General features: G+C 35.6%; 5 protein-coding genes across 12 annotated transcripts in view; 2 read left to right on the top strand and 3 right to left on the bottom strand.

The window, feature by feature from the left end:
* The window catches only part of LOC137828468 (nuclear pore complex protein NUP1-like), an 11,793-nt gene extending 7,083 nt beyond the window's left edge, over positions 1-4,710 (bottom strand). For 2 of the 3 annotated variants that reach the window (XM_068635067.1, XM_068635065.1), the window contains exons 1-2: positions 4,353-4,710; positions 4,043-4,089 (exon numbers count right to left, since the gene is read on the bottom strand). In XM_068635067.1, the coding sequence (XP_068491168.1) occupies positions 4,043-4,089; positions 4,353-4,617 (312 nt within the window). In that variant the 5' untranslated portion in view covers positions 4,618-4,710. The remainder of the gene's footprint in view (positions 1-4,042; positions 4,090-4,352) is intronic. The other variant, XM_068635066.1, reaches the window with a different exon arrangement.
* A 2,107-nt stretch (positions 4,711-6,817) lies between these two features.
* LOC137829242 (uncharacterized) lies at positions 6,818-12,803 on the bottom strand. The gene has a single exon (XM_068636041.1). It carries the CDS (start codon positions 12,245-12,247, stop codon positions 6,818-6,820), a length of 5,430 nt encoding a protein of 1,809 aa, XP_068492142.1. The 5' UTR covers positions 12,248-12,803.
* A 110-nt stretch (positions 12,804-12,913) lies between these two features.
* Positions 12,914-15,780, top strand: LOC137828574 (mitochondrial uncoupling protein 3). 3 transcript variants are annotated; one of them, XM_068635201.1, is made up of 3 exons: positions 13,048-13,213; positions 13,582-14,060; positions 15,048-15,780. In XM_068635201.1, the coding sequence occupies exons 2-3, from the start codon at positions 13,686-13,688 to the stop codon at positions 15,588-15,590; spliced, it is 918 nt and encodes a 305-aa protein (XP_068491302.1). In that variant the 5' UTR covers positions 13,048-13,213; positions 13,582-13,685; the 3' UTR covers positions 15,591-15,780. The 3 variants fall into 3 exon arrangements, with proteins under 3 accessions (XP_068491303.1, XP_068491302.1, XP_068491305.1); XM_068635204.1 differs by having other exon boundaries at positions 13,052-13,204; XM_068635202.1 differs by having other exon boundaries at positions 12,914-14,060.
* A 2,073-nt stretch (positions 15,781-17,853) lies between these two features.
* Positions 17,854-25,688, bottom strand: LOC137828523 (putative E3 ubiquitin-protein ligase LIN-1). 4 transcript variants are annotated; one of them, XM_068635133.1, is made up of 17 exons: positions 25,324-25,688; positions 23,747-24,687; positions 23,499-23,559; positions 23,020-23,394; positions 22,845-22,930; positions 21,493-22,776; positions 21,090-21,234; positions 20,748-21,005; positions 20,354-20,663; positions 20,144-20,268; positions 19,935-20,054; positions 19,714-19,839; positions 19,162-19,284; positions 18,966-19,076; positions 18,624-18,767; positions 18,271-18,519; positions 17,854-18,178 (listed from the first exon to the last, which is right to left on the bottom strand). In XM_068635133.1, exons 2-17 carry the CDS (start codon positions 24,685-24,687, stop codon positions 18,161-18,163), a joined length of 4,476 nt encoding a protein of 1,491 aa, XP_068491234.1. In that variant the 5' UTR covers positions 25,324-25,688; the 3' UTR covers positions 17,854-18,160. The 4 variants fall into 4 exon arrangements, with proteins under 4 accessions (XP_068491234.1, XP_068491236.1, XP_068491235.1 ...); XM_068635135.1 differs by having other exon boundaries at positions 23,499-23,556; positions 25,324-25,682; XM_068635134.1 differs by having other exon boundaries at positions 25,331-25,644.
* Positions 25,689-33,099: 7,411 nt separating this feature from the next.
* On the top strand, positions 33,100-66,186 carry LOC137828466 (ubiquitin C-terminal hydrolase 13-like). The gene is made up of 32 exons (XM_068635063.1): positions 33,100-33,290; positions 33,503-33,551; positions 34,373-34,505; positions 34,603-34,760; positions 35,402-35,667; positions 35,769-35,987; positions 36,085-36,193; positions 36,281-36,396; positions 37,366-37,464; positions 39,752-39,861; positions 41,614-41,688; positions 42,378-42,456; positions 42,577-42,723; positions 42,808-42,888; positions 43,003-43,122; positions 44,198-44,320; positions 48,473-48,550; positions 48,651-48,739; positions 48,816-48,924; positions 49,017-49,085; positions 49,232-49,342; positions 52,013-52,068; positions 52,279-52,456; positions 52,581-52,682; positions 52,763-52,834; positions 59,652-59,717; positions 60,214-60,279; positions 63,802-63,888; positions 64,031-64,147; positions 64,379-64,453; positions 64,594-64,680; positions 65,844-66,186. Exons 1-32 carry the CDS (start codon positions 33,270-33,272, stop codon positions 65,922-65,924), a joined length of 3,348 nt encoding a protein of 1,115 aa, XP_068491164.1. The 5' UTR covers positions 33,100-33,269; the 3' UTR covers positions 65,925-66,186.
* Positions 66,187-71,345: the final 5,159 nt, after the last annotated feature.

Below are 71,345 nucleotides of genomic sequence, written 5' to 3'. Positions count from 1 at the left end.
TCATTCAACATACTGGAATAATACATGAGTAGCACAACTGAAAACCTTAGTGTTCATTTGTTTTAGCTTTTTCTAAAGGAAAAGTGTTTAACAATTAGAAGGTAATTGTATTATGTGTTCCTGAAAGAAAAAAATAAAAATAGTTGTTTTATTTTTGCTTTCACACAAACTAAAAATAATAGCCTCTGGCAAAACCTCTAAACACCCTGGATTGCAAAATTACATTTTTTAAGTTTAAACAATCGAGAAATGGACTCCTTAAGAAGCAAGGTGCATAATGATTGATGTCAACAAGCATTTCCCTACATCACCTTGGTCAAAGAGGGACAAATTATTTTTCAGGAAAAAGGTTTGCTAGTTCTAGCCTACAAGTGATGCCACCAATCACATGTCCTTATATGTCCAAGGTATATAACTAATGTCATTGCCAACCATGCTAGTTGAATCGAGATACAAGTAGTATATTGGAGAGCTGATTTTCTGAATCGTGTATCGTTTCGTATCGTGAATCGTAAGATTCATAAACATTAAAAAATGTGATATAATTAAATATATAAGATATGTAGAAATGCAAAGATGCAATTAATAACAAAACAACCTCATTTCATTTTGAGTGTTGTATCTACATATATCAGTGTTATCAATATCGGATAACGGATCATATCGGAGACCCCATAAATCCTTTATAAAGTTATAACGGAAACCATAACGGGTTATGGCGAAAGGTGTTGTGCTAGAGATAAAAAAAAATATGTATTATGGATTGCAATAAGTATAATGTTTTAAATGGGCAAAAAATAGGGCAAAAAAACCTAATTTTAAGTAGGTTTTGAACTCTTAATCAACATGTACATCACTCAAGTCATCTTCATCTTCCATTAAAACTTCTTGAAAGTCTTCAATTTCTTCCTCATCTTCTACTATGGATTTTCCATTTTTATTGATCTTGGTATTTAAATTTCTAGGACCTATATTAGCAAAAGAAAAACAAATAAATTTGAATTAGTTATAGTTAGTTGAACTTTCATTTCAAGTTATAGTTCTAAAAAATATAATTACCTCTCTTCCTTTTCTTGCTTGGAGCTCCCTCCTTAACATCAAAACACTCATGTATATCCATCCAAGAGGAATCAATAGACAAACAAGGATTTTCTTTTTCAGTGATTCATTCATCATCTGATTCAATATCTGACAAGCATATGGGATCATAAGTTTCCCCCTTCTCTTTCTCTACTCTTTTGTCTCATCTCAAGTTGAGGATTGTACTTCACATACACAAGAGCATTTAATTTTTGTTGTTCCAATCTATTTCTTCTCTTAGTATGCCCTTGGTCAAATGTGCTCCAATTCCTTTCACATCATGTTGCACTACATGTGAGGCTCAAAATTTTCATGGCTACCTTTTGTAACTCTTTACCTTCTCCCCCATAACTCTCCCACCAAAGAGATGTCAAAACAAACATGTATTTAACTATAATATAATTAAAGGTTTATAAATCATATAAGAATTGTAATGAGTAATTTAATTACTGGGTTGTTTCATATTTCTAGAATCTATTGCCATGTCCATTCCAAAAAGCCTTTTAGCTCCCTTAGACTTCTCAAGTTGTTGATCTATTGCAACTCTTATTCTTGCATCTAAAACCATTATTTGAAATGTCTCATATAAACCAACCAATACCTCACTATCCGGATTGAAATTTTTGTCATGGTGATATCTAACACAATGAAAAATAAGTTAATGAGAGCAAAGAATATATTGTTACTTAGTAGGAGAAGTTTAGAAGTAATTTAGCTTACCTAGGATTGAGGTAATAGGCAGCTACATGGAGAGGCCTATGTAGTTGTAAATTCCACCTAGTTCCAAACTTTTTTATATCTTGTTTCTTGCTTTTGGAAATTTTCAGCAATTTTCTCTTTAGCTCTGTCCATTGCTTTATAAATATATCGCATGGCTAGTTTTGCATCACCATCTACAAGCCTCAACACTTTTACGAGTGGATTTACACATTTAAGGCAATATGTGATAGATCTCCAAAATCTTCCATCACTTAACACTAGATTCATGACTTGTTTGGCCTCATTTTTGGTAGCATGTGGACAAGTAGCCCATTCCTCTAAAGCAAACATTGATCTAAGAGCATTTTTTTGTTGCTTAATACAATTTAATGTAAGATAAGCAGTAGCAAAACGTGTGACAATTGGTCTTGCTAATTCCCTTCTATTAGAATGCTTCCTATACAAATTAAGAACTCGTGTGTGCCTATATATGTAAGTGGTAACTTTGTTTGCATTGCCAATGGTATTGTAAAATACCGAAAGATCTCCAATATCCTCAAGAATTAGATCAAGCCAATGAGCTGCATACGGGGACCAAAATAATTTGGTTCTTTTTTCCATTAATATTCTTCTAGTTGTCACAAGGTTAGAAACACCATCTGTAACTACTTGGACAACATGCTCTTCTCCAATTTCATCCACTATGTTGTCCAATAATTTGTACATTTTTTTCCCATCCTTTATCACATCACTAGTGTCAATGGATTTCAAAAAAAACAGTACCACTTGGACGGTTAACAAGAAAATTAGTGAGTGATCTTCCTTTTCTATCAGTCCAACCATCACACATCAGTATGCATCCCCATTTCTCCCAATCACTTGTATATTTTTCTAGACATTTTTGTACCTTATCCACTACTTTTTTTCAGATAGGATACCCTTACCTCATGATAAGGAGGTTTTAAACCTTTCCCATAGTCTCCAACCGCCTTTAGCATCTAGATGAAAAGAGGGCTCCTAACAAGATTAAATGGCAATGCATTACCATAAATACAATTGCAAATTTCTTGAATTACATCTTCTATGTTCTTGTAAGATGCATTGATTGTCATTTGGTGCAAATCATTCTTTCTTACTTCTCTTGTAACTTCTCCACAATCCAAGTTCATCTTCTCTTTCTTTTTTCCTTTATCTTCCAGCAACTTCAAAAAGATTGTCTTCACCTCATATGGAATACTGCAACAGGGGATAACGTCTTTCTTTGTTCCAACAAGATGATGTTTCATCCTTGCTATTCCACCCCAACAAGTATGAGAGCAAAACTTACATTTTACTTGTAGTTTATTTGTTGGAAGACTTTCACAATACTTCCATGTAATGTCTGACTCCCTTTTTTGTTTTACTCATCTTAATAAATGAAGACAGCAGCAAAAAAACCTCCCCTAAACCTCCTCTAAGGTTTTTTCTGCCTTCGACAACTGGTTTTGTTCGTTGTTGTCACCGTGAGTTTTGCCGCTGTCGTTGTTGTCGTTCACACCTTCAAGCTCAGTCGTTGTTGTTTGAGAGAAGAAGGACGTCGTAGTTTCCGTTCGCAGTCGTAGTCGTAGTTGTTGTCGCAGTCGTCGTCGCAGTCATCGCCGTCGCGACTTGGTTGTTGTTGGTCGAAGAAGAACGTAGGGAAGAAGGACAGAGAAGAACATTTGAAATGATGCACGGCTTCGTGGGTAAATTAAAATTAGGGTTTTATTTATAAAAGCTTTTAATTTAAAATTAGGGTTTTTATAAAATAATTCAAACTAAAATTAGGATTTTTTTAAAAGCAAGTCACGATACATGCGATTCGTATCACGATACAACTGAGCAAAAACGATTATTCTTGCAATTCGTATCGTGGACACTCGGAATCATATCGTCGTACTATTCTACGATTACCATGTTGCCAACCACAATTTGGAGAACATCAGACAACAAACATTAACGGGGCCCTAATTTGTTAATCCTCCTCCTAACTACGTACATTCTGGATTACAATTGAACACATATAAAGATAAGAATGGGAAAAAATAGAGGCGTAGGCATCAATTTGAATGCTTTAATGCAAATGAATGTAGGAATTATATCTGGATCAAACTATGAATCAACCCATAATATATTTGTTGACATAAAATATAAAAAATGACACCCACAAGGATATAAATCCACAAGTAATGCAAAAGGGTATAAACCCACAAGTAAACAATTGACAGTAAATGTGCACACTTACAAAGGCAGCCTCTTGCTGATTACTTTTCTTCACTTTATGTTCCGTCTCTGCACCCACATAAAAAAATCCAACATGCATGTCAATGGTAATTCGTTCGCAAAGAAAAAAGATAGCATGTATAAAAAAATTCTCAATTGGTTCACTGAGCATTCCATCTAAATAACAATAATATTAGTTAAACAATCTAACTCCAGCCTTCTGCCATAAATATGAAGCACTAACGACAAAATTTACAAGTAATTAACATAATGCCGACAAGTGAAGCTTCCGATAAGCCCTAACAACCGAGAAAGGAAGAAATGGTGGAAACCTGGAGGAGGTGGAGGAGGAAGGCGCTTGCGGAAAAGGGAGGAGAAGAGAGTGTGAGCGCTGTAAGTAATTAACCTGTGAGCGGGATCCAGAAGCTTGGAGAACCAACCATTGTTGTTTGTGGTGTTCCTATTATGGTTTCTGAGTGAGGTTGGGGGGCGATCATACGGCGTCGTTTGGGTCCTGCCGCGGAAGGGACGTTTGCGAAACTTGCCTCCTGCTCCTACTGTCCCTTCGTATCCCTTATCTTTCTCTTGGGTGGCCATGGCTTGGGATTGGGGAATGAGAGAGCCAAGGAGCAAATGCTGAGTGGAAAGTAGGGTTTTAAGGGTAGAGAGAGAAACAGAAAAAAAAAGGTATATACAGGTATATATTGCAAGAACAAATACTTCTTAAACTCAAAACAAATTAAATTATTGTTATTATTATTATTTAGTCTATAACTACTGACAACACATGGGCTATATGTCCACTTTTTTTCTTATTTTAATATAAAAAAATCCATTCTTAGTAGACTTATTAAGTAAAAAACTTTTATAATGTAAAAAATAAAATAAATATTTTTCTAATCTTATTACATGTGATTATTTATTGTAAATAGTTAATTAAATTTTAAAAAATTATAATAGAGGATAAAATAGTAAAATAAATCGTATTGATATACCAATTTTATCTTTATTAATATATTTTATTTTATTATTTTATCTTCTTTATTCTATAACTGTTTTTTAATTATAATAAAAAATTACTTATAATAAAATTAAAAAAATATATGTATATTTTATGATTCTCGTGAAAAATTGATAATGGCTATTGTACCTGTATGGATATTGGGGACTGAGTAATGTTGATCCACGTCGATACAAGGTGTCTTCTTCACTCTTGGTTGTCCTATTCTTCAAGTCTTCTTTCTCTTCGCGTGCTTCGGTCGGCCGGCGGGGGTACCTGCGATTGCACTCCGACGCTCAAGTCAGCGATGGTGCTCAAGTGAGAATTCTCTGATAGTATGGAAAACGTACCTTTCCCCCCTTTTCAGAAGTCCCTTTAGTAGGTTGACCTGGGCCTTGGCCATGTGGGCCAATCAGTTGATGGTTAGAGACATGCTTAGTGGTCTTTGGGTCGTGCCTGGTGGTTTCCTGAAAACCAGGGGAGTGGTCTAGAGGACGTGTTTTTACTTCGTCAATGGTTGTTATAACTGCTCTTTTCTACACGTGTAACCACGTTCTGGATTAAATTAGATTTATTCGACATAAACCACTCGTTCGTCCGGCTAGAGGTCATGGAAGGACGAAGAGTCGTATAAGACGCAGGGTTTTGTGATGATTTTACCATGAATATCCTGCGGTCGTCCGGTGCGGACCGGTACACTTGCCCCCCAGGCTCGAGGTCATGGAAGGACGAAGAGTCGTATGAGACGCAGGGGTTTTTGTGATAATTTTACCATGAGTACCCTGCGGTCGTCCGGTGCACGAAATCTATTCTATAATGCTGCTGGAGGCACAAAATTTCCATTCTATTGGACGGAGAATCCCACCTCTCTTGACCATCGGCTTTGGGAATCTTTGTCTCCCATCGACCAAGAAATTTTGATGGTCGTGAATCAACTACCGTGTAGGCTCCCTACGTGGGAACTGATAGCTCTTTATGGGTCGTCCAAGCAGTAGGCGGAACTAAAAGGTGAGCACCTTCTTCTTGCGGTCGTTCGGCTAATAGCGTATCTGTTTCTTACTTTCGTGTTTATGTTGCAGAGATTGTTGTGAGCATAGATCCGGGTTTTGAAGAAGTATATGATTCGGATAGCCGTAGTTATATAATCTCGACCGAATGAACGGTTAATTAATAAATAATTTCGATTTCTGACCAAGGTTGGTGAATAACGTTGAAGTTATAATTCGTTATATATTCTGGCCGAACGCACGGTTAATGAATTAATAGATAATTCGGATGCCGGACGAGGCATAAATAATTCGGATTACCTTAAAGTAATAAGATAATTCTGATGCCGGACGAGGCATAAATAATTCGGATTACCTTAAAGTAATAAGATAATTCTGATGCCGGACGAGGCATAAATAATTCTGATTACATTAAAGTAATAAGATAATTCTGATGCCGGACGAGGCATAAATAATTCTGAATAATTTTGATGCCGAACGAGGCATAAATAATTTCGATTTCTGACCAAGGTTGGTGAATAACGTTTAAGTTATAATTCGGATAACTTTCGTTATGTATTCCGACCGAATGAACGGTGAATTAATTGAATTTCTGACCAAGATTGGTGAATAACGTTTAAGTTATAATTCGGATAACTTTCGTTATGTATTCCGACCGAATGAACGGTGAATTAACTGAATTTCTGACCAAGATTGGTGATTTAAAGTGCCTCGTTAAAACCTTCTCGGTAGAAAACCCTCCTTAGGGATAAAACTACCGAGCGAGGAAAGAGTGCACTAAGTTTATTCATCAACTGTAATAGAATTTGAGATGCGTGGCATTCCACGTTCTCGGTGCAGATTTTCCTGACAAATATTCTAAGTAATAAGCTCCTCCTGTTGTTGTGTCGGAGATGCGGAACGGACCTTCCCAATTGCTTGAAAACTTTCCTCCGTCCTTCCGGGCGTCGCTGCGCATGTGCCAAACTAGATCTCCTTTCTGATAGCTTCGTGGCTTCACTTTGGAGTTGTACCTTCGTGCTGCTCGTATCTTGCATGCTTCTTCCCTTATCTTGCATTTGTCCCTTAATTCATTGATGAGGTCGAGGCCGACTAGTAGACTTTCCTTGTTTAAGTCTAGGTCTAACGTCTGTCGGCGTAGTGAAGGCTCGCCGATTTCGACCGGAATCATGGCTTTTGTGCCGTACGTCAGGCTATAAGGTGTTTCTTGAGTTGTTGACTGGGGAGTACAACGATAAGCCCACAGAACCTCTAACAATTCTTCAGTCCAATTTCCCTTGGACGGGCCAAGTCTCTTCTTTAACTCATTGAGAATAACTTTGTTGGCGGCTTCCGCCTGACCGTTGGTTTGAGGGTGTTCGACCGAACTCGTTATATGTTTGATGTGAAGTTTCTCATAGAATTCAGCTAGCCCACGGTCGGTGAACTGTCGACCGTTGTCTGTGATAATGATCTGAGGTAGGCCGAACCTGCAGACAATGTTTTTCCACACAAAGCTTTGTACGTTCCGGGCGGTGATGGCTGTTAGTGGTTCAGCCTCAATCCATTTGGTAAAGTAATCTATACCCACCAGTAGGAACTTGCATTGCCCTTTTCCGGGTGTGAAAGGTCCGATAATATCCATTCCCCATTTCACGAACGGCCAAGGGGATAGGATGTAGTGCAAATGCTCTGGTTTTTGGTGCAATAGGGTGCCGAACTCTTGACATTTCACGCACTTTTGAACGTATTCAGTGCAGTCTCCTTGTAAGGTCGGCCAGTAGTATCCTGCTCTTAGAATTTTGGCGGACATAGTTCGCGCTCCTGAATGGGTTCCGCATATCCCTTCGTGTAACTCGGTCATTACATAAGTGACTTGTTCTGGACCAAGGCATTTTAGGAGGGGACGGGAATACCCTCTCCTGTAAAGATCTTCGCCAATCAGTATGTATCGGGCGGCTTGTAACTTCATCGTTTTCTCCAAATGTGGATCGCATACACCATCGGTAAGATATTGTTTTATGGGAGTCATCCAGTTAGGTTGGGTGTCAGTCGCCATGCATTCTTCGGTACCAACACTTGGTTTAGCCAGGGTCACGTGTATGGCCGACCGGTGGGCGCCTTTCTTTTTTAGGGTAGCCAATCTCGATAGAGCGTCCGCCCTAGTATTATTTTCCCTCCGTACGTGTTGGAAGGAGATTTCTTTGAACCTGTTTAGAAGATTTTTTACGAAATGAAAATACTGTTGGAGTAATGTTTCTCTTACCTCATACTCCCCTGTAAGCTGTCCGACGACTAGACGGGAGTCGCTTTTACAAGTTATATTTGTTACCTCCAATTCAATCGCCAGATGCAAACCTGCGATTATAGCTTCGTATTCGGCTTGATTATTGGAAGTTTTAAATTCAAATTTCATGGCTTGTTCGACAACAATCTCCCCTGGTCCTTCAAGTACAACTCCTGCTCCGGACGAACGACTGTTAGATGACCCATCTACGTATAGTGTCCATCGGGGAGTCCGTTCGGTCAGATAGGGAGTGAGTTCTGCTGTGAAGTCGGCGAGGGCTTGGGACTTGATGGCTCCCCTGGGTTGGTATTCGATGTGGAATTCTGACAGTTCGACTGCCCAACCTATCATTCGTCCGGCGAGGTCAGGTTTGGTGAGAATCTTCATAATGGGATAGTTAGTCCTAACAATGACCTTGTGATTTTGGAAATACATCCGCATCCGTCGTGCGGTGATGACCAAAGCGAAGGCAACTTTTTCGACCATTTGGTACCGGGTTTCTGCGTCATGTAAGACTCGACTTACAAAATATACCGGTCGTTCTTCCGCTTCAATTTCTTGTACCAGAGCGGAACTCACCGCTTCATTGGAGACGGCGAGGTAGACCACAATGGGTTCCCGTGCGTTCGGTTTCTGGATGACCGGTGGAGATGCCAGAAATGCTTTTAACTGTTGGAAATTTTGTTCACATTCATCTGTCCATTCAAATTTACTTGTCTTCTTCAGAAGTTTTATGATGGGTCTCGTTCGTTCGGCAAGCTTAGGTACGAATCGAGACAACGAAGTGAGACGGCCGACTAGTCTCTGGATCTCTTTGAGTCCGTTGGGACTTCGCATTTCGGTGATTGCCTTGCATTTTTCTGGATTAGCCTCTATACCCCGATGTGTGAGCATGAAGCCTAAGAACTTCCCCCCTTCTACGCCGAACGCGCACTTCTCCGGGTTTAAACGCATGCGGTATTGACGCAAGGCTTGAAAAACCTCTTTTAAGTCAGAAACATGTTGTTCGCAAGAGTCTGATTTGACGACGATGTCGTCAACGTATACTTCTACATTCCGACCGATCATGTCGTGGAATACGTGATCCATGAGTCGTTGGTATGTGGCTCCTGCATTCTTGAGGCCGAACGGCATGACTTCATAGAAGAAATTATCAGAATCTGTTCTAAACGCGGTTTTTTCTCGATCACGGTGGTACATTTGTATTTGATTGTAACCTGAATAAGCATCAAGGAAACTTAGGATTTGATGACCGGCTGCACCGTCGACCAGCCGGTCGATAGTAGGTAGAGGATATGAGTCCTTTGGGCACGCTTTGTTAAGGTCTGTGTAGTCTACGCACATTCTCCATTTTCCATTCGTCTTTTTTACCATCACTACATTGGCTAGCCATGTCGTATAGTGGGCCTTTTGAATAAAACCAGCTTGAATTAGCTTGTCGGTTTCTTCTCGTGCGGCTTTCCGCCGTTCTTCACCTAGTTTCCTTTTCTTTTGAGCGATCGGCCTGGCCTCTGTATAAACAGACAATCGATGGGTAATCACATCTGATTTTACCCCTGGCATGTCTGCAGCCGTCCAGGCGAAAAGATCAGCGTTCTTTGTTAATGTTTTACCGATCGTCTCTCGGTCGTCTGGTTTGAGGGATGTTCCCATGTATGTTTTCCGGTCTTTGTCCCGAAGGAATATGGGTTGAAGATCTTCTCCTGCTTCCATTCGGGGATCATCCAGTCGAGGATCTAGATCGACTAAAGCGACCAAGTGTCTTCTAGATTCTCTTCCTCTGGAGCGTCTTTCTGTTGACCGACCTCTTCGCTCTGTGGTCCGTTCGGCTGACGTGGTATAAAGCCTTCGGGTCGGCTCCACCTTCAGGCTAGCTACATAACACTCTCGTGCTGTCTTCTGGTCTATATGTACGGTTGCTATGTCTCCATTGACCGAGGGGAACTTCATAGCTAAATGAGGAGTTGAGACAATGGCTTTCAATCTGTTGATAGATGGTCGACCGAGCAAAATATTGTACGATGTATTGGCATTAACGAGTAGATATCGTATGTTGATGGTCTTGCTGAGGTAATCATCCCCGAACGTGGTGTATAGATCGATAAATCCTTTCGTATCCACTCTTTCCCCTGAGAAACCAACTATCTGCTCGTTGTAGGGTTGTATCTCTGCTTCTGGAATCTTCATCTTCTTAAACGTTTCCCAATATAGGATGTCGACCGAGCTACCCTGATCTACCAAAACTTTTGCAATTGCAAATTTATCTATCTCCACAGTTATTACCATGGGGTCATCTTGAGATGGATCGATTGCTGTGAAGTCTTCGTCAGTGAAAGTGATTGGTGGTATATGCGGTCGGCGTTGTGTGGGAGTCGAATGAACGGATTGAATTGCTCTCAAATGTTTTTTCCTTGCCGAATTAGAGCATCCTCCACCCGCAAAGCCGCCTGCAATGTAATTAATTTCTTGAGGGGGCTGACCGAGCGACACCGGTCCAGCGATTGTATTGATGACTGTGCGAACTTTTTGTTTAGTTCGACTTCTACGTTCAGGGCTTTCGCTTTTAGGCCTCGTTCGTCTGATCGGACTTTCGCTTCTTTTTCTTCTGCTTGAACGATAGTGGTTGTCACGGGTCCGGTCGTCTCTTCGTCCCGAACGTTCGCGGGGATCATGATCACGCTGGGGTGACCTGGGTGCAGTGATGGTGGTTTTCACGAACTTGCGCAGATGACCGGCCTGGACGAGCTCTTCAATTTTATCTTTCAGTGCTTGGCATCCTTCGGTCGTGTGGCCATAGTTACGATGGTATTGGCAACGTTTACTGGTGTCGGCATTGGGAGGGGTTTGTGATGGCCTCAATGTCGGAATCAATTCAATCTGCAGTGCTTCGTCGAGAACCTTACCCCTTGGTACAATCAAGGGAGTGTAGTTGTGGAAACGGGGTCCCCTATTGGGGCGATGTCGTTCTCGGTCGGTCGGTATTGTGGGGGGACGAATTCCTTTGCTATTGTCCGTGTTCTCAGCATAAGTTTTTCGATGGTAGTCAATATGTTCTTCTATCTGCATGAACTTTGTTGCTCTTGTTCTTAATTCATCCATATTGCACGGAGGTCGTTTGATAAGGCTTTCAGTGAACCTTCCTGGTAGTATGGGCGAGACCAAATGATGCATGGCTATTTCTGGATTAAGATTACGAATGTTCATACACACTTTGCTAAATCTGTTCATGAATGTTCTCAATGATTCTCCCCTTTCTTGTTTGACATTTAGAAGAGACATGGAGGATGTCCGATGAGGTCTACTTGTGGCGTATTGCGTGGTGAACTTCAATTCCAAAGCGTCGAAGCTTGCAATGGAATTGGGTGGAAGGTCCGAAAACCATCCAAGGGGGCCTTCCCTGAGAGAGGTGGGGAAGACTTTACACCATACCGTTCGGTCGGTTGTGTAAAGGGTCATTTGAGTTCTAAATATATTCAGATGTTCGTCTGGGTCTGTGGAACCGTCATAAAGGTTTATCGTTAGGCCCCTCCACTTGTCAGGGAGAGGAGTGGCTATGATGTCATCAGTGAACGGATGGCCTTTCGGGTTTGCTACCTCGTTTGGGGTTACTGGCTTTGCACTCTGACGGGTGTGTTGAACGAGTGACGTGTGAGGTATAGCCTGGGCTATTGTTCTTGTTCCTGATTGGAACGGTGATGGAGAAGGTGCACGTGAATGCCCTTCGCGTTCAGATTGCTCAAGTCTATCCAACAATCTCTTGTTCTGTTCTTTCAATTGTGCTATCTCCTCTGCGTGTTGTTGACGCTCTTCTTCTCGTCTTTTCCTTTCTTCATCCTGGCGAAGTTGATCGATGACTCCTTTTTGGAGTAACTCCTGCATCTGAATCTGGAGGGTTTGGAGTATGGTCCTATGCTCTTCGGAGATATCATTGTTGTTGTTTGCCGTTGAGTCCATCTTCAAGCGTTGGGATCCTTGGGTCTGGGAATAATGATTACTCGGGCCCCACGGTGGGCGCCAATTGTACCTGTATGGATATTGGGGACTGAGTAATGTTGATCCACGTCGATACAAGGTGTCTTCTTCACTCTTGGTTGTCCTATTCTTCAAGTCTTCTTTCTCTTCGCGTGCTTCGGTCGGCCGGCGGGGGTACCTGCGATTGCACTCCGACGCTCAAGTCAGCGATGGTGCTCAAGTGAGAATTCTCTGATAGTATGGAAAACGTACCTTTCCCCCCTTTTCAGAAGTCCCTTTAGTAGGTTGACCTGGGCCTTGGCCATGTGGGCCAATCAGTTGATGGTTAGAGACATGCTTAGTGGTCTTTGGGTCGTGCCTGGTGGTTTCCTGAAAACCAGGGGAGTGGTCTAGAGGACGTGTTTTTACTTCGTCAATGGTTGTTATAACTGCTCTTTTCTACACGTGTAACCACGTTCTGGATTAAATTAGATTTATTCGACATAAACCACTCGTTCGTCCGGCTAGAGGTCATGGAAGGACGAAGAGTCGTATAAGACGCAGGATTTTGTGATGATTTTACCATGAATATCCTGCGGTCGTCCGGTGCGGACCGGTACAGCTATTAAAATGTTTCTATACAAATAAAGATCCAAATCCCACCTCCATAAGTATGCATTGTTTTTCTACCAACAAATTAAGATTGTAGCTTTTGAACAATCACAACTATACCCTAATATTACTTCATTCTAAATCATATAAAAGATTATTTGTATGGTACCTAGATGTATAAGGGCATAAATACGTATAGATGTATAGGTTATTGTTGATGTACATGTACATGTATTTTCTTTCAATTACCTGTGGGTTTTTCTGGGTGCTGATAGAGCAGAACCGTGTCATCATCCACTGCTCCGAATGGCTGAGGAAAATTAGAATCTAACCGTCGATGTCTGATGAGTAGGTTACGTAAGTTGCGTTTGTTCTGCGTTTTGGTCATTTATTCAAAAACCTTTCATTGATCGTATTGTTATTTCTAGTTTTGAATTGATAACAAATCATTCTTTCTTAGTTCATAGTTCTGAATTGATAACAATTTCAGGGCTTCATAGTTCTTGCTACTCCCCAATTGTCTATGGCATCAACAGAATTACTAATACGTTTTCTTCTTCTTTGGTTTAGCGTTTAGGTCGGTTATATGTTTTACTAGGGTTAGAATTGTTTCTGAAAGAGGTGTTCATATTTGAATAAGATTATGTCAACAGGAGAATACTGGTGGAAAGAAAAACAACTGTTTCATATGTTGTGACAATGCAATCTGAATTTATGTTTCATAGGTACAGGAAGAAGCATTGCAGTCAAAAGATTCCATTTTTAATAACAGTCACTGGTTTCCTTGAATAGCCTTGTGGTGACTTAGGTATTTCTTGAATGTACCCAAATGAAACCAGGCCATCAAAATGTTGGAGTTGATAGTGCTCAAACAAAGGTCTTAGTAACATCATTCTCAGCTATGGTGGCTGAAACCACGACTTTCCCCGTAGACTTGATCAAAACAAGACTCCAACTGCATGGTGAATCACTTTCATCGAGTTCTCCCGCTAGCGCATTTCGAGTAGGCTTGGGCATTGTCCGTGAACAAGGTGTTGTTGGCCTTTACAGTGGCCTGTCTCCAGCAATTATTAGACACCTGTTCTACACGCCTATTCGAATTGTTGGGTATGAGCACCTGAGAAGTGTGGTTTCTGCTGATAATGGTTCATTCTCTGTTGTTGGCAAGGCTGTAGTCGGTGGAGCCTCTGGTGTCGTGGCTCAGGTGAGAACTGTTTGGTCTGGAATGTGTTATGTATTTCATCATAGTTCTTGTTGATTTAGTATTTCTCTCAGTGAATATTTGTAATTGGATTTTTTTTACCTTTTCATTTGAAAATGTTGAGCATGGAGATAATAATCAAAGAATATAATATACAGGTGTCAGTGTGGAAGGAAAAGTAGAAAAGTTTCAGCTTCTTGATTTTGAATTCTGTTGTTGAGAGATTGAAGAGCAGATATTATGCTTCCAAGTTCCAAGAGCAACATCTGAAAGATTTAATGAACATAGTATAGCACATATAGTCCTGTAATCCATTTCTCAGTTTTAAATTAATGATTGATTTGGCATTGCATGGCTTTTGTTGTTCTGATGGATGCTTATTTTTTAGTTACCAGAAGGATTAGCATAAATGGAAATTATGTAGTGCATTCAGTGTTATACATAACATCATCTGCCTTGTCTTGATCCCGGTCCAAGTCATTCCATCTATAGGGGGACTTTTTACGTGTTTCTGGGTTTACCTTTATATTGACACTCTCCTCAAGCTTAAAGCTTAGTCAAGTTTAAGCTTACTAAGCTTTAGAGCTTGTCAATAGTACCAATACACAAATGTAACACAAATAACACAGCCAAACTCAACCAAAGAGCTTAAAGGTGTAGGGTTCACATATTGAACTAATAGAAAGATGCATTCCGAATTACCCACCCTATCATTCAGGAAAGACAGAAGTGAAGAAATAGGATGATTTTATCAGTTAGGTTAGTAACCATTAGATATAAAGGATGAGAAAAGGTCAAATAAAAACGAAGAATTATCACCTTAGCATTGTGATAAACTACCATTTTACAATGATATTATCCAACAACAGTAACGTGGAAAAGTTTTTGAATAGTACTTATTTTAGCCACATGGTTTAATGAACTGCTCACCTTTAAGGCTATTTTTGTTTCAAAATTACAATGTTCTGCTATTTGCTCTCATTATTATAGATTATAGCCAGCCCTGCCGATCTTGTCAAGGTGAGGATGCAAGCTGATGGCCAAAGGATGAACCAAGGTCATCAACCTCGGTATTCGGGGCCATTTGATGCTCTGAACAAAATTGTCCGAGCTGAAGGATTTAGAGGACTGTGGAAGGGTGTTTTCCCTAATATCCAAAGAGCCTTCCTAGTGAACATGGGAGAACTTGCCTGTTATGACCATGCTAAACAATTTGTTATTAGAAGTAGGATAGCCGATGATAATGTTTATGCCCACACATTAGCTTCCATCATATCCGGTTTAGCTGCAACTTCTTTAAGTTGTCCAGCTGATGTTGTGAAGACTAGAATGATGAATCAAGCAGCCAAAAAGGAAGGGAAAGTTTTATATAATAGCTCTTATGATTGCTTGGTAAAGACAGTAAAAGTTGAAGGAACAAGAGCATTGTGGAAAGGATTTTTCCCCACTTGGGCAAGGCTTGGCCCATGGCAATTTGTGTTCTGGGTTTCCTATGAGAAGTTTAGGAAATTTGCAGGGCTCTCTTCTTTCTAATATGGTATTTTGATTTATAGTGCCATTCATTCCTACATAATAAATTCACTAATCACGGCCTACGGGGTAACACCCAGATCTCCCACTCTTTTCAACTTTTAGCTTAGTGTATAATTTTTTGGGATAAATTACAAGTCTCTCTTTTAAGAGAGGATTAAATTATAATACCTATGTGTACTGTCTGTTTTAATGTGAGTGAGCTTCTTATGAGTTATTTTTTTAATCCTCACTCAATTTTGAAACTTTGAAAGATAAAATGAAGGTTTCAGATGAAATTTCAAAGTCAGTGTTTGAGGTATTCAAAATTTCATTTCATTTTCTAAAGTTTCAAAATTGAAGGTTGGGTGTTTTGGTCTTGACTATTCATTGTTGAACAGTGTAGTAAAAATTCAAACCAAATTATATTATCTGCATGCCTGATATAAAATGGATATGCAGACATTTTTTTGGCTCTGTCATGTCCACTTCTTTGAGCAACTTGTCACCTGAAATAGCATAAACTCATGTGGATTCAACTACTTGTTGTCCACCAAACAACGGTGAGAGACAGAGAAGCAATGCAAATTGCATATAAACTAAGTGCAGACAAGAAAAAAGTAGCCCATGAATTATCAGAAACGTTGAGGAAAAACATGATTGATTACATATGATATGAAATTTTGGAAACACATGAAGTGGAGAAAAGAAAAATAAAGTGTGTTAAGAGATTAAATGTTATTCCTTGGTTTTTAGGTGTTTCTTCTTGCACTCCGTCAAATTTCTTCCTCTACTCCATTACTTGAGTGAAATGATAAAAATGTCCCATCTAATTTGTCTATTTTTTGGATAGCTCTTTCCAGAGTATACTCTCGAAAGTTTATTCTAAAAACACATTCTGAAGCATAAATAATATATAATACGTTATGGAAGGTTTATTCTGAAAATTTTGTTCTGAAAAATGTTTTTCAAAATTATATTTCATGAATTCTAGAAAGTATGTTCTAAAATCATTATGGAAAAATAATTCCGAAGTCATTTTTAATATAAGTAAAACAGTCTTTTCCAAAATTAATTTTAATGGGGTTGCAGAGAAATTTGTTGGCGGTGCTGGAAGAAACAACTTTCATTGAAAAAAAAATGCAAACACAAGATGAAAAAAAGATGAGAATTGCTAGTTAATTCACTTCCTAGCTAACCCTCGTGACTAAACATCTACTGAAAATAATTTCCATTGAAATTAATTAAAATTTTAATTTTCAATATCAATTGAATTTTTTCGACAAATATGGATTAAAAAATTAATATCGACCAAGATTAACTAAAATGGTTATCAATATTGATATTTTTAAATTATTAACATATTTAAATATTTTTTGTATTTGGTAGTAATTGAAATATTTTATTTAAACGAGAAAAATTAAAATTTAGTAAATTTGAATTGTTTTATTCAAAGAAAATATTTAAAAAATGTAACAATATAAAAAAAAGAAATTAATTCAATTTGAGTGTTTTAGAAATTAAGAAATTCTGGTTAATTTGTAAAATTTTGAATAAATAGAAAGATATTTACTTTCTATTATTATGTTTTGTTGGACAATTGTTTTCATTATAATGTAATGTTTAAAGTTTAATTTGATACTAAATTGTATTTTCTAGTAATTAACTTGACTTATAAAGGTTATAGATTAATTTGTGCTTTTAAGGACTAAATCAATTTTTTTGTCTAGATTATCACAATTTTATGAACTAAAATCAACAACTAATTTTTTTACTTTTTTTTTTGTTTGGAGTTAAAGAATTCAGCTAAAGTTTGAGATCAAATTTATTAAGAAAAATTGATAAACATGTTGAGACAATATTTCAAAATAAATAAAAGTTGGTTTGAGATTTGTGAATATAAATCAAACCGAACGAAATCAACTCATTTTTCAACATTTATATTAAATATAATACTTAGAAATACACTTTAGTGGATAAAGTTTTTTTTTTATAAAATGAATAAAGTTATAATTGAAGAACTTTATCTCTTTTACATGTTATTGTTTATATTAAAATCCATTCCAATGAAATGTAATTTGGTGGAGTCGAATTCACTTTGTTTTAGAAATTTTGAGTAGTCAAGTAATATTTTCGTATTATATAAGTTAAAAAAGTCAGAAAATAGAAATAATGAAAAGCAGAAAAATAAACATCCAAACAAATACAATACAAAAGATTAAACAAAATAACTAAAATAAAATAATGAGAACCCAGTTAGAAAAAACGAAGCAGTAACCTTAACCTATATTTAGAACCCATAGATCTCCTATTAAACTTTTACTTCAAAAGTCTCTGTTTTTGGTTTCATAGTTGGGTTAACAACTAGGAGATGCTTGTGTGTTGTGCAAGTTGATGTTTTACTTACTGTAATTCAATTCAATTTGTACATGGACCATGGAAGTAGAACATCTTATTTGGATGATATAATCTAACAAAAACTCTTTCTTTACTAGCCAACCTATAAAATCTGTTAGGATCCCAAATATGAAAAACTCATCAACAATTGATTTACATGTGGAGAAAGGGATATTATACTTGTTCATTAACTGTGCTTAATCCAAAGCCCAAACCTGCAGCAAGAATCCATGGAGGGAATGGGTTAGTGGAAAAGAAGCAACTTCTTTTTATGATATCATGATTGTTCTAATGATTATGGCCTAACCTGGATCTTGCCATCAGAAGAACCAACAAAAAGCATCATACCATCTGCATCTGATACTAATGATGTGATCTTTGTGTGACCACCAGCCATTTTGATTGAAGCAACCCGGGTGAGCTTATCTCTTAGCCAAACCTCGATGGTGCCAAATTTTGTACCAGCAAATATGAAGTCACTGTTAATAGCTACACGATGGATATCAAGTCCTGTTGAGAGTGATCCCACCACCATTTTGGAGGAAAGTGAAAATATCTGACATCAATTGATGGAAAAGTAAGTGAAACAAGCAAGGATGCATGTCTATAATGAATGGCAACAACTTTGGTGGCACACAGAACTGTAGAATTGGCATTTACCTTTCCAGCAGTTGCATCAACAGAAGAACCACAAGCAAAGAGGAAATCATCATGAATTCGAAGGGTGTATATGGTTTGTTTTCCCAACAACTTTCTTGTTCCGGAGAAGAATGAGTTTGACGTATTCTTGGACAAGTCAACCTCCTGCCATTATTCACCCCCACAATATTTAAGATGGGCAATAAATTGAAGAGAAGTTTTTTTCATGTGTAGCCAAAGTGGCTTGCTTTATAGACGAAAACAGCACATGGATGTCAATGCTTAAGCTTTCTTTGTTTGTCGGTTGGTTTGTTTCAGGTAAAGACACAACAAGAATATGAAGTAATGTAAGAAGATTCTTACCTGGATGCTGTAACCAGAGCAGCCACAATACAGTTTGTCCCCAGCAAGAGCTAGGCATTTCACATATTTGTTGAAATTGATGAGCTTTGGAGCCTCTGACCAATTAAAAACCTGTAACATCTCAAATTTTATTAATTTTATCTTATGATGGAACTACATTTCAATTTGAGCTGTTCAAGAAACATATTAGGCTTGCCTTAACTCCACTTCCTTGAGATACATAGCATGCCAATTTGGCATTGGCTGTCAGCTCATACACCGGCTCCTTTACGTCATGAACATCTATACATTTAATCTCATCTGGTTTGATTGTCCAAACCTGTACTTCAGCAGTATCATTCAGTGGTGCATATTCGATACTATAATTAAGCTAGGGTCAACAAAAAGATGCATTATGTAGTTGATCATAAAATCTGTTCATTCAAGATGTTAATGGCATCTCTCTTCTACAGTTTTCAACACAAACGAATTCAGGGCTTTTCCTATGTCAAGGACATTCATTTATGTTTACTTATTCTATTAAACTTCACTCACAATCTTAGTTTGGGATAGTACACTTTACTCTTAGCTGCTTATCAACAAGTTTGATTTGAAGTGAAGAAATGTTGAAAGATGTAAACATGCCAAACAAAAGAGCCACTCATCACCTCAAATCTTAGCTACATTTTTAATTCGTGTGTGCAACAAAATAAAATATTGGGTAACCAAGTATCAGACCAGTTTTTCTTGTGATAGTAAGATAGATTACCCGGATGGTTTTGTCTAAGGAACCACTGTATAGTCTATCATCTGAAGAACATAGAGATGTTACAGCTTTTGTGTGCTCATGAGTTTCTTGAATCACTCTTGGTATTCTCTTTCTTGCATCCCATACCTAGTAAGACGGTACCAAGTGACATTGTTAAGACAAATAGCGAGACATAGGCACACAACACAACCACATCGTTTCTAATTGTTAGGACAATCTACCTTGATAGTTCCATCAGAGTGTCCACTCAAGACCTGACCATTCATGTAGTGCAAAGAAAGCACCTCTCCATTTGAACTCAAATCTAACTCCACAACTTCCTTACAACTCCACAACTCTGTCTATAAAATAGAGAATTAAAATAGTTATTTTTCTAAACAGATTTATATTAAAAGAATTGAACTATATTCCAAATTACCATTCTACTCACCACATCAATAGAGTTTAAGTTTAGTAAAGCTTTCGTAATATCAACTGCTACTGTTGAATATCTCTTTAGCTTCCTCATGGTTCTATAGATTCTTTTAGCATAAGCTCTAAGTGCTTCTTGAGTAACTGAAACATTGACCGTTTTCCCATTTAGTAATCCTTTGTATAGAACTAAAAGATAATGTCTACGACTAAGAGTAAATAAACCTACTTGGATCACCAATGAAAGTTTTCAAGGCTAGGCTAGCCAATATCATCTCCTCCAGGTTCTTAGATGATAGCAGGACATTCATAAGTTCTTCAAGCAAGGATTTGCGAGCAACATTCTTTATGCCGGTATCAGGAAGAGTATTGAGCATGTGTGTGAGCCATGCGACAAGAACAAGGCACGATTTTGCCATCTTTAAAGAATTACTCCTTAGGCATTCTTCCAAAGCTTGAAATATTGAACCATTTTCATGGTTGCAAAGTACAAAAGCTACCCTTTTCTGCCAAGAGTTCATAGCATCTTTTTCATCCTCCTACATAATAAAAATCTGTTAGAATGGAGAGAGATCAATAATCAATAAAACCCAAACATCAATCAATGCCACGTAGTCCCAAACCATTGTTTCCATTGATTCATTGTCATACTGTCCCAACTGGCCAGGCTTAAGTAAAGCATTGTAAGGTTGATCAAATCCTGCAATCTTGAGTAACCAAGCTTCAGTGTACGACTTTCCAGAGGTGGTTACTTGTCCAATAAGAAATAGTAAAGCATCCAAAGCCTTCATTTGAGTATTTGAGAAATCCTTTTGCCATAGTGCTTCTATAAGTATCTCTATCGCTTCTTCCCTGTAAATGCTCATCTTCCGTGGCTCAACCTGAAGATTTGACAACAAAATAAATATAGGAAGTAAACAGGAGAATTACATCTTAGTAACAAGAAGTAATCTCAAAAGGTTAACCAGAAGATCAATCTGAAGAAGAAGACTAGCAACAGCAAGTTGATGCTCCATTGGAGCCATCTGAAGATATACAAGAAACGTATGCATCGTACTAAATGCTCCTTCATCCTTGATTGTCTGTAATATCTGGTTGCAGACTGTCCTTCTGTAATGCCATAAAAAATAATAGGTTAAATAGTCTTTTTTCGTCCTTTAACCTCTTTCGTTAAATGCATAGTGAACATTACTCTAGTTTCTATAATACATGTTTCTATTATTTTGTAAGGGATAGAATATAGGGACTGGACTCTAGTTATGCATATAAAAATACTGAACAAGATAAAAACAATGGCATTTTCGTTTGAGAGTAAATAGCTGAAGAGAAAAGAAGATTTGGCTTGTGATAAACAAGCTTCTACCTCACCTATTCAGTTGAACCAGTTCTGAGAGAAACTCCACGCAGATGCCTCGCACACTATCATTTCCAGCGTGAAATAATTCAAGGACAGGAGACAATTCAATTGTGTTGGCTATCAAACTCTTGCAACCTTTTTCAGCTTGCATACAACACAAAAGTATGGAAACAACACACCTCCTTCCCTCCATCCTCTCTAGATACTTCGCTAAGCATGGAATTCCATTTTCAGAAATAACACTCAAAGCATTAAGGGACCTGCCATATTCATCCCCTCCAATTAAAATTTGCTCAAGAATTGCTATCGCTGCATCTTTGGGGTCTATAACTAACTGAAAATCATCTGATGCCTCGTTTTCATTCTGAATCACTTGCACAAGAGATGGTACAAGTTCATGTGCCGAAAGCTGAGCAAAAACTGGCCTTAGTTGGTAAATAAGAAGAGCAGCCTCAGCTAAACCGTTCTTAAGCAGAGTAGCCAAGCAATCAAAATCAGAATCAACACTGTTAAGTGTTTCTCCAACACTTTCATCTAAAAAAATCAGTTCAGAAAGTATATAAATTGATGTTCTCAAAACTTCTCTATTCATAGAAGCTGAAAGTATTTCCACCAAACCACTTATGATTGTTGGCTTTGATAAATAAGCATGAATCTGAGGATCAGTCTTTGAATCTTTCCATAATCTTGCTATTTCCAATACAGCTTCTTCACATTCTTGCAAGTTTTCTGATGTACAAAGACTTGAAATGTAAGGTTTCAAGGAATTCAAAATTGTTTCTACTGCAGCTTGAGATAGCACACTAGTTGGAGATGTTGCAACAGAAACTCGCATAAATCTGTTGCTCCTTTGTCTAATATAATTTTCTTTGTTCTTCAGACCTGGTGAATCAGTTGTTCTCTGTGTAATGGAGAGCATTTGGAAGTCTTTTGCAGATGGAGAACAGGAAGAACCCCTTGGAGTGTTAGAATTCGAGAGTTCTTGCGCCAGTTCGGGATTCTGTTCTTTCCATGATGTTATCAATCTCTTCAAAACATAGTTTGTTTTGGGCAATATATTTGCTGATAGAGGCTGTCGTGTGATGGGGCATGTCGTGTTACCTGTTCTGAGCCATTCTTGAATTGCTTTTCTTTCATATGTCTGCCCTGTTTCAAGGGTCACAGGATCACAAAATATCTGACCTGTGATTGGGCAAACAAAATCTTTAGGTGGTTTTGATCCAATTGCCAGCTTCTCTAACTTAGGCAACGTAGTGAAGCTTTGATTTTCCTCGTCATCACTTTCACAAAGGGAACTGCAAACCAAATATATTAGCACAAGAGCATCACAGAATATAGCTTAAATGCAAAAAATGGTGATTACCTGTCATTTAGTCCTAGGCTATTCCCACTGTCATTATTCATACTTGGTGTTTGGTTATTGTTTTTCCTCTTAATATTCTTCAAGCCCTATATTCCAAGGAACCATTACATAGTTGAACTAGAGCAATACAAGTACTAAATAACAAACGGGATTGTATAGATCTTATCCGGCATACCATTATTTCTTTATCAGAGTTGAGAATGTGATCAGTGCTCAATTCCAGAGATGATGATAAAGAGTCAGAAGTAGTTGAGTCCCTCAAACGAGTAGACAGTAAGCGAAGATATTTGGGTTCTCTTTTACGGTTTGTATCAGGATTTGTGGATGAATTATTTGGACCTGCTTTTGGAGAATCCAAGGGAGAGAAGATATCAGGAGAATGAATCTGACTCTTACGGTTTGATAGAGGCACCTTTGGCTCAATATCCTCATCCTTGACCGTCTTCGTTCCTTGTGATAAAATATTGTTTTTTCTTTCTGAATTCACAGAAGCATCATCAAACTCAGAATCTGAATCATCTTCATTCTCATCCTCCTCATTGATACTCTCCTGCATGTAATAATTTATCATAAGGCCTATACACTATGCTACTCTAAAATCTAAACACAAGAACTATATTATTAACAACAAGCATATGGATATCTTTGCATCACCTTAGCACCCCATATGGATGGTTTCTCCACCTTTGATTGGCTGGAAGTTGAGTTCTCTCTGCTGAAATTCAAAATCCAGAAAGAAAAGATATTATGAGGCTCAAATCAAACGATATAAACTGTAAGTCGAATTCTCTTTAGCTAAAGAGTTGACCAATATAACAAACATTTTGGTACTGAATTGTAAAACACAAACAGACACGTGAACACAGATTCAAAGAAATTAAAATCTGTGTTTGAAATCGAACCTGATTGTTTCATTTACACCATCTTTAGATCTTGTTGTCAAAGAGAACCCCGCACTCTTGGGCAAAATAGGACCAAATTTTACAAAATCAGGAACAGACCGACTCAACTCATGCAAAGGAGTCCTTGGTGGCTCAGCAATGGGCAACATATGAGCTGCCTTCTTGCCTGATGAAGTGGAATCAGAATTCATGCAATCCTTATAATATTTTGCGTATAGTCGTGTGTTTTCATCCAATGATTCTGCATAAAGCTGCTCCAGCTTTTGCAATTTGTCTAACTCATGTGGCCGCATAGAAAATATCAAAGACTCGTTAAAAAATCGATCAAAATCAGCTGTAAAGGACAAATCACTAGAGTCCGGCATCACTTCCATCATAAGCCTATGCCTCTCTTCAGAATACCAACCCACAATTGAGCTCATGTGTGGAAGAAACAGGTTTTTCCAGAGTTCAGGAGCAAAATCAATCCGTGAAAAAAAAGGGTCAACTGTGAACATCTCAAGAGCATGGAGAACACAACTTTGAATGTTGCTCCTCAACTTCCATAAGTAGGATAGATTGAGGTGTGCCCAAGCTGAGAGGTAGTAGTTTGGCACTCCAGCAGTCTTTTGCTTAGGATTCAACATTGCACACACTTGCAACATCTTCTCAGCATAATCTAGCCTGGCAAGCTTAGTTTCCATGTTATAGGTATTGATAGCTTCTTCAAGGGCTTCAATACCCCAATCCAGATTTGCTAATACTGCTTGATCAGAGTATTCCACCTCAGTGTCCTTATCACAACTTCCTTCTTCAGCTGCTAACCTCTCTGCACACTGTTCTTTGTGCTGAGCTCTTTGCTCTTTGTTGATTAACCTATCTTGAATGAAACTATCAATAGTTGTAGTCAAGAATCTAACAATGTCCTTCTGATCCATTGTGAATCTGAAGTTCCCTGCCATCTGTCAGGTGCAATCACAACAAAGAAAGCTTAAATGGAATTTTATCGGAAGCAATACAACTTAACATATAAGGAACCAAAACCATAATCTGTTGACAATTGGAAAGTACAAGAATAGTCTGATAAGATTTACAACCAAACAATTGCAGGAAAAACAACGAACCTATCAAGGTGAAGTCAATATTCAGCATAGGCCATCATTTAGGTACACTGGGATTTAACTAACCACCGATTCGATTTGCAAAATAAATCTAAAATTTTAACCTCAACCGGTATTTCTAAATCAATACGTGCATAATTTTAAGCACAACTAGAGCATAAGAATGGTCAAAGATTAACGAGGAATCCCTCACGGAAAATGATTAAGAAAAAAGTTTAACATTTCTACCATCCTTTTGAATCAAGTAGTTGTGTCATACACAACTGAATATCCCATCAAGAAATATACATTTGTGCATGTAGGTTGACCAACTAAGAAAACGGCAGAAAAGTACACATACCCAACAAACTTAACCCACCACTTCGAATATCACTCAATAAATAACCACATATCAAGTCAACATCTAAAAGGTAACAAGAATCAAAGCATAACCCTGATCACGATAACCCCAGATTAAAATTTTCCAAAATATTACACCTTTGACCTTAGTTCCTCTTTCCCTTCTTTCCTTCAACCACACTGCAAATTTTCCAGAGATGGGGTTATGGTAAGGCTCTAGCAGGTGACAGCAGTGCACAAAGAGAAGTTAGCACGTGTGCGTGGCTGCATAACAACTCAAATTCTGATGAAACGAAAACTGTTTGACAATAGGCTTTGACTTGAGTTTTGATGAAAGAAGAAGCGTCTGTGAGATGGACATGAGGAATGTGCCAAGATGTTCAAGCCATGTAGGGAAGAAAGTCTCCAACGAGAACAAGAGGAAAGTTCTGAGAAGACTATTTGCGTATGTACATGGTCGATATACAAGTTGAACAAGGTTTGAAGTAGCTGTGCCTGCCGGCATTTGGACCAAGGAACATAATATTATTATATTGTTCAAAGGTTAAGGTACGTGATAATAATATGGCATATTATATCCTTAAATTATTAACAATGTGATTAGTCACGTATTACTGTGACAACCTTGGCCTTTCGGTTTTAACTTGACATGGTTGAAGTAGTGAAACAAACAATTCTCTTAGCTTTAGAATGGATCAAACCAACAACATCCCATAAATATGCCAAAAAATACTCTTCCAGTTTTTACTGTTTTCCTTTTTTGGTTAGTGAAGAAGCCATTTTCGAGGTGTCACTGTCACATGTTAATACAAATTAAATGCCATCTATTTCTAACTCTCTCTTTCTTACACATTTCTTACCTGTTATTTCTAAATTAGTAAGATCTCATGAATGTTAATATTCTTCTTATCTGGCGGATTTCTTATTGTCCCCTTTTCAATTATCATTTCAGAATGAGTCATATGAAATGGATATTTTAGAATATAAAAAATACATACATTCTAGAATGAGATACATAACGATTTGGGTTCGTTTTAGGTTAAAAGGATATCAAATTGATATGATTTGAATGTAATATAAAATCTGAATCAACCCACGGTTTGGCTCATTTTGCATTTTTTAACAATTCATTCTTATATTGCTATTTTTATTTACCAATTCTAATATTTTCTTTACTGGGATTTCTCTACTAGCAAGAACGCTATTATAATGAAAGAAAAATAAATTATTATTTAAATACAAATAATAAAAAACTTGATTAAAAAAATAAAATTTGACTATTTGAAAATTTTGTATTTGCTAGTTTTTCTAATAAAATTATATTATATGTGTTTTAAAAATTAATAAATTGGTTTGTTTCAATTTTTATGTAGCATAATATACCTTCCATGGCATGGTTTAAGTAAGAAATCTTCAATGATCCATCAACATATATATATATAACAATTGAAGGGAACAAAAATAGTAATACTTGCCACGTGTCACTCTCCCGATTTTTTTGAAAAAAAAATCAAAAAATCAAATTTACATAAAGAAGTATGTTTTACACGTGGCGTATTGTGAGGCTTCAACTGGAAAGAAAACAAGCTTGTGCTTCAGCTAGCTCAAAATGAGTGAACCGACCCTATGTGCCCTCACTGTATTGACAAGTTGAATGAAATAGAGAAGTTATTCTGCACATTTTGTGTGAGATGCTAGTGAGGCTTGTTCCTCTTAGTCTTTAGTCTTATCTTGTGAGAATTTGAGAGCTCTCAAGTGGCGACTTCCAACACTTATCTTGGAGTTATTTCATCATCCAAGTGGCGTGCTCATCATCTCAAACTCCATTTCTCATAAGCTTCCTTTTTCCTTCATCTTTTCCTTCCATTCAATTCATAAATATGTTCTTCTTTTGGTTTCCTTTTGTTCATTCAGTTATTGTCTTTGTCATTACTTTCCATGCTTAAATTTTGCACCATATTCTTGTCATCATCTTCACATTATAATTGTCTTTTTCCTTTTGCCTTTGTGAAATGAACCTTCACATCTACTTAACCACTAGGTTAAGTTAATGTCCAGTGGAAATTTTCCTTAGGTTTTCACTCTTAATTGCCTAAAAATCTCAATCATAAATCTAAAGTGTCACCTAAATGAACAATCCTAAAATCAACTCACATCATGTGTTTATCAGAGCTTAGGTTCTTATGTCTAATTTGCTTGAGTTGATTTGACACTTTACAATTTCTTTACATTCTAGCACCTTTAATTCTTGTCTTTAAATTCAAGTACATTTACTTTCTTGTCTTTAAATTCAAGTACCTTTACATTCTTCTCTTTATTTTCTTGCATTTTATTTTCCAACCCTTTAATTCTTGCAAATATTTTTCTTCGACCATTTTATATTCATAGCTTATTTCGCTTTTGAATATGTTTCTTGTTATGTCTTTTGTTGATCTTGCCTTTTACTTTGAGTCTTATGTTCATTAGTGTTCTAGGAGTCCTTGTTTTGATTCTACTTACTTGCTTTTAATTTTGAAGTTTGCAAAGTAATTAGAAACTTGTTTTTAGTAGAAGTAGATTTAAAGTTTCAACCACATGATTTCAAGTGTTCAATTTAAATTGAACCAAAAAAAAAATTGTGCAAATTGAAAGTTCTTGAAAAATATGCATGATGCAAACTATGGTCATTTCTTTCCATAGGTCACAATTAGTATAAAAAAAACAGCAAAGAAATTTCAAAGAAAACGCATCTATAGGTTTCAATTGCAAAGACAATTCATTTTCCAAATATGGACTCAACTTGATTGGCAAATTGTTTTCAACCTTCTGGAATTTTTTATCCTTTTGCTTTAACAAATTCTAAAGAAAAAGTTTCATAGTTAAAAGTTTAGTAAGTCTCTTAGAGTCTTTTTGTGTGTCTTTTCTTGTTTGTCTTCCTTTTCAAGTTTTGTCTTACATCTCTTTCTCAATATTTTGGTTTAGCTTTTTTCTTGTTTGTCTTTTCTTTTTCTTTCCTTCAAGTTTTGTGGTGGTTTTCCTTTGAGATCAAGTGTTGAAGGCTTTGACCTTTTTATTTGAGAGTTTTTTCATCCACAAGAAAGACTTTGCTAAGGGAGGAAATTTTTTGTTTTGAGTGTTGGAGTGAGTTTATACAAGTGACGCAACCTTCAATTTGTTTTTTACTAACTTCTTTTCTCCAATTGTTTGTCACTTGTGTTTTTGTTTTTTGTTTTTGTGGCTCATATTTCAAGTGGAGAATCTTTTAAACCCCAATCTCCTCTAAAGACATTCCTTATGGGTGAATTGGCAGCAGCAAAAAGATCTATAGCACAAAAGGATGAAGAGATGAGGCAAATGGAGGAGAGACTCCAAAGGCTAGAAGTGGCCTATGATAGACCCCAAAGAGGAAGAAGATACTTTAAAGGAAATTAACAGTTAAGGAGTTGTGGTATTCACGTGGAGGGTGTTGTGTGTTGGAAGAAAAGTTGCACCTATTGTTTAATGATAGTGGTGCAATTGTTATTATGAACATTGCAAACATATATGGTGAAGTACATTTATTTGTTGTATACAATGTGTCAGAGGCCCATGTTGTGGATGAAATTTTCATAAAATAAAGGGTTGAAAGTGGTAATGATAAAGGGGTACAAAGCAAGCCTAACTATCACAATGATGGTGATGAGGGTGAAGGTGAGGGTTAAGAGGACGAAGGTGATCAGTCTGATGTTGATGAGGGTGATGGTGATGATGCATATGGTGAGTGGGCAGAAGGTCATGTTGATGAGGGTCATGGTTAGGAAGTTGATGTAGAGGAGGCTTCTATTGAGATGGTCATGTTGAAGAAGCTTATCTTGTTGAGGAGGGTGATGTTGGGGAGGGTGATGATGTGGTGGATTATGATATTGACCATGTGTCACACAATTCTTCATCGTTAAGGGAGCCCAATGCTGAATTTATGGAAGTTGAAGTTGAGAGTGAGGTTGAGAAAGCAACATGTGAGGGATTAGTTGATGGGTTTGTTAAGGTTGAAGATGTTGATGCAGTTAGGGCTACTTCAAAAACGAAGAGGTAGAAAAGTAAAGGGGATGCAAACAATCCCATGGAAGGTTGTGAACCCAATTCTGCAGATGATTTACAATCATTGGGTGATGATGATAACCCAACTAAAGATATACATGTGAATGATAGAGGATTGCCATGAATGGTAATCAAAGGAATTGGACAATTGGATGAAAGTGAAAAAGGTGATGATGGGTCAGGAAGTAGTGGTGGTCAATTTCCCTCTTTTACAATGCCTAATAACATGACAAATTTCCTTTGGGACTTAGGTACCTATTTCATAAACAATGAAGCTTTCAAAGATGCAATAATTGTTAGAATTAGCGCCCTAAATAAGAGGGGGTAAATTATTTTCACAAGATTTTCGTAAAGTTTGGAAGTAGAGTGAAAGGATCTAAAAAATGAACCAATTGATTTTCTGTTCAACTAGATACAAGTTTAGTTTTAATGTTCTTTACAGAAATTCAACCGATTGTTTTCTCGAAAAAACAGGTTGTTTATACTAGTAGAGAAAGAACAATGATTAAAATAGTGTAAAAGAGAAGGGATAAAGAGATTCACACACAAAGGTTTATATTGGTTCACTCTTAACCAAGAGCTACATCTAGTTCTCAGCTAACCACTGAGAATTCACTATGTAATCAAACCTAGATTACAAAACACACACCAAGAGTGATGATCTTGAACCCTTTAAGAACACACACCACTCCTTGACAACACCACAATTTTCAAAATCACTTTTCTAAAATTGCCTTATACAAACAATAACACACAAAAATACAATGTTCAAAGAGAAGAGAATATGATACACCTGTGCTTTACAGAGCTATAGTACAGAAGTATACAAACACCCAATCATATTCCACACACAAGTGATGATCCAAAGCTCTTGATTTCTTAAAAAAACGTTTTTAATAATCTTTCTTTCTTAGTTTCTTGAAAAGAATATCAATAATCCTTTATATAGACTCAACCAAGTGGTCAAAGTCGTTAGATCATTAATTAAAATAAGTTGGAATCATTTAAAAATAGTTTCAAACACTTAATAATTTTGTTATAAAGACAACATATTATTTTCCTAAACAATAGATTGAAATAAATTTTCTGTTAAGGATTTCATAAAAACATTAGGTTGTTTTATCGAAATAACCGATTGTTTCAGTTTGATAGAAAAAGACAAAACAAAGCAAAACTTTTCCAAATCTTTTTGAAAACCACTAAGTGAACAATAGGTTGTTTCGACAATTCAATAGGTTGAAATTTTATAGCTCTTGAAAAAACACTTCTTTTAAAAGAGATAAAGAATCATGTGAGCTTGAATCAATACATGGAGTGAATTAACAAGTCAAAAACTACTAGACAACACACACAAACACATAGCAGTAGGGTCTTCAAGCTTTTCACACAGATTTGGAGGCATCAAAACATCTTGTTCAACAATAATAACATACGTTGTCTATTCAGGGAAAAATTAAAAAGAATCATCAAGAATGATAATAGGAAAGTTAGGGTTAAGTGTACCGAAGCCCAAGGAAAGTCTGAGGGGTTAGTTATTGTGGTTAGTTCCCATTAGTAGTCAACATTTGTGGGAGACAACTAATGACTTGATGTACTCCCACCATTGAAGAAGAGGTTGCATGGAATACCTAAGAAGAAAATAAGGTTGGAATCACAAGAATTAATGAAGAACAAGACCCAATTAGGCCAATTTGGATTACGTAAAAATTGTGGTATATGTCAAAGGCTTGGGCACAACAGGAAGTGATTTCCTCAACTTCCAACTCAACTATCTTCTTAATCATCAACCTCAACCATTCCAACCCAACCACTTCAGGCAACAACTTCAGCTAATCCAACTATACCACATCCACCATCCTCACTTACTCAACCAATAACCTCAACTAATCTAGCTACACCACCTCATTCACCCAACATCTCAACCAGGACAAGAATCACCTTCTCATAACATTTAAAGGACAATAAGATCAACTTCAACCTTGTCCAAACCCAACACTAGACTTAAATTGCAAAATAGGAGGGGCACATTTGGAAACCCTGAATGATTTCAAATGACATTGTATTTTGAAGTACAATTATTATTATTTTTAATTATGATTGTATTTTGGAAGTACAATTATTATTCTTTTAATTATGACAATGTCTTATTTCAGTACAATTACGAATGACTTAATTATGACAATATCTTCTTAAGTACAATTGTAATTAATATTTAGTGTTTTGCAGTGTATGGTAAATTACTTTGCTTCTTAGCACAACACAAACCCACCTTTTAATTAATACAATTTACATTATATTGAAATGAAATATGGCAACAACCTTAACGTCGATTAATACAATTTACATTATGCTAAAATCAAATATGACAACAACCTCAAATATTCATTACTTGAACTGAAGATTATATAAAGTCATTACATCATAGTACCAAAAAAGACAAAAACATTTCTCATGGAAATTTTAACAACATTGACAACATTATAATGTTAATTACAACAATAAAACACACTACCATTAATAACATCTGAATCCATTTTGTAGACACCTTCAAACGTTTTTCTAAATTACATATCTTAATTTCTTTGTTTAGAAATAATTGCATTCCTTTCATCACCAATTTCTTCAATGCACCATTTGAAGAAATTACAACGCAACACTATGCAACTCATACTCTATTTTTCAACAAAACCATAAAACCAAACGAATCAATAACTTGGACAAAAGATGCATATGTTTGTAAGAAACAAAGTTTAATAAATCTCACCTCGTACTTAAGACAACTCCAAAAATTGATTCCCAACATTTTTTTTATAGTTTTTATTCTTAGAACAACAAAATCTTCACAATGGCAAATGGATGCCACAAAGACACTCCTGCTCGCACCACCATGACCAAATTTACTGTGCTTTTGCAGACACCATCTATTACAGCTACACAATGATAAAGACTGATACCTAGACATTCATGTGCACTGAAACAAAGCTTTCACCCCCTCCACAAATCAACCTTTAAGAAACGCTCAATGCAGAGAACAACACCGCATAACATACATAAAAAGGGCAAATTTCACCCTAAAACCTAACCATTACCTAACCTACGTGTACATTCCATCTATACCTAACTCTATAGTCCATGTGTGTATAACAATGTTACTCTATGTGTCACATCATCACCACTTAACATTGTTCATGCCAATTTATCAGAAGATACCAAACACAATTACAAGAAAACTTAGAACGAAAATGACTTTTTTAAAAATCACTAGATCAAATTTGCTATTGACCCTTAATATTGAAAGAGAAAAGTAATCAAGACTCAATTCAATACACATCATAAACATATAAATTTTACTTATAAAAGTTCCACACAATTTGAAATTCAAGACTCAAAAATCCCCACAGCAAAAAAGTTCCTTTTTTTGGAATTAGGCAGAATTACAAAATTCAAGACTCAAAATTCAATACACATAATAATCATATATATTTTAATTTATAGAAAAATATTGACAATTCTTCAACATATAAAAAAGTTTTATCAAATAGAAAAGTATAACATAATTTTTTATTTAAATGCTACCAATTTTATGTTTTTTTAATTATGACATTGATACGTATTCAAACATTTATAAACTTAACAATTTTATATTTATAAATCACTAAAATATATAAAATTTAAATTAAAAATTAACATAAAAAATATTTTGAAAGTGATAAGGAAAGTCTTGTTATAGGCAGTACACATGGGGTGTTTGTTATATTAGTATTAGTATGTGCATGTAGTTTAGAATTCCCAAATTATCCTTCATATCACAATCATGGTACTGATAAAGACTTGACTAACGCAAGTGACAAGTCCTTTGTATCAATAAAATATACGTCATTTGCTTCTTCATATCATATCCTTTCTCTCTCTATATTTATAACTGTTCGCGTCACTCTCCCCTATTGTTCAGTTGGGGTTTTGGTTTTTCAGTGTCCACTCTGTTCTCGCTGTTCATTCAATTGTAACCGCCACACCACACCACACCAATGCCGCCTCTGCCACTAGACGTGATAATCAACACTCGCTTGCTTTTCTTTATACGGCCAATACGAATTTAATGACAATCACCGATACGATTTTTTTTTCTTCTCAATTGAACTTGATTGGCGGTTTTTTGTTTTGGATTGTTCTTTTGCTTAGTTAGTGCTATAATTTTGTTTTTATTATTGGCGGATGATTCTGACGTCGTTGCTGTTGTTGTGGTGATGTGGTGCTGCAGCAGGACGAGGTGATGCCGGATCCTCCTTCAGATGCTCCCGAGATGGAAGGTATAAAGAAATGACGACGCTGTTTATGTTGTTGTTGATAATGATAATGTGTTCACCGCAAGTGTGCGTGGACTGTTGAATGAAGGGGAACTTGTTATCGCTATTGGATTTTCTTTTTTAATTCTGCAAATGTGAATTGTAGTTTGCGGATTGAAAGGTTTATAGTGTGAGAAGAGGGCTGCGTTTGACTGATATTTAGATATTTATTCTAATTGCTGAAGAATTAGGAAACAATGTTGTAATTTGGTATATACTTTTTAATTTTTTTTGTAAGCAATGATTCCGTTCTTGCAGTATTTCTGTTGTTGAGGCTTGCATGTTGTTAGGAAGTTTAAAAATTGCTTTGTTATTGGGTTTGGAATGAAGCTCCACCTAGGCCTAGTGCTACTTGTTCTCTTTAACTTGGGAAGTGAGTCCCGACTTTTAAGAATCCCTCCTCTGCATTGCATTGCATGGAGTGTTTGATTGAGGTAATGTGTAATCGGAGATTCTTGATTTTTTGTCGTTCATGTTGTGGTCTTGATTGATTGGGAGGTGGGTAATTTCGTAAACTTTCCAGATTTTTTCCACCATTTTGTTTGTGTCTGGATCTGCTTGATCGCGGAAGTGGGTAACTAGTTCTGAAAGTTTTTTCCTCTGCATTGTACTGACCTGTTTGATTGGTGAAGTGAGCAATTAGTGTCAATATTCTTTCGTTCTCGTTGATTGCTGACCTTCAGATATTCAGGGAATTTTATGGAAATAAATCAATAAGGATTTAATAATTTTAATGTTGGCATGGCTGATCAATTTTTTTGTTTTTCTTTAATTGTTCAAAACAGAAAGCTCGAGTTCTGTTGATGCACTAACTGTGGATAGTCTGTTATCTGGGAGGTTCACATGGACTATTAAGAATTTTTCAAGGCTTGATAAGAAAGTATATTCTGAAATTTTCAATGTTGGGGGTCATAGATGGTGAGTGGATTTTTTCCTGTGTTCTTTTGTTGCCAATGCTAGTTAATTTCGCAAGTTTTGAATGGTGGTGCTGACTGACATTATTTGCAATGAGCAGGAAGATACTTTTATTTCCAAAGGGGAATAGTGTTGATCATTTATCACTATATCTAGATGTTGCAGATTCAATGATGTTGGCTACTGGATGGAGTAGATTTGCCCAGTTTTGTTTGACTGTTGTTAATCAATTCAATACTCAATACTCTTTCAGAAAAGGTAGTTTCTCTGTGACAGGTGTCTCACAAAAATGTATCCTCTTTATTATGTGGATACAGAAAATGAGGAATTAAGACCTAAATTCTGATTGGATATAAATTGAGTTTTTTACTACTAGGAATTTGAATGATATTCCATGGTTATTACAAACTAGATTTTATACCTGTGTGTTCAAGTGTTCAGTTCTTATGTTATTAATCATTTTGAAGTTTATTAGTCATAATATCAATTAATAATTGATATTATCATATTATTATATAGTTTGAAACTAGAGTACTGATGTTAGGTAACTCACAAATGTGCAATCTTGCAAACTTCACACTGGCTAGACATACAGCTACAATGGTCCCTTTAAAAACTTGAGCTATCTTCTTCCCTTGAGCATGCTTTCCGTGTTGAATTGAGTCCAATCTGTTCTCAGTTATAATGTCCTTCCCCTATAGTCTCTCCGCATGCTTATCCTTAGTTATTGATGTTCTGCTTGTTTCTTTAATGTAGTTTGCTTGTCTGATGGCAGTTTGATTGGTTGTTTTCTAAGCTATTTTATTATCTTTGTTTTTGAGTGATACCTTATCTCCTCTGTGATGTATTTCTCTTTTATTGAAAAAAAGGATTGATTTTTATTTCTTTGTATATGACAGAATCACAGCATCTATTCAATGCTCGTGAGAGTGACTGGGGTTTCACTAATTTCATGCCTCTTGCTGAATTATACGATCCTAGTCGAGGTTATTGTGTTAATGATACATGCATAGTTGAAGCTGATGTTGCTATTCGTAAGGTTCTTGATTACTGGTCACATGACTCAAAAAAGGAAACTGGTTATGTTGGACTGAAAAACCAAGGAGCTACTTGTTACATGAATTCACTTCTTCAGACACTGTTTCACATTCCTTATTTTAGAAAGGTTAGTAAACTGTGGAAGCTATTGTTTATTTATACAAAAGTAGACATTGTTTATTTATACAAAACTAAGCATCTTACATGAACTATTATTATTACTAACAGGCTTTGTACCACATGCCTACAACTGAGAATGACATTCCATCAAGGAGCATTCCTCTAGCATTGCAGAGTTTATTCTACAAGTTGCAGCATAATGACACTAGTGTAGCTACAAAAGAGTTAACCAAGTCATTTGGATGGGATACACATGATTCATTCTTGCAGCATGATGTCCAAGAACTTAATAGAGTTCTTTGTGAAAAGTTAGAAAGCAAAATGAAGGTACAATATTTTTTCTTGGCAACAACTTACAGCAATGTTTGAATTTGTATTTCTCTTGTTAAGGTGGTAATTGTATTCAGATTTGCTTCTGGATCAGGGAACTGTTGTCGAAGGCACCATACAGCAGCTGTTTGAAGGTCACGACATGAACTATATTGATTGCATCAATGTCGATTACAAATCAATGAGAGAAGAATCATTCTATGGTATGCAACTTATGAGCTTGCTGTTTATTTCATAAATCCATGTTCTTATATCTTATGGAATGAAATTATACTTTTTTTTTATCACAGATCTTCAGCTTGATGTTAAAGGATGTCAGAATGTATACGATTCCTTTGACAAATATATTGAAGTAGAACAGCTTGAAGGTGATAACAAGTATCATGCTGAGTGGCATGGTTTACAGGTAAAATCTAATTCCAAGTGTTTTTTATTTTATTTTTGTTGTCAAACTGAATTTTTTACCTTGTTTTTTGGTTTAGAACTTGATTGTTGATACTTCTTTTTTTTATGAGCCTCACTCTATTTTGTTTATTTTTTTCCTTTATTTTCTTCAAGTTTTGATTTCCAGAAATATAAAATATATTGGTTTTGTTAACAAGGGAATGCAAGTAAAAAGTTTTCATTTTGAAAGAAACTTATGGGATTCTTTAATATATTAAATAAATAAAAAAGGCCATGGATAATATTAGATAAGGATACAAATAAATTTTTGTATTGATGAATAAATTCTTTATTTTTATTCTAATTTTATAATTTAAAAATAAAACAAAATAAAATAAACAAGCTATGTAGCACAAATATGGACACTGACACGACACGGATACAGATATGGAGATACGTATAATCTCTAAAATGTAGGACATGAGGACACAAATCTATATATTATATAATTTTGAATTATATAAATTGAAAATAAATATTTATGTGCAAAAGTATGTTTTAAATTCTTTTGGGAGCAGGAAGATATTTTTCATGATTGTTTTAAAATAATTTATTCCTTATTTTTATAATCATAATAAAAATTTATACAATAAATTTGAGTTTTTAGAAAATTATTGTATTTATACCTTTTAAAATTGTGTTATAGAACCATGCTAGAATTTTCAAAAATCCAAAAAATACTTTTTGAATTGAACACTTCACCGATAAGTATCCTACGAGTGTCGTACGAGTGTCGACACCGATACGTGTGTCCGACACGGATACACCATTTAAGAGAAGTGATACTCTGTACATCTAAGCTTTTCATGATGGCATAATGATAGGAGCCTGCGGACTTCGTTTTTCTTTGTGGTGCTTTGTTGTAAAACTATTTCTTTAATATTGTTGATTTTGGTATTTTTCTTCATTATTGTTACGATCAATCACCCAGGAGGCTAGGAAGGGTGTTTTGTTCGTTGATCTTCCACCTGTTCTTCAGCTGCAACTAAAACGGTTTGAATATGATTTTATGCGCGACACCATGGTAAAGGTCAGCAATAAATAGATTCATATTTAATTCTTTCCTATTTTGTATATTTGTATGTTTCAATGTACTTGTCAGCATTGAATAGAATCAGATTGAATTCTTTCCATTTTTTTGATATATTTGTATGTTTCAATGTAATTTTTACCTGTCATAGCTTCGTAGGAGACATAGGAGCATGTGTTATATAGAAACACAAAGACATTGTCCCTCTCTTTATGGATGATCTCAAGAAAAGGAATTATATTGATACTTACAGGCTTACTTACTTTTTAAGTACCTCAGAAATTTGGATATTTTTAATTGAGTTCCTATTAAATATTTTTTGTTCTATTTAGTGCTCAAATATTTTTTTTTTTATTCAGGGATGGGATGGCATGACTACTTCTATCTTCTCGTCTCCAACTCATCGATAATCTCGCTTCTTTCCTCCTCTCCAATCTCCTTCAAGTCGCTTCTTCCCTCTCAAAAAGTGAGTTGATCAGCAAATTGGAGGAGATTGGAGAGGAAAGATGCAAGTTGATCGGCAAGTTGGAGACGAGAAGACAGAATTAATGACCACATCATAACAAAATTAAGCCACCGGGTTCTCAGACAAGAACAAAAAGTATTTTGACCACTCAACAAAACGATTTTTTTGATAATAACTTAATTAAGCCTTGAGACTCTTAATATTTGTATACAATAGGAACTAATTTATGATGATAAGGGTTTATAATTTTTATTTTGCTTTTATCATGTCTAAGAAAGAAGTATTTTCTTAGCTGGCTTTTTTATTGTGTAATGTTTGTTCGCACTTAAGTAGCATAAGGTTTTGTTTGTCATTGTTCTAATTTTTATACATATATATGTATATATTTATGTATCTTACATTTAAAGAATCCTATTTATTTTTTGAATGAATAAATATTTTCTGGTATCAAATATGTATTGTATCTTTACATCATATCATCAACCACTTCACGGGTGTCGTAACCTGGTTGATCACTTAACATAAAAGTTCAATCCACATGCAAACAAAAATTCCATATCTTAGATGTAATAGAAAGTTACTAACACCTCACATATTATATGCAAATAAGTGACAAAATTGACGACTCTATGATATTTTTTTTTATCTCTAACAGGTCTATGTTTTATGGGGATCCAAGAGATAAAAGTAGAGTTAATGTTAACCCAAATTTTAAATTTTTGGAATTCATAAAACAATTAAAAGGATCTATCACCTTGTTTATTTAGTGGGAATAGGAAGGACGGAAATGGACAAGATGGAAATATTAAATTCCCAACATTTGTTTCAGAGGATAACTTGGAAGGAGGAAAGTTTATTTTTACAGCTCCACAAGAAAGTTTATTTCTCTTTTCACTTTTTCATTTTATTTTCTTAAAAAGATAAATCAATTTTATGCAATTTAAAAATAAAAATACTAATTAGTTGTATGTAAAGAAATTAATGGAATAAAAATATAATTTTTAGATTATAATTTTTTAATTAGTAAGAGTATATTTCATTATTTATTATTTTACCCTCTCTTTGACTCGTCTAAATAAACAAAAGATTTTTCCCCATTTTTTCCTTATTTCTATCCATCCGAACAACTATTTCTCTATTTCAGTTTTAAATTTAATCCGAAAAGAAGCATCAATGATGTCCTAGCTTAGGTAGAAAAACTATATGTAAATCCTCTGGCCAGAGAGCCTTTTACGTTTTCACAGTTCAAAGAATCTTCATTTCTTCTTCAAAGGGTCTCTCCAGGAAGGAAGGTTTTCCCCATCGTGTTTTTGCTACTCCTTAATCATATTCTTTTTAATTCCCCTCTTGCCATCTTATGAAAAAGGTTAAAATTCAATTCTCCTTCCTTTGCCCATCATGAAGATTTTGTTGGTGAGGACAAGGGGATAGAATAGAATAAGCTATCTATCCTATTTCAATATATTGTTTGGTGAGCCAAAGCTAGGATAAACTTTAGTCACCTTATCCCATCCTGCCCATTAGTTTATAAATTATCTGTTCGGTGGGAGAGCTGGGTTAGGTAAGAGTAGTAGGATAGGATGTTTTTTCTTACCCACTTAGTCAACAATATTCTTTTGGGTTACCTCTGTTCAGTACATACTATGATGATGTAATTACCAATTAAGTATCATCTACTTGAAGGAAAATATGTTATTTCTCGTCTTGGATGTTGATGTTCATTTGTAAATTGTTAATTTTTGCCCTTGATGTTCATTTATAAATTGTTAATTTTTATTCTAAAGCATCTTTAAGAGTGACCATCAACTTGATTTCCAACAGATCAATGACTACTATGAGTTCCCCCTGCAACTAGATCTTGATAGGGACAATGGCAAGTATCTGTCTCCGAAAGCAAATAGAAACATTCGCAACCTTTATACACTTCACAGGTATTGGTATTTCCACATCCTCAATTTTATAATTAGCTGAGGTTCTGTTCAATGAAATGTTCCATGTACTTCAGCGTTGACTTTTTTCTATTTAATGGCTCTTTTGGTCCTTTTGGAATTGTATGATATACTGCACTGTGAAACTAAGGTAGTAAGGCTACACTTGTCTCTGAATGGTGGAAAATTGCAAGGTGCAGAATTTGGAATGAAAATCACTTCAATTTAATTGGTATGGTAAAAATGTGGAAGCTTCAAAGTGAAGTGCACCTATTTTACACTCAATGATGTTTGAATTTTAGCCACTCCCATACCGGGAAAGTGAAAATCAAAATCGCTATGGGTGAATTTGAAAGAACTTATTGACAGGGCTTATCTCATGAAATAACAATTGTGCAAGTCCAGGACAACTTAAGAAAATAGCTGATGATGTTCAAAATAACTTATGCGATAACATTTTAACTCTATTTTCTCTTCAATTATGAAAACAACTTTTGAAAGTGTTTTTATGGGAAGAATTTATTCAGTAAGCACTTACTTAAGCTATTTACTCAAACACACCCTAAATCCCATATCTTTTCACTGACCTTATTTGCCATATAGTCATAAATTCATAATAAATCAAGTAATTAGGAATTAGCCATGTAGCAGAGTGGTGACTTATGTTTCAAAATACTTAACAGTCTGCATTTAGCTACAGTTTCACTTTAAGAGTCTTAGAGAAGGTAGGAAATTTGAATTAAAGGACACAGCACTACATCTATAGACTGAGGTTTTCTCATTTCTTTTTCTTTATGAGAATCCAGTGTTAGAGTATCACACTGTTCACTAGTAGTCTTTAATATAGTGGAATATTCTATACTGTAGCTGTACAGTTACTATTCAATACAATACTATATATTTGTAGTTGGCATGACTTTTCTATATTTATTTGATGTTGTAGTTGTAGTAAATAAATTGGTAGGCAATTGTTGGGTCCACAACATAATGAGTTAAGAGGTTAAGTATGTTTAGATGCTGCTTGATCCCAGTAGAATTTCCTGAAACTGACCAAATTTTGAGGTAGGAAGCTGTATAGAGTTTAAAATGTTAACTTGTAAATGGTTATACATTTGGCAGGCCATGTTAAGTCAAGCTACTTGTAGACTAACAAGCGTGTATTGTTACAATATTATGCATGTTAAATTTTAGGATATTCAGTTATTTTCTTCTGGAATCCATTTACAGTAATTTGAGGTTTAAGTGATTAGATTGAGGTTAACTGCTGGCTATATATGTGATGGATGCAGTCATCAATATGGTAAGAAAATATAATTCATTGTCAGAGCACAGTGTTCCTATACAAGGTAAGATAGTCATGAACTAATTGGAATTCATTTGTCTATCTCATGAAGATCAAAATTGGATTATATTTGTCAAAATGTGGTATAACGATGATTTGCTTTGTGCTAAATACATGGCCCTTCTAAGGAGAGATTGATCTCAAGGATTATAGGTTCTTTTAATTTGTTTGTTCTCTTTATTTTGTATGTATACATCTTTTTTGTTATGGATGACTATTTGTCCTCAATTCTTTGCAATTTTTTCTGTTCATCTTAATGAATTATTTATTTTATGATAAAAATTGATAACAAAATTAATTATGGATTTAGAATTTAGATTGATGGCACTGCCCTATATCTATATTAATTATGATTTTTCATTTGGTTGATCATATACTTACGGATCTTGTTTGCATCACCATTTTGTTTTCAGTGTTTTGGTTCACAGTGGTGGGGTTCATGGTGGACATTATTATGCTTATATTAGGCCAACTCTATCAAATCAGTGGTGAGTATTTGAGGTCTGTTTGCTTTGAGAAAATATGCTGTTGCATAATCAGAAGAATTATTCTGTAATTAAGTGCAGATTTCATTCTCTATTTATTAGGACAGATTTGTTAGTGATTTGATTTGATTTGTACAGCTTTAATTACCCATTATTTCTTGCTTTCATTACCTATTATTTATTTCCTTAATTAGGTTGTAAACCGTCTATAAATTGAGACGGTAATCACATTTGTAAATTATCTCAGAAATATATTTCATCTATTTCTTTCAACTTATACTTTTATATTTTAAGTTTTAACTAATAATCACAAAAGAGTTACTTTTTCACTTTCTTCCAATTTCAGTGTTTAAGGATTTGTGTGGGAACAAAAAGGAGGTTTTTTTCCTAGTTGTTGTGTGTTTTAGAGCTAATGGATGATCCTGAAGATGATTTGTTGGATCCATAAGAATTGCTAACTTTTTTTAGTTTTCCTTTGTCCATTGTTTATTAGTATTGTTTTGTACCATGCTCATTCTTTGCTGATATAAAGTTCGAATCACACTAGGTATAGCTAGCATGAGATGAGAGTTTACCCCCATTATATTTTCATGCTTAACATTTTATGCTGGTTTTCATTCCCTTATCTTCATTTTTCATTGTATATTACTGATTTCTTTTTTTTATAAGCACTAGCAACTTTCTTGTTTCAGGTTTAAATTTGATGATGAACGAGTAACACGAGAAGATTCAAAGAGGGCCATAGAAGAACAGTATGGTGGTGAAGAAGAGGTAATACTTAATAGTATTTCCTTGGTCCTTTTATCATACATTCTTGGATACTGATTTTGTCATTTTGTTTTAAGATTGTATGTCACAATTATTTTTTGTTATTTCTCTTCTTTTCCATAGTTACCTCATACCAACCCTGGGTTCAACAACTCTCCCTTCAAATTTACAAAGTATTCAAATGCATATATGCTTGTTTATATTCGTGACAGTGACAAGGATAAGATAATTTGTAATGTGGATGAGAAGGACATTGCCCAACACCTAAGAGTAAGATGTTTGACTCATTGATGTCATATTATTTTTGTTATATTTCTGATGCAAACTTTTTTTCACTTTCAAATTACATTTCAGGCAAGATTAAAGAAAGAACAAGAAGAAAAAGAGAAGAAGAGGAAGGAAAAGGCAGAGGCTCACTTGTACACCATCATAAAGGTTACAACTCTAGCTTTCCCTCCCTTCTAAGTTCAGTTTGTCCTATCTTTCTATGCTTTCTCTGGTTTCATGGGTCCTAAGAACTTGTTCAATGATACTATTTATTGGATCTAGGTTGCACGTGAGGAAGATATGCGTAAACAGATTGGAAATGATATATTCTTTGATCTAGTTGATCATGATAAAGTATGGAGTTTTCGCATTAAAAAACAAATGCCATTTATGTTGGTTAAGGTATGAACTATTATTTTTATCATTTTATTTGCAGATAAGAATTATTCATGTCTGGCCATCAATGCTCCCTCTATTTCATTTTTGCAAGAATTTTTTCCTTTCAAATTATTTTCAGTTGGAAAATGTTTCATCTTTCAGTTATGTGAATCATATGAAAAAAATTGTAAGATATAAATTACTGAAGTGGAGAATCATTTCTTCATCAAGTTTGTCATTGTTTGGCCATGGAAGTATGAAATTTCTGCTTCCTTTATGTCATTTTCTTCTTTTCTCTTGCTGAGCTCTGCAGTAGGGTTTCTCTTATGCTCGTTGTATATTTATTTTTCATGGATTTGTTTCTTTTAGATCATTGGTATCTTGGTGACAGCTACCTTACCGGTTGTTTTGAGACCTACAGTGGCAGTTGTTTGACCATATACAAATGGGGTTTTCTGTGCCCCTGAATATTTTCTTGCATATAAGATTTAGTTTTTGGTTTATTACTTGGGTTTTGCCCATGAAGTGATTGTCATCTGTTATGTATTGTCTTGTAGAGGTATTTGGCAGCCCTGCTGCGTTCTTACCTATTGCCACTCTCATCTGCTTTTTTTATACTCTAAAAAAATACCCAATCCTTGTTGGTATACTTTCCTTGTTGTGTCTTCATTAAAATTCTGAATTTTCAAGAAAAAAAAATTCATCCTCCCAGATACAACAAAATCACTGAAACACAGTTGCAGTAAAAACAAACCAGAAAGCACCCGCCCAGATCAAAACCTAATAATCAGACCCAATTGAATCCTGTTACCCAGCCACCATCAGTTGAAGTTAAGTACGAGTAAGGAACCAGTCGAACCTGGCAAAAGTTATTGAACTAAGGTTGGAGTTAGGTGGGAAAATGAGGTCCAATAGGATTTCCATTTGAAGTTGAATGAGTGAAAGGGTTGGTTTGCAATAATTCAGTACTGCTTAAATAATCATTTTTATTTTACCGGCTGTGTACTCCATGCTGAACTGTAATTCGTTTGATATCTGCTGAAACAGAACTTGATTCTTAAATTTCTTCTTATATTTCTGATGATGAAGTCTTTATCAGGAAGAAGTTGCTAGAGAGTTTAATATACCTGTCCCATGCCAACGATTTTGGTTATGGGCAAAGCGGCAAAATCATACATTCCGGCTAAATAGACCAATGACATCTAATGACGAAACTCAGTTGGTTAGTTCTTCACCCAAATTCCGATCTTGTGTCCCTAAATTGTATAATTATTTGTGTCTATATTATATTATATTATATTATGTTACGTTATTTTATGTTATGTTCTATTATATTATATTATATTATGTCATGTTATATTATATTATATATTAACCTTAATCATATGTGTTTTTATTTTTAAATTTTTATTTCTTGATTCTCCTAAATAGGCTGTCCTGTCTGAACCATAATGGTGAAAAAAAAGTGTAGACACTAAGCAATAATTATGGAATTACTTTTCTTGAGCTGAAAAAGATATAGTACAATGGTATTTAAAGGAAAAACAAAATCCTAATAAAAGGAAATAAATCTCGTGATAAATCCAGATTTTGTCTTTTGCGACTTCACGTCCCTACGTTGCCACCTTGGAAAGTACAATATCTAGTTGTTGATCTTCTATCAACAAGAGAACCTACATAATTTGCATTATTGTAGGTTTCAAGAGTTAGTCTTCCATTGCTTTTGAACAATATTCCCTTTCTAGGGCTACCCTTTAAGTAATATAGGATTGTATAAGCTGCTTGAAGATGAGATTACACCGATTCATGCATAAACTAACTGATGACGCTCATCGAATGACCAATGATGGCCATGTGTGAGTCAAATATATTAATTTTCCAACCACTTTTGTTTTACTGCTGATTCCTCTTCAGCCTTACATAACTTGTGATTGGGATCCATTGGAGTTGACACTGGTCTGCACCCAATTTCCCAATTTCTGCCAGAAAATCAGTTATATATTTTTGCTAAGATATGAAAGTTCCAGGTTAGAGTAGGCTACTTCAATACCTGAAAAATACTTTAATCTTCCTAGCTCTTTTAGTTCAAATTCTTGGACTAGTCTCTGTTTCAATTCTTCATTCTCTTTTTCATCATTTCCAATCATTATAATATCATCAATATAACCTAGAAGTACGATACCCCACCCTTTTTTCCAATGAATGTTTAGTGAAGAAAGTGTGATCTCTTTGAATTTGTTTGTAGCCAAATTCCTTCATAACTTTTGTCATTCTTTCAAACCAACCTATAGGGAACTATTTCAATCCATAGAGTCTTTCACAGTCTGCTATCTGCACACTTTATTTTTTGGTCTCCTTCAAACCCAGGTGAAATTTTGATGTTGGATTTCTTCTTCTAGGTCTCCATGGAGAATGACATTTTTAACATCATATTGTAGAAGTTTCCAATCAAAGTGGGCAACTAAGCATAAAAGGATCCTTACAATATTCATATTAGCAATTGGTGCAAAAGTCTCCTTGTAGTCTATTCTATAAGCTTGAGTGTATCCCTTTGCAAACAACCTTGCTTTGTACCTTTCAATAAACCCAAAAGTGAATATCCATCTGCAATCAACAATATTCTTTTGCAATGCATCCTTCTCCATTATCATGGCATGTCTCCATTCTTTCTTTAACAGTATTAGGGACAACAACAAAATTTAAACTAACAATAAAGCTTTTATGGTTAGCTGATAATCTCTCCAAAGAAACATAATTTGTTAGAGGATAGAGGTTATTTTGTGCAGTTTCTAGTGCCTTTTCCGATAGCTATTGGCAAATCAAGGTCATTTGGAGAGTTGAGAAGGTTCTCAATTTCTGGTAACTCTTTGAAGTTTTAGGTTCAAAACTTGGATTGAATTTATGGACTTGCCACATTTTTGGAACGCACTTGCTTCTTGTATAACATTGCTGAATCTTGGAAAACTATAGGTACAAACTCTTCGGGTTGAAGCTTTAACTATTCCTTTATTTTCTAGTTGCAATTCAATAGCATATTATCAGTTTCAATTTCCAATTTTGCCCCATAATTAATTTGTTTAGTTGTAGGTTCATTTTTGGAGGCTGTAGTTGGAGTATATGACAAAATAAAGGGTTCAAGGTGGTCATCACAACCTTCTGAAAGAAGTTCTTGGGAGCCAGCAATGGATAAAAAAAATTTAGTTTTAATAAAGGTGACATGAATGTAGATATACAATATTTAAGATGAAGGGCTATAACACTTGTAACCTTTTTGAGTTGCTGAATAACTGAGAAAGACTCATCTAACATCCCGGATCAAGTTTGTCTCTATTTTGGTTGTGGATATGTACAAAAGTTGTGCACCCATAATATATAGTCCTACACACGAGTTGGTAAGTCTCGGCGTACCCGCTATCGGGCCGCTATGGGCCGAACCATAATATATAGTCCCACACACGAGTTGGCAAGTCTCGGCATGAGGGGGTGTGTCGAAGATCCCACATCAACTAGAGATAAGGACATCCGATAGTATAAATTGGGTGCAAACCTCACCTTATAAGCCGATTTTATAAGATTGAGTTAGGCTTAAAATCCATTTCTTAATTGATTGAAAATAAACAGACACATCTTTGTTGAAATAATCCCTAGCATTGTTTGACCTAAATATGTTGACCCCAAATTGATTTTGAATCATTGAATGAAAAATGGGAATAACAGTGGTTTTTGTTTAAGCAAATAGAGCCAAGTAACCTTAGTGCAATCGTCAATCGATCTACAAACCAAAGCACCTTGGAGATATTAGGTACAATAGACGGTCCTCATATATCAATATGGATTAATTGGAAAGGTTGAGCTTCTATTATTGCTAATGGGAAAAGATACACAAGTGTGCTTAGCTAATTCACAAGCCTTAGAATGCATGCTTGAGGTATCTAGATATTCAAATAAATGGGGTTTTTGAAATGGTTATAGGTAGTAAAGTCCAATTCTTTCCTTAGCAAGTCCAATCCACTGCCCCGAGTTGTGCTCCTATAAAACACACAAAGATGGTGAAAACATTGCAAAGCAATTCAAGCCATATGTTAGTTTTTTGATGCAGATGAGACTTGTTGAAAGTTTTGGGACATGTAGAACATTTTTAAGAATAAGTTTGGAGATAAATATATATCTCCATATCTTGCAACCTTGGCTAAAGAGGCATTGGCAAGAATAATTTTCTATTGCTTGGAGATGAGGTATAAGAATGGAAGAGTTGAGGCGAGTATGTCATATGATCTGTAGCTCCCGAATCCAGTATCCAAGAGTTTGCACTATGAGACACTCATACAGGAAACATTACCCGAGAAAGCAAGAGAATACAATTAAGAAGGTTTCTGAAGTGTTGCCAGTAGGTCTTCCAGTCTTTTTATCTCTTCAATATTCAATCCTCCCTTTGTTCATTTTGGTTCAGACATCATGGAGATGCAAATCAGCAATTGGTTGTCTAATGGTGATTTTATATAAAAGAAAAAACAGCAATGAAGACCGTTACAATGAAATTGCAGCAATTAAGGCTGCACCCTCTTGATGATAAAATGACAATGAAGGCCACCGTAAGTGGTAAAAGAGAGACCAAGGCTCCAGGAAAACCCTAGAGCTCTAATACCATGTGGAAAAAAAGGTGTAGTCAGTAAACAATAATTATGGAATTACTTTTCTTGATCTCAAAAATATACAATACATTGGTTGTTAAAGGGAAAACAAAATCCTAACTAATAAAGGAAATAAATCTCCTTAAGTAAAGAAAATAAATCTCCTGAAATAAAGGAAATAATTTTCCAGAAATAAAGGAAATAAATCTCTAGACATAGAGACTCAAAATCTGGAGCAAATCTTCCAAATAAATTCTTAATCCTAATCCTTTAAATTTAGGGATTTCTTACAAACAAATCTATTTTTGTTATCCATTCAATTTATATTTATTGTATAATAAATGTACAATATCTACACCCATATTTCAACAATAATACTGTATCCTGTTATTCTTATTTCAAGTCCACTGTTCACGAACACAAAATGAAAAGAAATAAATTTCTTGATATTCCCTTATTTTCATATGTTCCCAAGTATATTTTTATGGAGGAAGATTTTGAATTACAGTATCCTATTTACTCTGACAGATTAGTGGTGCTCCCTGTGAATTTTGGCTATCAATTTTCAAAAAAGTATTTGAACTAAGAAGTGTATACTGCTGCTTTAGGCAAACATCGATTGTTTACTTTTTTGTTACACGCTAACCTAAAATAAAACCAAAATAGGTGAGATTGAGAGTAGGAGTGAAGTTTCAATGTTTGAACTGCTATCTCTAGAATGATATTTTGTTGATCACTTTTAGGTTGGAGAGTTGAGAGAAATTTTCATGAAGGGAAATAATGCAGAGCTGAATTTATATCTGGAATTCGAAGCAAAGGCGGTACTGTTGTTTCTTTTAATTTTCACCGTAGTTCTTGATGGTCTGGTAGTGACTTTTAATTGACATGGATTTGTTATTTATTTGCTGCACAATGAATTAGGGTTTTGGGTTTTGTCCTCCTACTGTGAAGACAAACGAAGATTTGTTGCTATTCTTTAAAGTTTATGATCCGTCTCAGGAAAAGCTGTGGTACTTGCTCTTGCTATTACCTTTTGGAGTGAAGCTACATTTAGTTACTCTAATGCCTTTTCTTTTGTTTTCTCAGGTATGTTGGGAGTCTTTATGTCAAAGGTTATGGGAAGCCCTTGGATATACGGTCAAGGCTAAATCAAATGGCAGGATTTGCTATTGATGAAGAAATTGAACTATTTGAGGTTAGCTTATCTGCATCTCATGTATCATTATCTCTCATTATTGCAATCTAAAGGCAGAGTAAGTATGATTTCGTTATTTTGTTCTCATCCAGGAAATTAAATTTGAACCTCGTGTCATGTGTGAATATGTTGACAAGAATATAGCTTTCATTGACCATCAGGTATAAATTATGTGATTAACTGTAGATTTTTTACTGTGATTTTTAAATATATGCTTTGGTGGTTTATTACAAACAATCATCTCCATCCTAAATTGTGTTGTATTGGGTACTTGATTGCAACTTCTACTTCCTTGTGTTTTTGACAGCTTGAGGATGGTGATATTATTTGCTATCAGAAATTTCCCAAAGATGGAAGTGGCGAGCAGCTTCGCTGTCCCACTGTTTATTCATTCTTGGAATATGTGCATAACCGTCAGGTTTGAAATTTTAAAATAAAAATTATAACTTTTTTATAAATTCTGAAATTTTGGATCCTCAATTTTAGATATTTGGTCTTCTAAGTGCTGATATACTGCAAAAAATATGCTTGTTTAGTATAATGCTGTGACCTTCATCCATTTTTTCAGTTGAAATCTTTACATTTGCACGGATAGCTTGAAAATTCACCTGTTGATCAAGTTTTTGATTGAATCTCCTGATTGAAACATTGGTCGGGTATTTGAAAGCACAAAGGATAGTAATGAATAATCATATTGATAAAACTAAATGTGCATACATTTCTTCTGATTCTAGAATCGAATAGAAAATGTTAAAATTGGAGTGTGGGAGAAGACACACCTAGACTGATTTTTTGTTAGATTTCTATCTCAGTTAGGGTACAATAGTATATAGAGAGAGGTCCGAGCCCAACAACAGAATACGATGTGGATGTAGTTATAACTCAGTACTGCCAGTCTGGCAGTCAGTTAACCAATAGTTACCATTTACAATTAGATGCTAAGCAATGCCATCTGACAGCATTTACTGCAATACTCAACAACATACTTGATTCTTAGAGTAAAAGTATCCTAGTTAGCCTGCATCCTTGCTTTGATGACAAAAGTTTATTTCATATTAAAAATTTTAAGCCAATTTTGTAAAACTAAGCAACACTGAAGGAGGTAAAAATATAGAAAAAGCAAGGAAAAATCTACGGTATACATGGCTGCTATCTTCTACTTTCCCCTTCCTCTTCCATCGTTGCATATCTAGTACAATGGGCTGTGCTGTTCTAGTCATGGTCTTTTTATGTGCAGCTTAAAAAAATCTTGATGTTTTGAATCAGCGAAATGCAGTGCAGGAATAAGCTCCTCTATCATTACTATTTAGTATTAGCCAAAGCATATTTACCATTTCTATTTTAGTCACCTTTCTTTAAACGGGCACATTTGTCAGTAATTTGAAACTAAAATATGAAACTTCTTTTTTTGAAAACTAGAATGTGGCTGAATGTGTTTGCACTGTTTGGATAAAATTTTCAACAAACACATGTAGGAAAAGAAAATAACAAGGTAAAATGATTAAACTTTTCCCATAAATAAATCAAGTTATGGACTTCAAAATTTTATAGAAATTGTCTCATTTAACTTCTTTAAAAATGTTGATTTTAGCGTATGATGCTTAAGTTAAATTTAACTCATGGTTGAAGCTTGATTTTATTGTAGATAATTCAATTAGTGTGGTATATTAGTTAGGTAGTTAGTGGATCTGTTAACTAACTTTTTGTAGTAGTATTATAGTTAGGTATGATGTATACGTAAAAAAAATTTCAGGTTCTTTTTCCCTTTACTTTGTTTTTTTTAGTTTGACTTGTATTTAATCCTTTTCGAGATATATTGAAGTCATTACCGGTTATGGAGGAAGCATAGCAAAAAAAAAAAAAATACAATATATACACACAGATAAATAAAAAATGCAGATCTATAATTACAATGCATAAATAATGAAAACAATCATGCAATTAATAATAATAGTAAGTTGAGAAATTTAAATTAAAATAAACTCAAAGCAAAATCCAACCAAGTTGAACTGCCTTTCTTATAGATGTTGAGGGGTTTTATAGAGGAGTATTGAGTAGAAAAGAACCAAAAAAAAGGACAAAAAAGGGAATGGAAGAATAAGAGCAGAACCAACTAACTAATGAGGTAATAGAAAAAAGAATAAAAGTGAGAACCTTATATTTTGGCTGTTTCGCGAAGGTTAGCTTAGTTCTTTTTTCTATTTATTTTGGGTTTTTTCTCCAACATTCCCATAAATTCTTCTCACTCACATTATATAAGAAATTACCAATGTGTTCCTATCGTAACACCTCATAATCAATTCAAAACTATATTTTGGAATGTAATCTTAGTTTTGGATAACACAATCTATAATTATCCAAAATATATTCTTGTAATCCGGAATCTCGTAATCCTAATCCTAGATTACGTAGCCTGGAATATTGTTCCGGTTGACCTAATTTGAATGTTGAGTTACATAATCTGAAATATATCCAAATATATTATGACAAGGGTATATTAATCATTTTGTATAATATGAAGGCGGGAAAAGAAGAAACTATAGAGGTGGAAGAAGAAATACCCCAATTTCGTTTTTGTTTTTAAATCTATTGGGTTAGTCAGGTTAAAGGACACACAATAGCTAGCGCCACGCTGTGGTGGCTGGCGATAAATACGCTGCTGATGTTAGCAAGTATAATTTTGAAAGTTTGCATTCCTCATAATTCAATACATGCATTTGACAGACTCTGGTTACTAATTTCCTTATAGAATTTTTCCACATGGTGGTATTTGAATTGTCCACTATCATATATTGGCTTATTTTGGAGATCTCTGATAATTGTTCAGAACAGATTGGTTGACTTGACTTTATTGTTCTATGTAATCTTGATGTTGAATGTGTGATGTTTTATTGCACATGGTTAGATTAATTGTCTGCTGCATATTTCTTTAAGTGAAACGAAAGCTACCTGCTTATAGGATTTCTTAAAAGAAATTCTTGGAGAAATAGAAATAATATTGCAAAAATAATTTTTGGTCTTGGAGACTAGTTTTCCGTGGCACATTGTTTCAACTCCTTTTCATTATACTACGTTCATTGATTTTCAGGTTGTACGCTTCCGATTTTTAGAGAAACCCAAAGAGGATGAATTCAGTCTTGAGTTGTAAGTTTCTTTTGTACATACAATTAATTTTGTATCTTAATTAATATTTTGAGTTTCAAGTGCCAGTTAAAAAGTTGTTTGCACAAATAAACCTTCACAAGTAGCCATGCAACCTTGATTTGATGACCTTTTCTCATTGATGAAGATATATGGACCTTTCTTGTAATTAAATTATATTTGATGATCCGTATGCATTCCGTGATCATATAGGTCAAAGCTTCACACATATGATGATGTTGTTATTAAGGTTGCTCAACATCTTGGCTTGAGTGATTCTTCTAAAATCAGACTTACGTCTCACAACTGCTACTCCCAGCAACCTAAATCACTGCCTATAAAGTATCAAGGAGTTGAAAATTTGTCTGACATGCTGATTCACCTCAATCAGGTATTATTTTAAGTCCAAATCTTTCTCGATAAAAATATTTTAAAATCCTTGCAATTTGCATGACTTCCAAATGGCTGTCTGTTTTACTTATGCTCCTGGTATCATAATTATTTTTTTTTTGTAGATTTCTGATATACTATACTATGAAATATTGGATATCCCTCTTCCAGAATTGCAAAGCCTAAAAACTCTTAAAATTGCTTTCCATCTTGCTACGAAGGATGAAGTGAGTATACTTAGTGGTTTTGTGCTCGTTTTTTTTAATGTACTGTATTATATTAAGTTTTATACGTTATAATTCCTCAGGTGGTCATTTCTACTGTTAGATTACCAAAACAGAGTACAGTGGAAGATGTACTGAATGATATCAAGTCAAAGGTAAACCTTATAATTAAAGTTGATACATTATCTTGTAAGCTGTTTTTGATTATGGTGACTTAAAGACATATTGACATGCTGGCTTGTATGCCCAATTCAACTATCTTATTTCACAACGAATGTGAAGGTTGTCAAACTTGAGAGTTAACTAAAACTCAATTTGTAGTTTCAACTTGTATACTTGTGAGAGTTTACTTAATTTAAAAAATAATATTAAAAATTCTATTAGTGACATATATGTGTAACATACTATTCTTAATACAACAAACCCAACCTAATGAGCAATAAGTTTGATCAAAATGCTCAAATTACCTAAGGGTAAGTATTTAAATTGGTTGGCTCGATTTGAATTCTTGGGGCTCATGCTTGTGAACGCTTCCAGTGTACAAAATTCTTGGTAAGAAGGTGGATACTTTGGGGAACAAGTTGACATTCGGGACCAAGAATCGAAAGTGGGATGGTCTAGTGATTACGAGAAAAGGTTGAGACAGAGATGTACTGAATGCAATAGATTTTTCTATGTTTGAAAAAGAGCTTTATCTCACGAGGAGACAATCTTATGTGTTGCAGGGTGAAGGAGGAAACACATTTTCATCTGGGTAGTCTTGCAAAGTAGGCTTATCCTAACTCAGTCCTACAAACCGACATGTAGGACTATTCCCACTTGTATATTGAATTTTGGTACTATCTCTAGCAATTTGTGACTTCCTAATTCACCCCCCGCGTCCAACACTATTGGGCTTGATACATGGATAACATGGTAAGTGACCCTTTTAATGGATCTATGATACACACTGATACTATATTGCAAAGCGGGATTAACCTAACTCAACCTTACGAAACTGGCTTGAAGATTGAGAGGGGGTCATCCCTGTGGATGGTGCAATGTTGGAATAAAGATGGAAGGAACATCCAGTAACCAAAGAGGTTTGGGTTTCAACAAGATGATCAACCCATGAACATAATATTCATTTTATCCTAAGTAAACGTATGGGTTGTTTAGTTATGCCTGAGTTATTCTCCCCAAGCATGTTGAATAAGCTTTTGTTGGTAGAACTGTCAAATTGGTTGTTTGGAGGATTGTATAGGAGACACTATTAGAATGAAAACTTCACCTAGAATTTGTGAGCATGGGAGGGAGAAGGAAGCAGGGATAATATGAAATTCACACCAAAGGGGTAAAGGAAGGAATTGGAATTTTGTAGAAATAAATTATTTCTATCTAATGTTGAATGGTTTCCAGGTCACCATCTAAGTAATGAATCTGTCCCGCGAGTATAGTCTAAACCTGTCCCAATTTGACGGGGAATCCACAGATTGACTAGGTACGAGTCTGGGTAATACCCGATTTTTTAAATTGTATGGGGACGTGGATAGGTATGTACATATTCGTCCTGTCCCCATTCAAATACCCATCCTTGTCCTCATACCCATCCTCGTTTTAAATTACTAAAATATCTTTATTTTATTAGGTATTATAAAAACTTATATTAACTTTTCTTTGGCCTTTAGTTTCATAAATTATTTTTAAGTCATATTTGATCATTTTTTCTCTTTTTTATAATTATTTAATCTTTATCTAAAAGAATAGAGAAAGTTGATTGTTATAACTAGCATCCCCCCCTTAAATTAATGGTTTAGGATACACCATTAATTTATGTGACAAATTAGAAAACGGGCCAGCAGTTAATGGTTTGGTGAAGATATCCGCGATCCCTGCAGTTTCTTTTGTTGAATAACATCTCTAACAAAATGAAGATATAATTCAAAATGTTTGGTCTTGGAGTGCATGATTGGATTGGATGCAAGAAGAACAGCGCCAAGATTATCAGATCGAATGGTGGGAAGAGTAGGAGGAAGACGAAGTTCGGTGAGTAGATTTTGTATCCACTTGAGTATTCTGCTTAAGGGTCACAGCAATACTGCGATATTCTGCTTCTGTAGAGCTGCGAGAAACAACCTTTTGTTTCTTTGAAAGCCAAGTAATAGGATTTGATTCGAGGTAGACAACAAGGCTTGAAGTTGATTTCCTATCATCAGGATCAAAGCCCCAATCGACATCAGCAAAGGCATTTAGCGTGAGTTGAGATAGGCGTTGAAGATGAAGACCATGAGTGGTAGTGCTAGCTAGGTAGCGGAGAATGCGTTTAACAGCATTCCAGTGGTGATGTTGGGGGTTGTGCATGAAATGACACGCTCTATTGGCGCTATAGGCAAGTTTTGGACGAGTGATTGAAGCGAACCAACCACGGTTTGATAGAGAGAAGGATCATCTACAACACTGGTAGCGTCTTTTGTTAGGCAAGAGGTGGAGAGCATTGGTGTAGGTTGAGGCTTGGAGGAGAGCATGTTGGTTTTGTGAAGAAGATCCAGAATGTATTTGGTTTGAGAGAGATGTAAGCCACCATCCAATGTCCAAGTAGCTTCAACACCCAGGAAATAGTGAAGAGTGTCGAGGTTCTTTAAGGCAAAATGCTGATTGAGGGAGTGGATCAGACGTTGAATGGCAGTGTTAGAGTTCCCTGTAGTAAGAATATCATCAACGTAAATTAGGATGAATAGAGTGATATTATTGTGGAAGTGAAGAAAAAGGAAGGTGTCACTTTTGGTGGGATTAAAACCAAGCGAGATTAAAATGGCACTTAGCTTGTGAAACCAAGTTCTGGGTGGCTGTTTCAACCCGTAAAGAGCTTTGGTAAGTTTGCAAACAGTGTTGGAGTCACCAGTTTCAAAGCCAGGAGGTTGGACCATGTAGACAGACTCCTCCAGGTCACAGTACAAAAAAGCGTTGTTAATATCAATTTGATGGACAAACCAATTTAATTGAAGAGCAAGAGTGAGGATAATACGTATGGTGACATGCTTTATAACAGGAGTAAATGTTTCAAAGTAGTCAAAACCTGGTTGCTTATGAAATCCTTTGGCGACGAGGCGAGCTTTATTTTGCTGAAAGGAGCCATCGACATTGTACTTGATTTTGAAAATCCATTTGCAACCAATGGGTTGAATGCCAGGAGGAAGAGAGGTGAGAACCCATGTTTTGTTGGTAGTTAGAGTCGCAATTTCTTTCTGCATGGCAAAAAGCCATTGGGGAAGATGTAAGGCTTCTTTGGTGGATTTGGGAAGGGTCAAAACATGTGTTGCAGTAAAGGCACGTGGTTGAAGTAAAGCTGCCTTCGCTTGTGTAAGCATAGGGTGAGAGATTTGAGGCACATGATTGGGTGGAGTCAAAGCAGGGGAAGACGAGTCAGATTGAGAGGATATAGATGCAGAAGAATCATGAATGTCTTGTGGGGAACCAGGTGCTGGTTGAGAAATGAAAGCAGGTAATTGCTGAAAAACAGTTAGAGTGGGTGAAGGGGAGGAGGGGCTATTAGTGGGTGAAGAAACAGAGGAAAAAGGTTAGGTAAAACACCATAAGTTTCATTAAAGGTAACATGACGAGTAATATACATACGCTCTGTAGGAGAGAGACACATGTATCCTTTGTGATTAGAGGCATAGCCAAGAAACACATAAAGATGAACGAAAACTAATTTTATGTTTATTATATGGGCGAAGAAGAGGATAACAAGCCCATCCAAAGATTTTGTAAAAGGAGTAATCGGGGTGTGTGTTAAACAAGAGATAATACGGGCTTTGATTGTTTAAAATAGATGTGGGTAAAACATTTATAATAGAAACAGCAGTAGTAAAAGCGTAGCCCTAGAAATGCATGGGTAAATTAGAACGAGCAAGTAAAGTCAATCTTATATCAACAATATGCCTATCCTTCTGTTCAACCGAACCATTATGTTCATGGGTGTGAGGGCAAGTTAGACGATGAGTTATGCCATTAGATGAAAGAAAAGATTTAAAATAGAGAAACTCTTTTCAATTGTCAGTTTGAATGCTTAAAAGTAGAAAACCAGTTTGTTTTTCAACATATAATTTGAAAGATTTAAAAACAGTGAGTGCCTGTGATTTAGTATGAATTAAATAGAACCAAAAATATCTAGTGTAGGCATCCACAAAAGAGATATATTAACTAGCACCATTAGTTGCAAGGGTAGCAAACGGCCCCCAAATGTCAATGAAAACAAGTTGTAAAAGGTTTAGAGTATATAGTTTGAGAAGCAGTAAAAGGGAGTTGATGGGACTTGCCAACAACACAAGATTCACAGAATAGGTATATTACAAATCTTCATAATTTGATGAATCCCTCTTGGTTGGGCATGACCAAACCTGGAGTGGTAATGGCAGTAGTGTATGCAGAATAAGGTGCAATTTGAACAAGATTTGGAAACATATAAAGACCATCTTTAAGCTTGCCTTGAAGCAGAATTTCGTTGGTTCCCTAACGTTTAACAAGACAAACATCAGCAAGGAACTCAAAAAATACGGGATTATCATGTGCAAACCTAGAAACACTCAACGGATTTTTAGATATAGTAGGAACATGCAGAAGATGTTGTAAAGAAAAAGTATTATGGGTATTAAGATCAGTATAAGTGGCAGAGCCAATAGATGTAATAGGGAGCTATGAACCATTACCTACAACAACCTTTTTCGAACTTGTGTAAGGAGTTGTGCTTGAAAGATTGTTGCTGTGAGCAGTGAGATGATGTGAGGCACCACTATCAAGATACCAAAGAGGGTCATGTAGAGTATTGGGGGTTCCGAGGATCGAAGGTTCATCATCACTAAGAGATGTAGAAAAATGGGCAGTGTTAGCAGTAACTTGAGAGGGAGTGGAAGAATCAAACCTGTGCCAACAATGAAGGGCAGTGTGCCCATATTTTCCGCAAATTTGACATTGCACCCGAGACGAAGATGAGTTAGATGGCATCTTGGTGAAGTTCTTGGATGTTGGAAAGCGTGGTTTAGAATAAAAGCGTTGTTTTCCAGGACCAGAAGGGTTTAACTTGCTGTCTCCAGACTAGGAAATTGTTTTCAGTGGTGGATGATGAGGCCATTTTTGGCTCTGGATACCATAAAAGAATAGAGAAAGAACAAAAGATTTAGAGGAGAGAATAAGAGAAAAGAGAGAACTATATTATTCAGGCTAACTGAACTTGTATTTAGAACAGAAAAGACTGGGTATTAATAGTACCCAGTGCTGCATAGAATACAGGTAAAACAGTTTTGACTGTTATAACTAACATTATCCAATTGTTAATTTGATACTCTCTTTTTATATTTATACAACTACATTTTTGTTTCTTGACATTTGATATTGGAGAAAAGAAAATGTGTATTCTTTTGAAAATGAATACTTGATAATATTATGTTTTTTGTTTTGACTTTTAATTTTTGCAAAAAATTATTTAATTAATATTTGGAACAGGAAGGGGCGGGTATAGGCGTGAATGGGGATGGGGATGAATTTTTACTTCGGCAATAGAAATGGGATAGTCAAACCCGCACCCGTCCCGCCTCGCTGCCATCCGTAGCAGGCACTCCCTTAGTTTGTGTTTGATGCTGGAGTCATAATTATTTTGGAACTGTAGTGGTGAGGTTGCGTAGCTTGTACTCTTACTATTTCTGTTATGGCACCATATGCAGCCAGTTATATTAATTGTATACAAGTTGGCAACCTGATATTATAAAATGATAGTTTACCTATCTGCTATATGTTCAGGCGTAGGGAGTAATGTCCTTAACCTTGAGGTCAAGGTCAATGTTTAAGAAGGCAGTATTGTTAGGATGCTCCCTGTTAGTTGGGCCTTGTAAGTTGAGAGTAAACCTTATAATCTGTTAGAATACTTGTATGTAATTTGTTAAGCTGTTATAAATAGTCAAAAAATTTAAGAGAATTTTGTTGGTGGGAATACGTTTTGGGAATACGTTTTGACAAGGCTCTTGAATTCCTTGGAGATCGTTCATTCATTCTTCTAGGTTTTACCCTTGCCCATTTTGCTATCATACTGCAATTAGGGATTTAATGGATAAAATCTCTTTTCATTCTAGTTTTTTTATTTAATTTCTATCAATTGATATTATAGTCATCTCAGCGGGAGCTATTCCAATTGGCTGCAGGATGCAGTTGTCTTGTTAATCATGCTTCAATCCATTGAACAATGATACTTAATTTTAGCAGTCACAAGGGGGTTTCATTGAGAACAAGTTCAATCTTTGTCGGAGGGGGGTGTATTGATACATACCCATTACTTGTTAGTTAAGTGTCTCTCTGTGAGGGAATTAGTTGGGCAGACAGAGATAGTAGAAGAAAAGAAATTTAAAGAAAGGAGGTTGAGAGAGAAATGAACTTATCATTTGAGAAAGTATTTGACTCTTCATAGTGAGGACAGTTCTGGTCTATTGGATGTCTAGGGATGCTACGGCATTTGCCAAGCAATTGGTATTTTTCTTTAGACAATGAACCAGTTCTATCAACTACACACCAGACTTTTAGGATTCTTTGATGTATAATAGGTATGGTTCTGATGGAAAATAAGAACATTCAAATTCTCAGTATCTAAATTTAACAAGTGTACTGAATTCCTAAGTTAGACATTATCCTTGATACACCTTGTATACTTCACTCAGCTAGCCGTACTTCTCTCATGCAACTCAAATTTATGAAGCCTTATTCTCCTTGTGATGGCGAGACTGTTTGATAGTGCTAGAAGGGTGTTTCTTTTATCTAATCAAATGTTGTTATCATCCTTTAGATTAGTTCATATTGTTTTTAACTGGATTTAACTATCCTCTTGTCTATTTGAAGGAAACATTTTTTTATATTTTACCGTTGCATTCCTTTGGAAGTATTTGTTGAGCTCTTGTATTTTATGCTATATGAAATGTAATGGAATTAATATTGTGTTATGTGAAATAGGTGGATTTATCTCATCCTGATGCACAACTGAGATTGCTTGAAGTTTTCTATCACAAGATATACAAGGTGCTGAGTCAGTCATATACTTTTTGTTTTCTTAGTTCAAATGCTAGTCGTACAAGCATGATTTCCTTGAGTTGACTAATTTTGTTGGCGTTCAATGTGATGAGGGAAAAAAATCAATTCATCTGCATCACTCTCTCATATGCCATTATGCAATGTAGCCTTATTGTTGATAACTGTTATAAAAATTCATATATACTATTATCCTATTAATTACTGGCTTGCCTCATAAATCTCTTGGTGGCCAGCTAAAAGTTGCTCATTTTGTCTTGAAATTAAGATTTCACATTACTGATATTTCTCAATATTAATGAGAATGAAGTTTGAAATGTTCAGCTCCAAGTAATTTATGTGCAGGATAAGGAAAATTTGTTGGCATATAAGTTTGTTTTTGTTTTTGGGAGTAAAAAATAGAATTTTGTTTACAACATTTGTTAAGTTCTTCTTTATTTATGAAGTTTCAAATTGGATAGCTGTAAAACTCATAAACCTTTTGCAGATTTTCCTGCCGAGTGAAACAATTGAGAATATTAATGATGAATATTGGAAGTTAAGAGCGGAGGAGGTAAAGATTTGTTAACTTTTTTATATTTATTTTTATAATTAGTATTCAAATACAACATCTTGACCAGGGAGATACTATTTTGGACGTGATAGACATTGTTTCAGCTCTTGTCAACCTTCACTTGTTTTACAAGAATGTGTTGATATTGAAAGAAAAAGAGTATCAAAGGTCCCATTTTTTTTAAAAAAATTTTCAATGTAATTTAAGACATATTTGAAATGCTTAACCTCTAAACAACATTGGCCTTTGGAAGGATGATAATTTAGTTCTTGATTGACACAATTAATAAAGGTTAAGACCATATTTTAGTTTTCCTTGAAGACCATGACTGGTTTAAGCTAAATAGTATGAAATGTAACTGTCATTTAACATTCCATTTCCTTAATGTTTAGCCACCCTTGACCACTAGGACAAGAAAACAAATCTAGTACACTACTACAAAGTGTTTTTTATTTTTATTATAAATATCATGGAGTTTATGTATGAGAAAAATGTATCGACAATAGACATGTATTTGTAAACTAAAAGATTGGGTTGGGTTGTAGCATGATTGTCATGTTTTGAGTAGTGCCTTTTGGATTTTTCCATGAGAAACCCTCTTGATCATATCTCTTTAACATTGAAATAATAAATTTCAGCTTAAATACGATTTTAGTCTCTCAAATTTGGGTAATCTTTTGTCCCTCAAATTAAAAATTGACTTCGTAGTCCCTTGATTCAGAATTTTTTTGTCTTTTAGTCCCTCTTGTTAGTCAGAGACACTATGGATGGTAGTTTTGAATTTTTCGATTTGTGGTGGTTTTTGACTATTGTAATTTAGTTTGGTAATTTAATTGTTAAAACAATTTATGGATGTTGTTAAAGCAGGGGCACATATCCTTTCTCCGCATGATCTCTTTCCCTCAAAATCAAATGTAGAAATAATTAGAACTTCAAATCCCGAAAGCCCAAAATAAGTTCCAAACAGGTTATATATTAAGATATATTGGAAAACCGCCTTAAATTGCGATCTAAGTTGCAATCTTTTTGGGGGTTACTAAATTACATCCTCAAAGTTTAGTCACACATCCACTAGTGATATGACTTAATAGAGTATGTAAGTGGGTTGTTATTAGAGTAATAAAGAGTTATTCTCTCAAGTTTTTAATCTGACTGTTTATGCCAATTTACTATAGGTTTTTAATCAATTTGTTAGGTTGTTAAACAATTGATTTCTTTGTAAGCTAACTGGTCTATTCCACATCAAAACAAGTGTATTAGCTTCCCTTCTACTCTTTCTATGCAGTATATATTTGATCTCTTTAGTTGAAGAGAATTAAAAATCAATAAGTTGAAGAGAACTCTTTGTATGTGTTTCTTTCACCATGTAGATGCTATTTAATTTTGGATTTCTCCTCCTTGAATTCCTCTTCAAGCATGAGAGCTTTATCTAAATCTAAAAGAGTGAGTTTTTCAGCATCTAAAAGATTAAGTATAGGTCTTTCTCTGTCAATGTTTTCCTGAATCTAGTCAACTGTAGTCAAAGCAGCAGCAACATTACCTAAGACATCTCTATTCCATTGAATACGCCTAGTCTTAACCTCCTTAAGCTTTTGAGAGAGAACAAACATAGGACAACCATACCTTTTAGTCTCCGTGCAATGCATCATGAATCACATCTTGACAATCTGGATGTTTAGACCACATCGAAAGAAACCTGAAAGGGGATTTTACCTTAGCTTGATCATCCACTTCAAACAGAAGAAAATGGTGATCAAGTTTAACTATATAGAAAACATTACATGAGACAAAAGATCAGAAACTTATAAAAATTATTATTACAAACAACCCTGTCCAGCTTCTTATTAGTCCTAGAATCCCCAATGTGACCATTGATCGGCTCAAGTAAACTGACTTCCAGGTGAAGGCAAGTAATTGAAAGAATTCTGATCAGAACAATCCTGGAATTCCCTGCAACCCAAGGGAGATGGATAAATTTTACCTCTATATTGATGACACCCAAGCACAACAGTAAAATCACCAATAAAGGACCGTGGAGCTGAAATCTGAATAGCTCTGACACACAAATGCCCTATAAGCCACGTTTAAAAGAAAAAGAAACTTGTTGTGTAGAAGAACTAAGGATGGCTGAATTAATATCTTTACCAACACCCAAGAGAGGGAAGATCTTTTTGATTTTGTGCAAAGAACTTAAGATGTAAGGATTCCCAAAAACTTAAGAGAGATATGAATCTTTATAGAAGGTTCAGCCACAGGATGAAAATCTAGTTTATGAAGAAGACAAATTATTGAGTATCCTCTTTGCTCTAGGTTGAGCCAGACTCCTTATGTTCCATAATAGCATCATAAGATAACAAAAAAAAAACAATCGAAAAAGATTTCATTGCTTCTAACTATCAAAAGCCATTTTGGACTGAGTTGTCGGACCAAGATTAGTGTCTCTTTGCCCAGATAATAACACCGGTGGTGGTTTTGAAACAAAAACTGCAAGTAGCAGCCTTTTTAATATCGATATCCAAAATTGTAAGAATTATCTTTTCTTCATCTTTTTGAATTTATTATTTTATATCATAAAAAAAATTAGCCTGTGACTTGTGTCAAGAAAGACTTACCTGATGAGCATGTTAATAAAATAGAAAATTTTACCCATACTTTATATTTTCATTGATAGCTTTGCAATTCCATTAATTCTAATTTTGTAAAGTCCCTAAAGTTCAGTTTTCATTTTGTAATAGTAGCCACTGCAATGTGTCATTGCGCCTCCTTGTTTATGATGAGCACATGATGGTGCAGTTTTTTGTTGCCTTCATCATGGCCAGATGTCATCACAGCTGTTAATCTCTATGTGGCTAAAATCTCACTTTACCCTTAAGTTATGTTCTGTGGCTTCCGCCAATTCTCTTAGGGTTAATTTCTGTTGGTTTCTCGCTTGTTTTCTGTTGCCAAAGGCTTTCAGAGTTTGAAAACCATCCCTGTAGAAGAATTTTATTAGACAATTGCACCTATGTTACGGGCTTCACAAAAAACCCCCACTTCTTGCAGCCTACCATTTTTTGAGCCCAAACTCTAGCTATCATCCAATGATAGTCTTCCAACTCCACCTGTTTTGGCAAATATAATTTGTTCCATGAGTCAGACTTTAGTACTTGACAGGTCTGTGCCCTGTTGTCTCTCTTTTTCTTTAGCTGTGACTTCTTTACTATGTTCTCACTTGATTCTTGTTTCCTGTGTCCTGCTGCTTCTGTCCCTCTATATGTATCTTCAATTTAGTGTTCACACGTGTAAATTGTAGTATAAATTATTTGGAATTGTGTCCATAATCTCTAGGTATAGTGGTTGTGCCACTGTCACAATCCTGCCTTGTTAGTTTGTTGTCAGCCACACTGCACAACTATCCATGATTGACTGTGAATTTATAATTATGTGTTTTGTTATTGTGACATGCTGTTAATTTTTTAGTTCATGATTCCTCGTCATTTTGGTTTCTCATTACGAATATAATATTCTTTTGTACTATTGAAGATTCCTGAAGAAGATAGAAATCTTGGTCCACTGGATCGATTGATCCATGTTTATCATTTCTTTGAAGATACTGCTCATAAGTATTTGGTAAGATCAAATCTATGGTATTGTTATAATTTCTCAGTGCTTTTTCAGTCCGAATATAATTTTTTCCAGTAATTGAATCATATTTTTGCTGTGATACATTTCTTTACAAACTCTTTTTTCCTGTAACTTACAAAATTTGCAGCAAATTCATAATTTTGGGGATCCTTTTCTATTTGTTATCCATGGTGGTGAGACATTAGCTGATGTCAAATTGCGGTTACGGAAAAAGCTTCAAGTTCCAGATGCAGAGTTTTCAAACGTATGTATGAATGTGTTATTCAATTATCTGCACTACATTTTAGGCATTTTAAAGCTTGGTCAACTTTTTTATGATATATTGACGCATATTAATAATTATGTACAATGTTCGATTTGTTTTTCTGCTTGTAGTTAAACTACTGTCCTGCTTCAATTACTTCTCTGGATGTAGAGTTAACAAGGTTTTATTTCATAACTGATATATTTTTATCCATGATGTTTGTCTTTCCAGTGGAAGTTTGCATTTGTGTTACATGGTCGTCCTGAATACCTACAAGATTCTGATATTATCTGTGCTTGTTTTCAGGTCTGTCAATATTCTCTTTCTCTTATGTGATTTTTCATTTTGGTTTTGAAGCCTAAGGCTGTCAATGGAATCTGTTTAGGCTTATTGTTTGACTTCTACATGATTAAGTTACTACAAATTTGAATTGTTTGTTTGTTTAGAGAAGGGATGTTTTTGGTTCTTGGGAGCAATATCTTGGACTGGAACACACTGACAGTGCTCCAAAAAGGTCTTACGCAGTTAACCAGGTAAACGCTGGGGACTGGCTTCTCTCTTTCTTTTGGGAGATTGCCCAAAGTAGCTGTGTAGATGGTATATGCATTCTGTCTTAAATAAAAACAAAACCTTAAAATGTGGATCCATAATGCAGTCATTCAAAGTTTAAGGTAGATAAAACAAAAATATATACAATTTATAAAGAAAAAATGGCATTACTTCTATGTATGGTTAATTGATTATATTCTATTACTTCTAATCTCTAAGAAAATATAGCAACATAGAATTAGACTTCTCTGAAAACAGTTCAGTTGGTTACGCTGTGAGAGCAGTCTTGAAAATATTTTAGAGAAAAGTGAACGGAAGAAGGCAAGTTATATGTTCTAATATTACATTTCTTTTTCACTCTCCCCTTTAAACTCTGGCATGACTCTATACCTTTTTCACATTAGTATTGGACATACTTGCTGGGAAAATTGGAGAGCCATACCTCAATGCTCATCTTTTGTCTCTGAAATAGTCCTAGTTGATGACGTTAGAGGAGCTAATTCTCAGATTAAGTTGAGAGGAAGTTTAGAATCGTACGGTTTCACTAAATAGATGTAACCAAGGTATATGCAGTGTAAGATCGGGCCAAGGCTTGAATCCGCAATGTTTTTTGTGTTGAAACTGGGGACACACTAAATCACAAGTTCCATGGTTTAATTATCTTGAATCCATTTTTCAAAGTGATGGGGATATTAATAAGAATGTTACACAAGATGCAAGTTGAGTGAATGAAATTGTGTAAATATAGCACATACTGAACATGAGGAAAAGTTAAACCACACATATGCCAATGATTGTAACTTTTAATAGGATTAAGCTAGTTGCCAGTGCAAAATTGTTATTATGGCAGTATCTTCAGGTGTTTTGGGTGAAATGAATGAAGAATACTTGAAAGAATTAGACATACTCTAAAATAAACAATATAAGATAATTTAATCTTTAACACAGACATGAGTCTTTAGTTCCTACCTATAGCTCCATGGTATATCTTTGCTCTTACTGAAACATTCATAGATGAATTTTATTTAATATTTATATGTACAACTTGATTATACAATTGGAATGAAAATAAGTTATTGCATTTGCACTGGATATCCAAATGTAACAACGGCTGAATACAAGTCACTGAAAATAATTTTATGCGCAGGTTCCAGCAGTCTACAACGATCATTTCTCAATTTTGCAGAACCGTCACACAATTGAGAAGCCTGTAAAAATCTACAACTAATGAATCTATGAATCAGTATATAATAGCTTATGGCAGTGACACTTGCAGTTTTATGAAGTGATAACAGTAGTGTAGAGTCAATCTTGCCAATTTTATAGCTTCATTACTTTACTTAGAGGGATAGGTGTACAGTTTTTATCTGTGTTTCCTGGTGGTTAAACCTCAATCACTCCTTGTCTTTTTGGTTTTAATTCCTTGTAAATAATAAATAATAAGTTTTTGGGTTGGATTTTTGTATATAATTATAGGTATACTTAACTTCTGCACCTTCTATTACATTACAGGCTTGTATGTTCAGACTCACCTGTAACATTTTTCAACAAACTAAGTTAGACCCCTTGATGGTTTCACCCAAATCCTTTCTAAGAAAAGAAAAAAAGCATTACACTTAATGCAATTTTTTTAAGATAAAAGTGTAGTTTTAACATAATTTATCACAAATAAGTTTTCCATGTTTTCTAAAAGAATTCTATTCAACATACATTATAATAACCTTTGGAAACACAACTTAATTTATTTCACATTTAAAAATTATTATCCTAATTTTTACCAATTTTAACTTTTTTTTCAATTCATGTGAAAAATTGAGAAGTTATTTTTACACAACGAATTACAAAGCATGTACAATAAGAGCATAATTTGAATAGCATTTTAAAAGCTCGGTTAAAAATGTTTTTTATTATAATTTGTATAGAAACTATCATTGTTCTAAAATTAGCAAAAAATTCATATCACCAAATCAAATCGGAATACAAAATTTATAATATATGTAAACATATTTGTTTGAATTTTATTGAACTCAAGATATCTCCATGGTAATATTTATACGTCAATATCTCGTGTTTTTAAAGTTATTAAAGGGAGTAATATTTTTTTCAACTATTCCCTTTCTTCAAACAGCTAATATGGATATGAATCAGTTATTTTACTACATGTTTAAAAATGAATATATATATATATATATATATGTAACCTTTTAACTATAACTATTTTTTAATTCGGTTTGCTTGGTTGAGAATAGAAAAATAGAGGGACAATAATAATGAAAAGTAAAAACAGTTGGAATTAAGGTAAAAAATTAAAAGTATTTGATTGGAAGAAAATTAAATATAATATAATGTGATTCATTACTTTTAAAATTATTTTTCTACTCTCTCTTCGACGAAACAACTTTAACTTACTTCTATTTAGTCAAAGTTATTTTATGCGTAATAATGTTAATTTTTATTATTGTATTTAGCCATCTCATGTTCTCAAACGGAATTGGGAGTTGGAATTAAGAAAACGATTCAAACTGCTCTTCTTCTCTACCTCCTCGGTTGATCGGTCTCCACTCCTATTTTTCTCCTAGCAAACTCCTTACTCTCCTATCCTCCCTTTGTTTTTCGATCTCCACAAAGTCCAGACTCGGATGGTACTTGCAAAAGGCACTCTGATGCTCAAGTCAGTTTACTATTCGGCACTCGGTATTCTGAGTATTGTATAATAACGTACCTAGTTCTTAGATTGTGTGTCTATTTATGTGATTATGAGGGACCTTTTCTTATTGAGTCAAGTTAGAGAGTTGGGTCATGTTTAGAAGTGACCTAGCTCTTGATTGTAGACTAGCCTCACTAATTCTACTTAAACATAATCGGCTTTGTGGTGTCAGTCGGTGTAATGACCGAGTCCAAGACATGGTCTCGGTCGAGCGAGTCTAGCAGTACACTTGCCCCCATGCTCGAGGATGGTTAATCTGAAGAGTCTTTGGCTGAGACCGATGTGACGATTGGGCTTCCCGAGGTTGGACATGACGTTGGTGGTACGATCGCATGACGTGACGTGCATGATGAGGGCATTTTTGACGCAATTTAACAAGAACCGTTGGATCGAGGAAGATCTAATGGTTGAGATGAATGTGACGTTTTGTCTACTGAGTCCCTCCTAGGCTATAAATAGTGGTTCCCTACAATATCGAGCTACTGCTCCAAAATTCAAAACCCGCATTCGTCCTGGTGCGTTGCTTAACTCACGTCTTGAAAAGTTAGTCATGTCTTCCTTGTCTTTTTCTCCCTCTTCCTCTTTTCCTTCGTCTTCTTCTTTTTCTGTCGACTCCTCAACGACCGAGCCCTTATCGGTCAGGGAAATTCAAATATTGGCCCCTATGGAGAATGTAGTTAGGGGGAACAATTCGGGAGGTGTTGCTGACTGGTCGGATCCCCCTAAGCAGCCATCCCCCCTCTTGGGGCTTGACTGGGTATACCCTAAGGTGACTAGGATTACCTTTACCTTTTTGGACGGGGCTTTCATTTCTTCCTTCTTGGGTAGGTACCCGATTTTGAAGTTGGATGCCAACGATGGTATTTTGGCCGTTGAACATTATCGACCAACTGATACCATATGTTTGGCTCGATCTCCTTCAGAGGGTCCATTCTTATTTTCATACTCTTGTCTTTTTTCGATGTGCACGTCGCCCTTTCTTTTGATGATTTCACGATGGGCGTCCTTCAGGCGCTCAACGTGGCCCCCACTCAGGTTCACCCAAATATCTAGGCTTCCCTTCAAGCCTTCTGTCTTATATGCGACGCTTTTTCGTTTGTCTACAACTCCTTCCACTTTTCTAAGTTACTATACCTCTCACCCAACCAAACTCGTTAGCTAGCATTCGCTCATCAGTCGATCGGGTAACATTCTTTTTGCCCTTTCACCACTTCTTACAAAAACTTCAAAGGTAAATTCTTCAAGGTTCTTGTTGAGCCCGAGGGGACGAGATTCTTTTTTTACGAAGTCGGTCGGTTTAGGTTTCCTATGTATCGGACTAGGAATCCTACCTGGTTTAAGGAGTGGACTCGTCTGGCTCCGAATGCCGAGGAGCAAAAGATTTATTATCTTTTTTATAAGCTCATTCAAAGGCTCCCTACACGGAAGTTGTTTGTCGTGTACTAGTCGTTGCATCGAAGGGTGGCATTCCAGGGTATGTTTTCGTTGTCTTTTGTCTCGCTTGGTTCTCTTGTCTTTGGCTTATGTATTCTTTTTTCTGGATGTAGAAGCGATGCACAAAGAAGTTCCCTAGTCGGACAACCTTGTGACGCGCTTCCGTGTGAGGTAGCATTGATACGGTTGTTGCCGGCACCCCCTCAGCTTCTGGTGTTGGTTCCTCGGTCGTTGCCAGAAACAACAAGAAGAAGGGGAGGGATGCGAGTAACATTGCAACTACCACCAGATCTCCGGGCGACATCCTGACTTCTCCACGACATCCTTCTCCAATCAACCTGGAGTCTCCTCCACCGGCCGGTGACATTGCCGGTCACTATGTCGTTGCTATCTCTGTCCCCGAGGCTCCGAAGACCCCCTATCTCTTCTAGGGGTGATCTGCAATTTTCAAGGGGCGTCTATGTCATCATGTCCCCTGTGTTCGAGGAGTTACTCAGGGTTGTTCCCGAGGAGGACCTGCTTTAAGACGACATTGAGATGCTGTGTCAGGGTCTCATCATGACCCGACTAGGTGCTGATACCCGAGGTCGCAGGGTCGAGGAAATCTCGTGCCTGCAGCATGAGCTAGCCGAGACCTCAAGCTCCCTAAAACAATCCTTGAAGGCATTCTCGACCTTTGAGGGGAAGATGGCCTAAGTGGCAGCTAACCTGGAGATAGGAGAGGTGAGGTCAGCTGAGACAAAAAGACGAGAGAGAGAAGGTGATCGAGGTAGCCATATTGAAAAAGGCTTTGGAGGAAGCCAAGGCAGAGAACTCCGAGAAGGCTTCGGTTGAGGCTGAACAAGACCATGTTGATCAAGAGTGATCAAGTGCTTTGAAGAATCCAAACCCTTTGTGCTTGATGCAAGACTGTGTTGCTGTTGTGTTTTGGGAGGGATCTGGGTAGTCTTATATGTAATCCACTCCTTTGTTGAATCTAAAGTTGATGTGTTTTAAATCCTTTTTAAAATAAAGTGTTTTTCAAACTAAGTGAAAAACAACTTGTTGTTTTGTCGAATCAACCGGTTGTTTTACTCTTAGGAGTTTTTGAAAAGGTTGAAAACTGTTTAAGTTTGGTTGACTTAACTGCCAAACCAAACAATCGGTTGTTTCGTGGTTTCAACCGATTGTTTCTTTGAAAATCCTAACCGAATTCTGTTTTGATAGTTGAATGAGCTTTAAATGATTTCCAACTGAATACGCTCCTTCATTAAATGCTTTGATCAATCTTTGGAAAATATAAATAGTTTGTTTATGTTTTCAAACAAGTAAGAAAACAAATTTGAGTTTTCAGTTGTGAAAGAGTTTATTTAAGATTTGAACATTCACATCAAAGCTTTGGATTTTCTAAGAGAGTGGAATAGGATTTCATTTGTATTGATTTCAGATTGTTCTGTAAACAAGTGTAATCTCTTCTCAACCTTTTGTATTTCTAGTGTTGTGTGCTCTTGAGGTTGTCAAGATCAACTCTTGTGTGTGAATTGCCAAAGTGAGTGTGTTTCTTGAAGGGTTCAAGGTCATTGCTTTGGTGGATTGTGTGTTATAATCTGGTTTGATTACTTAGTGGATTACCTAGTGGTTTTCTGGGGACTGGATGTAACTCTTGGTTAAGAGTGAATCAGTATAAACTGTTGGTGTATCTTTCTCTTACCCTTAAACTCATTTACATTCTGTTTTTAGTTTTTACTGGTATAAACAACCGATTGTTTCGCAAAAACAACCGATTGTTTTTCTGCTGCTTTACTGTTTTATTGATCTTGTTCTTGGCTAACCTGATTTCTATTATGGATTCATACAAAGAATTTTGTTAAAGCTTAAAAAGTTTCAAAAATCCCTCTTAAATAATTCAACCCCTCTTGTTTAAGGCCATATATTCTAACAGACCATTGACGACACGTTGGTGATGTTGGGCCAGAGTTTCAATCAAGCCATCTGATAGGCTCAACTGCTCTACAACGGGCCACCACCAATCGGTGACTTCGAATTGGGTGAGGTGATGCAGTCAGCTAGTGGCGAATTGCGTCTCAAACTTGGACACTAGTGTCTCAAAGCTATTGACAGAGTTAGAAGGGAGCTTCGTAAACTAGCTCAAAGCTCCTTCTTTCAATGATGTAGGGAACACTCAACACATAACTGCGGCATCCAAGGTGTACAAACTGATGTGTGTGGTGTACATGTCCATGTGCTCGTCAGGGTCAGTCGTGTCGTCATAACGTTCCCTATTAAAGCCTTTCCACTTATCCGATAGTGGGACCCCGATTATGGAATCCATGAAGAGGTGTCGGCGAGACAACTCCAGAGTACTGGTCGTGGGGACTGACTTGGTTGGATAGGACTCGTCGTCAACATCCTGGGTGTGGGTCTTCTCCTTCGGCTGCTCAACAGTCTTGGGGCTGGTGGGGGTAGTGAAGGACCTCCCGACAAGATTAGTCGATCTAGTAGACAGTCCCCCCTCCACGAACTTCCTTT

The sequence above is a fragment of the Phaseolus vulgaris genome, chromosome 7, assembly GCF_000499845.2.
Source record: "Phaseolus vulgaris cultivar G19833 chromosome 7, P. vulgaris v2.0, whole genome shotgun sequence".
NCBI lineage: Eukaryota > Viridiplantae > Streptophyta > Magnoliopsida > Fabales > Fabaceae > Phaseolus > Phaseolus vulgaris.
This window is presented reverse-complemented; position numbering and strand designations above follow the sequence as displayed.

Bases quoted from the DNA above. Each gene is read 5' to 3' on its own strand.
- LOC137829242 (XM_068636041.1), bottom strand. From the start codon at position 12,247: ATGGACTCAACGGCAAACAACAACAATGATATCTCCGAAGAGCATAGG.
- LOC137828466 (XM_068635063.1), top strand. From the start codon at position 33,270: ATGCCGCCTCTGCCACTAGAC. The intron at 39,862-41,613 runs GTATTGGTATTT...TTTTGTTTTCAG, and splicing joins AACCTTTATACACTTCACAG to TGTTTTGGTTCACAGTGGTG. The intron at 49,343-52,012 runs GTTTGAAATTTT...ATTGATTTTCAG, and splicing joins AATATGTGCATAACCGTCAG to GTTGTACGCTTCCGATTTTT.
- LOC137828574 (XM_068635202.1), top strand. From the start codon at position 13,686: ATGAAACCAGGCCATCAAAATGTTGGAGTTGATAGTGCTCAAACAAAG. The intron at 14,061-15,047 runs GTGAGAACTGTT...TCATTATTATAG, and splicing joins CCTCTGGTGTCGTGGCTCAG to ATTATAGCCAGCCCTGCCGA.
- LOC137828523 (XM_068635133.1), bottom strand. From the start codon at position 24,687: ATGGCAGGGAACTTCAGATTCACAATGGATCAGAAGGACATTGTTAGA. The intron at 23,395-23,498 runs GTGATGCAAAGA...TATTACATGCAG, and splicing joins CATCCATATGGGGTGCTAAG to GAGAGTATCAATGAGGAGGA. The intron at 20,664-20,747 runs GTTTGGGACTAC...TTTATTATGTAG, and splicing joins ATGAATCAATGGAAACAATG to GAGGATGAAAAAGATGCTAT.